The sequence below is a fragment of the Phyllobates terribilis genome, unplaced genomic scaffold, assembly GCF_046119375.1.
Source record: "Phyllobates terribilis strain yellow unplaced genomic scaffold, ASM4611937v1 Scaffold_3__8_contigs__length_932513732, whole genome shotgun sequence".
NCBI classification, from domain to species: Eukaryota; Metazoa; Chordata; class Amphibia; order Anura; family Dendrobatidae; genus Phyllobates; species Phyllobates terribilis.
In genome coordinates this window covers 522,873,661-522,945,749 of record NW_027362763.1, presented here as the reverse complement: position 1 = coordinate 522,945,749, position 72,089 = coordinate 522,873,661, and positions in this window count along the sequence as shown.

Here is a 72,089-nt window from a genome sequence, read left to right as displayed (position 1 = left end):
GATTGGGATGAGGGGTGCCATGCATACCAGGATTGGGATAAAGGGTGCCATGCATACCAGGATGGGGGATGAGGGGTGCCATGCATACCAGGATTGGGGGTGAAGGGTGCCATGCATACCAGGATAGGTATAAGGGGTACCATGCATACCAGGATAGGGATGAAGGGTGCCATGCATACCAGGATAGGGATGAGGGGTGCCATGCATACCAGGATAGGGATGAAGAGTGCCATTCATACCAGGATAGGGATGAAGAGTGCCATTCATACCAGGATAGGATGGGGGCAGCACATAACAGGATGGGAGAACAGGATTGGGGAGCACAAATACCAGGATGGGGGCAGCACAAATACCTTGATGTGGCGCAGGATGGGGGCAGCACATAAAATAAGGTGGGCAGCGCATAACACTAGGAGGGCAGCACATAGAAGGAGGGGGCAGCACATAGCAGGAGGGTGGCAGCACATAGCAAGAGGGGGGCAGCACATACCTGGATGGCAGGCCATATACCAATAAGAATGCTCGCCACCCGGAACGCGTTCAATAGCTAGTATATACAGTACAGACCAAAAGTTTGGACACACCTTCTCATTAAAAGATTTTTCTGTATTTTCATGACTATGAAAATTGAACATTCACACTGAAGGCATCAAAACTATGAAATAACACATGTGGAATTATATACTTAACGAAAAAGTGTGAAACAACTGAAAATATGTCTTAATTTTAGGTTCTTCAAAGTAGCCACCTTTTGCTTTGATGACTGCTTTGCACACTCTTGGCATTCTCTTGATGAGCTTCAAGAGGTAGTCACCGGAAATGGTCTTCCATCAATCTTGAAGGAGTTCCCAGAGATGCTTAGCACATGTTGGTCCTTTTGCCTTCACTCTGCGGTCCAGCTCACCCCAAACCATCTCAATTGGGTTCAAGTCTGGTGACTGTGGAGGCCAGGTCATCTGGTGTAGCACCCCATCACTCTCCTTCTTGGTCAAATAGCCCTTACACAGCCTGGAGGTGTGCTTGGGGTCATTGTCCTGTTTAAAAATAAATGATGGCCCAACTAAACGCAAACTGGATGGAATAGCATGCCTCTGCAAGATGCTGTAGTAGCCATGCTGGTTCAGTATGCCTTCAATTTTGAATAAATCCCCAACAGTGTCACCAGCAAAGCACCCCCACACCATCACACCTCCTCCTCCATGCTTCATGGTGGGAACCAGGCATGTAGAGTCCATCCTTTCACCTTTTCTGCGTCGCACAAAGACACGGTGGTTGGAACCAAAGATCTCAAATTTGGACTCATCAGACCAAAGCACAGATTTCCACTAGTTTAATGTCCATTCCTTGTGTTCTTTAGCACAAACAAGTCTCTTCTGCATGTTGCCTGTCCTTAGCAGTGGCTTCCTAGCAGCTATTTTACCATGAAGGCCTGCTGCACAAAGTCTCCTCTTAACAGTTGTTGAGCAGATGTGTCTGCTGCTAGAACTCTGTGTGGCATTGACCTGGTCTCTAATCTGAACTGCTGTTAACCTACGATTTCTGAGGCTGGTGACTCGAATAAACTTATCCTCAGAAGCAGAGGTGACTCTTGGTCTTCCTTTCCTGGGGCGGTCCTCATGTGAGACAGTTTCTTTGTAGCACTTGATGGTTTTTCCAACTGCACTTGGGGACACTTTCAAAGGTTTCCCAATTTTTCGGACAGACTGACCTTCATTTCTTAAAGTAATGATGGCCACTCATTTTTCTTTACTTAGCTGCTTTTTTCTTGCCATAATACAAATTCTAACAGTCTATTCAGTAGGACTATCAGCTGTGTATTCACCTGACTTCTGCACAACACAACTGATGGTCCCAACCCCATTTATAAGGCAAGAAATCCCACTTACTAAACCTGACAGGGCACACCTGTGAAGTGAAAAGCATTTCTGGTGACTACCTCTTGAAGCTCATCAAGAGAATGCCAAGAGTGTGCAAAGCAGTCATCAAAGCAAAAGGTGGCTACTTTGAAGAACCTAGAATATAAGACATATTTTCAGTTGTTTCACACTTTTTTGTTAAGTATATAATTCCACATGTGTTAATTCATAGTTTTGATGCCTTCAGTGTGAATGTATAATTTTCATGGTCATGAAAATACAGAAAAATCTTTAAATGAGAAGGTGTGTCCAACAGACTTTTGGTCTGTACTGTATATATATATATATATATATATATATATATATATATATATATATATATATATATATCTAACTGAACTAACAGTCCTTCTGAGGACTAATCCAGCTGCATATATTCAGTGGTGATAGCAGGAGTTAGGCAGGCATGCAGTGTATGTGGCAGACTGCAGTGCATGATACAGCAGAAGAAGGTCCATTGAACGTCCTGAGCACACCATTTTTCTGCTCCATTTGCTTGTTCGCTCTGCAAAATAAAGCCAGATCTGTTCCATATTTCACCGATAAAAATCCAGAAATTTAAACTGAACGTGGAAAATATTGGCCTCCTTTTCCATTCTGTTGCAGTGTGTTGGTCAAGCTATTCACATTAGGTGTCTGTGAAGGATAGTATTAACAAATAAAAGGCCTGCTATTTAAAACCGTGGTTTTCTGTCAGACATAACACCTATAAGAGTGTTCCAAAATCAGACATTTCTTCCATTTTCATTCCGTTGCAGTGTGTTGGTCAAGCTATCAACACTAGGTGTCTGTGAAGGATAGTATTACCAAATTAGAGGCCTGTTATTTAAAATTGTGGTTCTGTGTCAGACGTATCCCATAAAACTGCGTTCCAAAATCAGCCATTTCTCTTGAACGTGGAAAATACTGTGCTCCAGAAAAATGGGCAAGGTGTGTGGCAAGGGACGGGGAAGTGGACGTGATGGTTATGGTGCATGGAGAGGCTGAGGACGTGGCCGTGGGCAAGCTGAAATTGTGCCACAACAAACACCCACATCTTGTCGCTCGACCTACCTGTCCCAATTAATAGGGGACCGCAGATCACCACTTGGATAGCAGATAATGCTTCCAGTCACTTAGCCACCACCTCCACCACCCTGTCTTCCACACAGTCAAGTCTCAGTAGCCGTGAGTCTGGACTAGTGTTGAGCCACCCCCGTAGTGTTCGAGTTCGGTTCGGTTCGTCGAACACCCGTGTGTTCGCCGAACTGTTCGTCGAACTGTTCGTCGAACACCTTCGAACACCGTTAAAACCAATGGCAGGCAAACAAAAACACATAGAAACACATAGAAAACACCTTCAAAGGTGTCCAAAAGCTGACAAACTGCTCAGAAGACATAACTAACACATGGAAAAGTGACAAGTACATATAGTCATGCGAAAATAAAAGAGGTGGAGGAGTAAAAGGAGGGGGAGACACAGATATAGGCATGTCATGCCCTTCTAAAATCCAAAAAGTGAGAAGCCGACACGGCCAGTCCGCTCCTGCCCGTGCCACCTCCGTGTCGCCGGGTTTGTGCCAGAGCCGCGGTGAACCCTGACGGCCAGCCCCCCTCTCCCAATACTGGTGCCTGTCCACTGGTGGGTCGAGCGAGCCCCCCTGTGGTGGAGGCAGCTCTAAGCTTTTTAATTTAAATTGTCTCTCTAATTTGAATGAATACACTTTAAATCCATTTACAAGGATCTATTGGAGGGCAAGTCTCATGCCAGCAGCCGCGGTAATTCCAGCTCCAGTAGCGTCCATTAAAGCTGCTGCAGTTAAAAAGCTTTTATAAGGATCGAGCTCGGCTGTCCACCGCAAGACATCCTACTGCCAGTCCCAGCCCCTATGCCTTGGGGTGCCTCCTGATGCTCTTCACTAAGTATCCCATGGTCCCGAAGCATTTCCTTTGAAAAAATTAAGTGTCTAAACTACAGGTGGTGCAGCTTGCTTAACAGCCGGGATAATCCGCTCACTAGCAGACACTGCTACTAGGCACAAAGTATTTCCTGGGCTAGATGCAGTTAAAAATTTGTAATTAGATACTCTCGTTGGATGCTGAGAAAGCATTCCATAGAGTCTCCTGGCACGCCATATATGATTCTCTTAAAAAGCTTGGGGTAGGGGTCTAGGGGACCCTTTTATAGCCAAAATCACGGCCCTGTATCGCAATACGTCACCTAGGCTGAAGATAAATGGAACTGTAGCACCCTGAGGGCTCGGTTGCTACAGACGTATTGCACCTCACCCAGAGGTGTGATATCTCACTCTCAGGTAAGGATGGAGTGTGGATCAGGACCCGACACCTGCATGCATTACACCACATTGCCGTGGGGCAGGGCGACCAATATGCCCCTGAGATGGGCACGACAGTCCCTGGCCCTGGCTGGAGTAGGGGAAGGGAACACTGAGGAAGGGGAACCCTGTAGTGCAGGAGCAGGGAGGAAGCAGTTCCTGGGTGCATTGAGAAGGGAGTATAAAAGGTGGGCACCATCTTAGTTCAGTGCAGAGAAGTCTGAGCAGAAGTGGCAGGGAGCAGGGGCTCTGCATGAGCTCTGCTCCGGTGGCGGGCCTAGTAACAGAGGCCCAGGCCTGGAAGAGAGAGAAGGAAGGAAGAGGAGCGGAGAAGGCTCCAGGAACGAGGAATGAAGGGATCCCAGGGGTGCGGACGGGCGAGTCGCCACCGCACGCCCGAATCCACCTGCGTGGAGGGGTCAGGCCAAAGGGGGAGACCGGTCCCCGAACTAGTGGAGGCAGGAAACGACCCTCAGCTAGAAACCGGAGGCTCTGACATTTTATGTGGCGCAGCCCCTCGCTACACCCGCTAGGAAGGCACCACATAGGGTCAGGGAAACTGGCGCCAAGTTTACCAAGAGGAGGCCCGAGGCAGCCGGACAGAAGTGTTGGTAAGAAAGGCCAGACAAAGGACACACAAAGGGGGTCCTGTGAAGTGCTCCAAAGTTATCTGGGAATTGTCTGAGCCCCTCACCTGGTGAGCACAGTACGACGTGGGCAGCCGTTACCAGCAGACGTGGTCTGGATAATAAGAACTGTGAGTAAAGGCCCTGAACTGCATCACTGACTCCGTGTCGTTACTGCTGCTGCCCTGCACCATCACCCCCATCCTCCGCATACACTGCCCTGAGGCTATACTCCTCCCGTGGGGAGTTATGCTACGCTCTGCTGCACCCACAACACCAGCCTCAGTGGTCTGCCCTGTAGCGGCGGTTCACTCTGACCGCAATCCACGGGTGGCGTAGTCGGACATTTAAACATGAAAACCACATAAATAGTTCCGCCACTGCTTTGACCGCCCTGAGCCACGGAACTGGGTCGCCGCCACGAAGACTACAACCACCAGCATCCACCAAAAAGGGTCCAGCTCCGGGTGTCCCAAGGCCCAGGGGGTGCGTCAGAACATTTTCATCACCTTTCACAATCACCAATGGGACAAGGCAGTGATGTCCTCTGTCCCCTCTCTTATACATCCTAGTGACGGAGCACCTGCTCTCATCAATTCGCCATAACCCCAATATTAGGTGGATTGAGGTGGGAGGCACCGAGTACAAGTGCTCTCTATTTGCTGATGATGTCCTAGTATATATCACTCAATCACATATATCCATCCATGCTGTTATGGCTGAAATAGATCACTTTGTTACATGGTAAAATTTTAAAATCAATGCAGCGAAGTCTGAGGCCCTCGATGTCTCCCTCCCCAAATCCATATAGGATTCCATCCAGTCCAACTTTCCCTTTGCCTGGCCCTCACAGGGTATCAAATACTTAGGAATTCCTATTCATAGAGACCTCTCCCATCTATGTTATCTTAATTTTGGGCCCTTTATTGAACAACTCCATACAGACCATGGTTGGCAAGTTAGAACTGTAAGATTCACTACGTGAACCACTGGTGTTTTGTGGAAAAGCACATGTACACTGCGTTCCAAATTATTATACAAAAAGTGTTTAGGAGTGATAAGGGAAGAATTTGTTTGTTTGTCAGTTAAACTCATTGATGGTGATGTGTGTCAGGGCTCTTTATATCACTGTAAGCAATTGCAGACACCTGTGCTAATTAGTTTGGCAGGTGTGTCCAATGAAAGGCAAGACTACTTAAGAAGGCTCTCTCACATTATTAAGCAGCCTACATTTTCTGCCAAAATGGGAAAGAAAAAGGATGTGTCGGCTGCTGAGAAGCAACAAATTGTGGAGTGTTTAGGTCAAGGCATGACTACAATCAACATTGTGCGATGATCAGGATGAAGTGTCTTGGCAATCAAGAAGTATGTAGCTGATTCACAGTACACACGTGTTCGTGCTGATAAGGGCAAATTGAGGACTCTTTCCTACAGGCAATTACGTCAGGTTGAAAGAGCAGCGGCAAAAAAGCCTTGTCATAGCAGCAGACAAATTTTTGAAGCTGCTTGTGCCTCCAACGTCCCCCGAACAACAAGATGCAGGGTCCTTCAGAGGTTTGCAGCTGTGCATGCGCCATCCTGTCGACCTCCTCTATCCACTTCACACAAGCAGAAACGGCTCCAGTGGGCCAAACATTACATGAAGACTGATTTCAAAACTGTTTTGTTCACGGATGAGTGCCGTGCAGCGCTCGATGGTCCAGATGGATGGAGTGGAGGATGGCTGGTTGATGGACACCCCACGCAAACACGGCTACAGCGCCAACAAGGAGGAGGTGGAGTAATGTTTTGGGCTGGAATCATGGGGAGAGAGATTGTCGGCCCCTTTAGGATCCCTGAAGGCGCTAAAGATGAACTCCATAATGTATGTGGATTTTCTCAAACAGCACTTCCTGCCATGGTTCAAGAAGAAGAACCGTGTATTTCACAGCAAGATCATTTTTCTGCATGATAATGCACCATCTCATGCTGCACATAAAACATCTGCATCTCTGGCTGATATGGGCATAAAAGGGGACAAACTTATGGTGTGACCCCCATGCTCCCCTGACCTCTACCCCATTCAGAACCTTTGGAGCATCATTAAAAGGAGTGTCTATGATGGCGGGAGGCAGTTCACATCTAAGCAACAGCTCTGGGAGGGTATTCTGTCCTCATGCAAAACAATTGAAGCAGAAACCATCCAAAACCTGACAAATTCAATGGACGAGAGAGTTCGGAAGCTCCTTTCGAACAAGGGGTCCTATGTGAAAATGTAACATCACCTAGAATAAAGTTTTGAGTTGAAAACTGTTTGATTTCAGTTTCTAACAACCTGCTAATGCTTATAATTTCAAAAATGACCATTTTTTTGGTCTTTATTAAAATGAAAAGGTTGATCGAAAAGTTTGGGGGATCTAAGAGTGTGGCAACCCAGTAGTCATGATTACTTCGAATTCTGACAATATGAGGGTCATGCTGCAGGTAGTGCAGCAAGAAGGCATTTATGTGCCTTGCGCATCTCGGAGCCCCAAAATTATTTTCCGGGCTAGATGCAGCTAAAAATTATTCTTAATTTTAAATCTGGTGAAGCTTTAGTATAGATGGCCTAATAGGATCAGTGCTGCACACTGCTACAAAGCCCAAATTATTTTCCAGTCAAGATACAGATAAACATGATTAGTAATTTGAAAGTTTAAAACGGTTGGTAGGGTGATTTTAACCAATCATCAAGCTTTTACTCTCCCCAGGATGACACAGGGGTAGAAAAGTCGTTTCGGATCCATGATTTGTTCATCTTTATGAACGTGAGTCTGTCTACATTATCAGTGGAGAGCCGCGTGCGCTTATCTGTCAGCACACCACCAGCAGCGCTGAACACACGTTCAGACAGAACGCTGGCTGCGGGGCATGACAAGATCTCCAAGGCGTAAGTGGCTAGCTCCGACCATTTATCCAGATTGGAAGCCCAAAAAGAGCAAGGGTCCAGTGACACAGTCGTGGCTTCAATGTTTACTTGGAGATACTCCTGTACCATCGTCTCTAGGCGTTGACTATGTGTCAGACTTCTTGTCTCCTGTGGCCTTGCAAAGGATGGGCTAAAAAAGTGGTGAAATGGTTCCGCAAAATTGATGTTACCAGCAGATACTGTGGTTCTGTTACGGTTTGAGTGCTGAACACTTGACGGTCCCACGGTTGGCAAGTTGGAACTGTGAGATTCACTACGTGCACCACTGGTATTTTGGGGAAAAGCACATGTAAGATTCTGCAACAGTCTCTGCTGATACTCCTGCATGCGTGCATCCTTTTCTATGGCAGGAATAATTTCTGCAAATTTACTTTTGTACCGGGGATCTAACAGTGTGGCAACCCAGTAGTCAGGATTATTTCTAATTCTCACAATTCGAGGGTCATGTTGCAGGTAGTGCAGCAAGAAGGCACTCATGTGTGTTGCGCATCCAGGAGCACCAAGTCCCTGTTGTGTTGGTGGCGAGGTAACAATCATGCTTCCTTCCTCTGTCCTCTCCCCCCAACCTCGCACAACAGAAATGTGATCAAGGTCTCCCTCATCTGATGAGTCTTCCATCAGTTCGTCCTCCACTTCTTCCTGGGCTCCTGCACCTTCCTCACTAGTTTGGCTGCTACCATGCGCCCTGGTAAAACCATCTCCCCCACCCTCACATGCCTGCCGCCTTGGTGCTGCCGACCGTCTGGACCTTGCAGATGTTAGCCCTTCCGCATACAACTCCTCCTCCTCTACTTCCTCCACCTCCTCTTGTGCCACCACCTGACTCCGAATTCTGTTTAACATGTGCTCCAGCATGTAAATCACCAGAATAGTCATGCTGATAATGGCATCGTCAGCACTAAACATCTTCGTCGCCATTTCAAAACTGTGCAGAAGGGTGCATAGGTCCCTGATCTGAGACCACTCCTCCAGCGTGATTTGCCCCACCTCTGAATCTCGTTGGCCCAGGCTATACGTCAGAACGTATTGCACCAGGGCTTGTCGGTGCTGCCACAGTCGCTGCAACATGTGCAGAGTTGAATTCCACCGGGTAGGCACATCGCATTTTAGCCGGTGAAGTGGCAGGCCCAACGACTTCTGTAGAGATGTAAGTCGCTGAGCTGCGGGATGCGAACGGCGGAAGTGAGCACACAGCGACCGTGCCCTCTGCAGAAGGCCATCTAGTCTGGGATAGTGGGCTAAAAATTGCTGGACAACCAGGTTCAACACGTGAGCCATACAAGGCACGTGTGTGACATTGCCCCGGCGAAGGGCCGCACCCAGGTTTGCAGCATTGTCGCACACGGCCTTCCCTGGTTTCAGGTCCAGTGGAGACAACCATTCATGAAATTGGTTCTTCAGAGCTGACCACAACTCCTCAGCTGTGTGACTCACATTTCCCAGACATTTCAATGTAAAAACCGCCTGATGACGTTGAGCCCTACTGCCAGCATAGTAAGGAGGTGTGCAGGATCCCTTCTGCGCAGTTAGAAAGCTTGTGGCATGACCAGACAGGCTTTGGGTGCAGGTGGAAGACCGAGAGGAGGTTGAGGAGGCAGAAGCAGTGGAGGAACTTTGACATAAAGAGGATTGACGCACAACTCGTGGGGACGGCAAGACTTGGACAGCAGCCCCTTGTCCTGCTGTCACCATAGTTACCCAGTGCCCAGTCAGCGACATGTAACGCCCCTGTCCATGCCTACTCGTCCAAGTGTCTGTGGTGAAATGCACCCTGTCACACACAGAGTTTCTCAAAGAAGCGGTGATGTTGTGTGCGACATGCTGGTGGAGCGCAGGCACACCTTTCTTTGAGAAGAAGTGCCGACTGGGCATCTGGTACTGGGGCACTGCGACGGACATAAGGTCTCGAAAATCCTCTGTGTCCACCAGGCGGAAAGGCAGCATTTCTGTAGCCAAGAGCTTGCAGATGGTGAAATTCAACCTCTTAGCTTTCTCATGGCTAGGAGGAAATGGTCTTTTACTTGTCCACATCTGAGGGACCGAGGGCTGGCTATTGTGCTTAGACGGGGTTGATAAGGGTGTCCCCGGCAAACTGCCGGTCTGTGAGGAAGATGCAGGCGGACATGTTAGGGTGCCTTGATCCAAAGGTGGTGCTATCGATGTCGGACAGCGCTCAACACCAGCTGGTGTTACCACCTCCAAAGAAAATGATGACCTGCCAATCACGCTGGCTGTTGCGGGTAAAGAGGTGGCAGGTCTGCGCCCCAAAACAGGTGTGACTGCTGTCCCCCCAGTCACAGAGGATGAAGAGGCCGCGGATGCACAAGATATGGCAGACGGTGATTGGCCCGGCCGGCTAGGCCGCATTGTAGCACACTGAGCTTCCCACTGCACCTTATGCTTCATGTCCATGTGCCGGTTCATGCATGAAGTACTCAAACTATGTATTTTTTGGCCTCTACTTAGCTTTTGCTGACAAATGTTACAGATAACACGAGTTGGGTCATCTTTATCGATCTGAAAAAATGCCCAGGCTATGCAAGGCTTAGCACCCATGCGACCTGAAGAGCCACCACGACTTGTGGTGAGAGGCAGAGTTGTGTTTGAGGATGCAATTGTTGACGTGCTTCCAGTACTACGTCTCTGTCCAGGAAGGCGCAACCTGACCTCGTCGTCACTAGCATCTTCCTCCACCTCCTCTGCTGACCTCATCTCTTGGCTGACTGTGGGTTGACAGTAAGTGGGATCTCCGACCTCATCATCATCACCCTGTGCGTTATCACACCCGTCGTCCTCAGAGCCAACCTGTTCCTGCCCTGACAAAAAACTAAAGTTGTCGCTCCAATCAGGTATTTGAGTCTTATCATCGTCTTCCTCATTGTCTCCACCAACAGGAGTTACAGTTTGGGAATGAGGGTCTACATTATGGTCAGAACCTTCTGCGTCTGGTCCTGGATCCGACTCATAAAGATTCTGGGCATCAGTGCAGATCATTTCCTCGTCTGGATTCACAGAAGCGCTGGAGTCGACCTCTGATTCCCAGGCTATAGTATGAGTAAACAGCTCTGCAGACTCAACCATCTGTTCTACCTCATACTCAGACGGGCAGCTGGAGATTTGGGAGCTGTGAGGAAGCAAGTGCGATTTGGGTGACACCTTTGAGGACTGGAGTATTTGTGATGTTGAAGTTGATGTGGAGGAGAGCCCACTTAAAGGAGCACTTGATATCCGTTGAAGCACCTGCTGTTTTTGTGCCTCATCTGGAATTTGTAGCGATTGGCGTGGCCGTAAGAAAGGGATCTTATCACATTGTCCGCTAAAAGAAGTAGACATTTTAGTTTGGCTGGAAGATGGTCTTTCTTCTGCAGATGTTACTGTTGCTTTAACACCTACCCCACGGACACAACCTTTTTTCCCCTTCCCAACACGCCTATTCCCCTTTCCACCAGCAGCAGGCCTTTTTCCACTCATTTTGGTGGTTAACTAATTCACAACTCTGGAGTTGTTTGCACAAAAAAACAATGGATGGTAACCGAGCAGAGCTGAGTGGCCAAACTGTGGTATTAGGCCAAAACTATTGGCTGGGTTAGATGCAGAAAAAAATTATTTTGAATTTGCAACCTGATGGAGGTCAGTATAGATGGACTAATACAAATAGTCCCACACACTGCTAGAAGCCCAAATATTTTTTCAGAGGTACTGTAGATGCAGATAAAAATTATTTTTAATTTGCAACCTGATGGAGGTCAGTATAGATGGACTAATAGACCAAGTCCCACACACTGCTAGAAGCCCAAATATTTTTTCAGAGCTAGATGCAGAAAAAAATTATTTTTAATTTGCAACCTGATGGAGGTCAGTATAGATGGACTAATAGACCAAGTCCCACACACCGCTAGAAGCCCAACTATTTTTTCAGAGCTAGATGGAGAAAAAAATTATATTCAATTTGCAACCTGCTGGAGGTCAGTATAGAAGGACTAATAGAACAAGTCCCACACACTGCTAGAAGCCCAAATATTTTTTCAGAGCTAAATGAAGAAAAAAATTATTTTTAATTTGCAACCTGATGGAGGTCAGTATAGATGGACTAATAGACCAAGTCCCACACACTGCTAGAAGCCCAAATATTTTTTCAGAGCTAGATGCAGAAAAAAATTATTTTTAATTTGCAACCTGATGGAGGTCAGTATAGATGGACTAATAGACCAAGTCCCACACACCGCTAGAAGCCCAAATATTTTTTCAGCGCTAGATGCAGAAAAAAATTATTTTTAATTTGCAACCTGATGGAGGTCAGTATAGTGGACTAATAGACCAAGTCCCACACACTGCTAGAAGCCCAAATATTTTTTCAGAGCTAGATGCAGAAAAAAATTATTTTTAATTTGCAACCTGATGGAGGTCAGTATAGATGGACTAATAGACCAAGTCCCACACACCGCTAGAAGCCCAAATATTTTTTCAGAGCTAGATGCAGAAAAAAATTATTTTTAATTTGCAACCTGATGGAGGTCAGTATAGATGGACTAATAGACCAAGTCCCACACACTGCTAGAAGCCCAAATATTTTTTCAGAGCTAAATGAAGAAAAAAATTATTTTTAATTTGCAACCTGATGGAGGTCAGTATAGATGGACTAATAGACCAAGTCCCACACACTGCTAGAAGCCCAAATATTTTTTCAGAGCTAGATGCAGAAAAAAATTATTTTTAATTTGCAACCTGATGGAGGTCAGTATAGATGGACTAATAGACCAAGTCCCACACACTGCTAGAAGCCCAAATATTTTTTCAGAGCTAGATGCAGAAAAAAAATATTTTTAATTTGCAACCTGATGGAGGTCAGTATAGATGGACTAATAGACCAAGTCCCACACACTGCTAGAAGCCCAAATATTTTTTCAGAGCTAGATGCAGAAAAAAATTATTTTTAATTTGCAACCTGATGGAGGTCAGTATAGATGGACTAATAGACCAAGTCCCACACACCGCTAGAAGCCCAACTATTTTCTCAGAGCTAGATGCAGAAAAATATTATATTCAATTTGCAACCTGCTGGAGGTCAGTATAGAAGGACTAATAGAACAAGTCCCACACACTGCTAGAAGCCCAAATATTTTTTCAGAGCTAAATGAAGAAAAAAATTATTTTTAATTTGCAACCTGATGGAGGTCAGTATAGATGGACTAATAGACCAAGTCCCACACACTGCTAGAAGCCCAAATATTTTTTCAGAGCTAGATGCAGAAAAAAATTATATTCAGTTTGCAACCTGATGGAGGTCAGTATAGATGGACTAATAGAATGATGCTATGCTGAAAAGATTTTACTTCACTAGGTGCAGTAAAAAAATTGGTATTCTATACACAGGTGTTATATCTTGCAACACAGATAGGCTACTCCACTGACTAACACACTCTGCAATAGGCCAAAAAGGATTAGCTTTGCTAGATTCAGCCAAATGCTGTGAAAAAAACTTGCACAGCACTGGCACAGACCTGCCTGGCAAAAACTGATAGGAACTCATGTAACCTAGTCCTGAAAAGGACTCCAATTACAATTAGTCTTTACTCCCACAACCTATCTATTTAAGAGCACAGACCTCCCTGATAAAAGTCGTAGGAAATGCTGTAACCTAGTCCTTAAAAGGACTGCAATCACAACTATTCCCTACTCCCAAGCTATCTGTATATTTGTGCGAAAATTGGCTTGAAATTAACAAGGTATAGCGCACACAGCAACAGCGGTGCCGTCTAACACGCAGCTGCAGCAGTGAGAAAATGGTGGCGACGGGGAAAATGGCTTGGTCTTATAGGGCAAGGACATGTGACATACACTGCCAATGACACATGCCCTTGCTTGTGTGAAAAAAAGCACTTCGCTCCGTGTGTGCGCTGCTGATAGGCTGACAGATTGCACCTCCCCACTGCAAATGCGGGAAAGAGAAAAAAAAATGGAGATCTTCATTGTTCCTGCAGAGATCCATCCCCTGCCCCTCCCCCCACCCCGCTGTACACTCAAACTGCGTATTAACATTAATTTTCATCATTACTGAGAAAAAATCCAGTTATGATTTTGGTGCACGAACAGTTATCGAACATAACCTCGAACAGCCGAATTTTTCTCAAATTGTTCGTGTTCGCCGAATGGCTCGAACACCGCCCAAAACAGCTCGAATTTGAGATTGGCGAACAGTTCGAGTAGAACAACGCTCATCTCTAGTCTGGACCGCATATTCCTCACTCTGATCCACCTTCCTCCCACTATACCGAGTGCCCAAAGACTACTGATCCCACACTTGGACACTCAGAAGAGCTGTTCACTTTTCCATTTGTAGATTCAGGCCTCTCGCCCGGCCAGCTTTAAGCGAGTCAAGAGGAGAATGCGTGTAGCAATGCCCTAATATTGGAGCAGCCACGGTCATATGAAGGCGACAGTGGGAAAGTGCAATTACTGTCGCAAGAGGTGCATGATGATGATGAGACACAATTGCCAGAAAGTCAGGAGGAGGACCAGGGTGCGGAAGTGGAAAATGAGGTGGTGGATGATATAGTAACAGACCCAACCTGGCAAGGGGACATACAGTGCAAGGACAGCAGCACACAGAGGGAGGGAAGTGTAGCACCACAACAGGCAGGAAGAAGCAGCTTGGTGGCCGCTGACACAAGGCTGGAAAATATTCCCCATAACGCCAACATGACGGAAGTTGCCAGTACAACTGTTAGGTTTTCCAGAGTCTGGTTATTTTTTAAAGACTCTGCCGATAACCCCAAAAAGGCTATTTGCACCACCTGCCAGGCCAGCATAAGCAGGGGTGGCAAAACTAGTAGCCTGACCACCACCAGCATGATCAGGCACATGGCAGCAAAGCACCCAACTAAGTGAACCAAACTCCAGGGTCCAGCAATAGTGTCTGTGGATGACAACACTGCTTGTTCCGCTGTTGTGCGTGCACGTCAATCCCCTGTCCATGGTGCATGCCAAGATGTCTCCCGCCCTGCAGCTGTCGTTGCACACACTCAAGTAGCACCGTCCGCAAGCACGTCCACGTCCTTGTCCCAGTGCAGCGTCCAGTTGTCCCTAACCCCAGTCCTTGGAATGCAAGCGTAAATACGCAGCCAACACCCCACAGGCCACACTACTAAATTCACACATTTCGCGAATGCGTGCGCTCGAAATGTTGCCTTTTATGCTCATGGAGACCGAAGCTTTCCGCAAACTGATGGCAGCGACCGTCCCTTGGTACTCGGTCCCCAGCAGCCACTATTTCTCCTGGTTTGCATTCCCCGCATTACACGAGCATGTGTCCCACAACATTAGACGTGCCCTCAACAACGCAGTTACTGGGAAAGTCTAATTAACCACAGACATAGAGAAACCAAAGACAAGAAAAATACCCAAATGATTAAAAGTAAATGTAAAAATCGCACAATGCAAAAATAATAATAAATAATAAAGGGTATTTAGTTAACATAATTTTGATCAAAATAATGTAAAAGCTGTCCCGCCACGTCACGGCATCCCTTGTGGGACAGTCCTAACTCTAATATTAAAAACCTTACCATTTGTCAAGTGACATACATATGGACAAGGACAGAGAGACTGAATCCCTAGTGCAAGCATAAAACCGAGGCAGGATCAGGGTCCCAGCCCAGACAAAGGGCGGCCACACCCTTTTATATGCACTCAAGCATACTAACTGCAAAGAAAAAACCTGAAGGTGTTAACTGGAACATAAATTGATGTGCATGCAAAATGTAACTGCATGTTCACACAAGGCCATTAGACAAAGAGAAACCAAAGACAAGAAAAATACCCAAATGATTAAACGTAAATGTAAAAATCGCACAATGCAAAAATAATAATAAATAATAAAGGGTATTTAGTTAGCATAATTTTGATCAAAATAATGTAAAAGCTGTCCCGCCACATCACGGCATCCCTTCTGGGACAGTCCTAACTCTAATATTAAAAACATTACCATTTGTCAAGTGACATACATATGGACAAGGACAGAGAGACTGGATCCCTAGTAGTGTTGAGCCACCCCCGTAGTGTTCGAGTTCGGTTCGGTTCGTCGAACACCCGTGTGTTCGCCGAACTGTTCGTCAAACTGTTCGTCGAACACCTTCGAACACCGTTAAAACCAATGGCAGGCAAACAAAAACACATAGAAACACATAGAAAACACCTTCAAAGGTGTCCAAAAGCTGACAAACTGCTCAGAAGACACAACTAACACATGGAAAAGTGACAAGTACATATAGTCATGCAAAAAGAAAAGAGGTGGAGGAGTAAAAGGAGGGGGAGACACAGATATAGGCATGTCATGCCCTTCTAAAATCCAAAAAGTGAGAATCCGACACGGCCAGTCCGTTCCTGCCTGTGCCACCTCTGTGTCGCCGGGTTTGTGCCAGAGCCGCGGTGGACCCTGACGGCCAGCCCCCCTATCCCAATACTGGTGCCTGTCCGCCGGTGGGTCGAGGCACCCCATAGTGGGGGGGGGAGTAACATCTGCAGAAGAAAGACCATCTTCCAGCCAAACTAAGATGTCGACTTCTTTTCGTGGACAATGTGATACGATCCCATTCTTACGGACACGCCCATCGCTACAAATTCTAGATGAGGCACAAAAACAGCAGGTGCTTCAACGGATATCAAGTGCTCCTTCAAGTGGGCTCTCCATCACCTCAATTTCAACATCACAAATACTCCAGTCCTCAGAGGTGTCACCCCAATCGCACTTGCTTCCTCACAGCTCCCAAGTCTCCAGCTGCCCGTCTGAATATGGGGTAACACAGATGGCTGAGTCTGCCCAGCTGTTTACTCATACTATAGCCTGGGAAACGGAGGTCTGCTCCAGAGCTTCTGTTAATCCAGATGAGGAAATGATCTGATCCGATGCCCAGAATCTTTATAAGTTGGATCCAGGACCAGATGAAGAAGGTTCTGAGCATAATGTAGACCCTTGTTCCCAAACTGTAACTCCTGTTGGTGGAGACAATGATGAAGACGATCATGAGACTCAAATACCTGATTGGAGCGACAACTTGACTTTTCGGTCAGGGCAGGAAGAGGTTGGCTCTGAGGGCGACGGGTGTGATAACACACAGGGTGATGATAACGAGGTTGGAGATCCCACTTACTGTCAACCCACAGTCAGACAGTCGATGAGGTCAGCAGAGGAGGTGGAGGAGGATGTGACTAGCCCTGGGGATGGGGATGACTCGGTACCCGGGCATTTGCCTGGCCTTGGAGATGTCGCGGTGGTCGGCTCCCTGGCCCGTACCCTGGGGTCTCTCTTTAAAAGGGTGGATAATTGTTAATTTTATAAGAGTTCATGACGCCACCTGTGGTATCTGGTGACAAGCACCAGCGCTGCAGCAGTCCACTGAGGCCGGTGATAAGGCAGCTTGATGGTATAGCTCCCGACAGGTGGAGCTAGGTCTCAGGGCAGCGTATGCAGGGGGAATGCAGGACAGGCGAGACCCAGCTGGGTCAGAGCAAGAACGGGAACGGACACGGTAGTCACTTCAGTACCTTTTACTGGTGGAAATTCAGGCACATCCCGGAGCACTGTAGGGTGAAGGGTGCATATCAGGATCCTCCCCAATGAGCGGGTGTAGGGCCTTCTGTTTCTTGCCTCTGCGTAGTAAGTTTCTGACCTGCCTGGAGCTAGGCCTAACTTTGTCTCTGTCCTGCGCTGGCTGACCTTGTGGTAGGGCCTTCTCTTGGAGTTCACGCTCCCAGTATGCGGGGCCTAAGCGTCTCCTGGCTCTGTTACATATCAGCACCTTAGCTATCCTGGGACTTGTAGTTCTCCAGGGATTCCGGTTATGCCTTACTGGGTCATAGAGATACCGGTAAGCTCGGATCCTGTGTCCGGTAAATGCTTCGGGGTGAGCTGGTTTAGCTCCTCTGCCCCTTATGTACTAACTCGCCACTCGCCTTCGGTCTACTCGGGCCCTCACTAGGCTATACACACTAACGGCAGCTTGCCGCGCTTCACTGATCTTACGGCACCGGCACACCTTAAGCTCTATCTGGGCTCCCTGAATCTAGCAAGCAGGAGCCTCGTGCTCCACTGCTGAACTGTTAACTGCGTTCTCTAGACTAGACTGAGCTCCACTGCAGACTGACCTCTCTTAGGCTTCTCTACTGCAGGAACTCTTCAGAGGAACTGAACTGCCTAGCTCCACCTTCCCTATTTATATCCCTAACGGGCTCCCTCTGCTGGTCTGAGGTGGAAGGTGGAGATGTGTGAATGTTTATGGGGGCCTCTTGTGGAGGATTCCATCAATGCACTCTTGTAGGATCTGTGATACCAAGCGCAGCGGGGCATCACAGATGCTATTGACGACGAGGTTAGGTTGCGCCTTCCTGAACAGAGACGGAGTACTGGAAGCACGTCAACAACTGCATCCTCAACCACAACTCTGCCTCTGACCACAAGTCGTAGTGGCTCTTCAGGTCACATGGGCTCTAAGCCTTGCATAGCCTGGGCATTTATTCAGATCGATAAGGATGACCCAACTCGTGTTATCTGTAATATTTGTCAGCAAAAGCTAAGTAGAGGCCAAAAAATACATAGTTTGAGTACTTCATGCATGTACCGTCACATGGATATGAAGCATAAGTTGCAGTGGGAAGCTCACTGTGCTACAATGCGGCCTAGCCGGCTGGGCCAACCACCGTCTGCCCCATCTTGTGCATCCGCAGCCTCTTCATCCTCTGTGACTGGGGGGACAGCAGTCACACATGTTTTTGGACGCAGACCTGCCACCTCTTTACCCGCAACAGCCAGTGTGATTGGCAGGTCGTCAGTTCATTGGGAAGTGGAAACACCTGCTAGTGTTGAGCGCTCTCCGACATCGAGAGCACCACCTTTGGATCAAGGCAACCTAACATGTCCGCCTGCATCTTCCTCACAGACCGGCAGTTGCCGGGGACACCCTACTCAACACCGTCTAAGCACAACAGCCAGCCCTCGGTCCCTCAGATGTGGAAAAGTAAAAGACCATTTCCTCCTAGCCATGAGAAAGCTAAGAGGTTGAATTTCACCATCTGCAAGCTGTTGGCTACAGAAATGCTGCCTTTCCACCTGGAGGACACAGAGGATTTTCAAGACCTTATGTCCGTCACAGTGCCCCAGTACCAGATGCCCAGTCGGCACTACTTCTCAAAGAAAGGTGTGCCTGCGCTCCACTAGCATGTCGCACACAACATCACCGCTTCTTTGAGAAACTCTGTGTGTGACAGGGTGCACTTCACCACAGACACTTGGACGAGAAGGCATGGACAGCGGCGTTACATGTCGCTGACTGGGCACTGGGTAACTATGGTGACAGCAGGACAAGGGGCTGCTGTCCAAGTCTTACCGTCCCCACGAGTTGTGTGTTAATCCTCTTTATCTCGAACTTCCTCCACTGCTTCTGCCTCCTCAACCTCCTCTCGGTCCTCCACCTGCACCCAAAGCCTGTCTGGTAATGCCACCTGCTTTCTAACTGTGCAGAAGGAATCCTGCACACCTCCTTACTATGCTGGCAGCAGGGCTCAACGCATCAGTGTTTACTTTGAAATGTCTGGGAAATGTGAGTCACACAGCTGAGGAGTTTTGGTCAGCTCTGGAGACCCAGTTTCATGAAAGGTTGTCTCCACTGGACCTGCAAACCTGGGTGTGGCACTTCGCCGGGGCAATGTCACACACGTGCCTTGTATGGCTCACGTGTTGAACCTGGTTGTCCAGCAATTTTTAGCCCACTATCCCGGACTAGATGGCCTTCTGCAGAGTGCACGGTCTCTGTGTGCTCACTTCCGCCGTTCGCATCCCGCAGTTCAACGACTTACATCTCTACAGAAGTCGTTGGGCCTGCCAGTTCACCAGCTGAAATGTGATGTGCCGACACGGTGGAATTCAACTCTGCACATGTTGCAGCGACTGTGGCAGCACCGACAAGCCCTGGTGCAATACGTTCTGACGTATAGCCTGGGCCAACGAGATCCAGAGGTGGGGCAAATCACGCTGGAGGAATGGTCTCAGATCAGGGACCTATGCACCCTTCTGCACAGTCTTGAAATGGCGACGAAGATGTTTAGTGCTGACGATGCCATTATCAGCATGACTACTACGGTGATTTACATGCTGGAGCACATGTTAAACAGAATTCAGAGTCAGGTGGTGGGACAAGAGGAGGTGGAGGAAGTAAAGGAGGAGTCGTATGCGGAAGGGATAACATCTCCAAGGTCCAGACGGTTGGCAGCACCAAGGCGGCAGGCATGGGAGGGTGGGGGAGAGGGATTAACCAGGGCGCATGGTAGCAGCCAAACTGTTGAGGAAGGTGCAGGAGCCGAGGAAGAAGTGGAGGACGAACTGGCAATGGGCATGGAAGACTCATCAGATGAGGGAGACCTTGATCACATTTCTGTTGTGCGAGGTTGGAGGGAGAGGGCAGAGGAAGGAAGCATGATCCTTACCTCGCTACCAACACAACAAGGACTTGGTCCTTCTGGATGCGCAAGACACATGAGTGCCTTCTTGCTGCACTACCTGCAACATGACCCCCGGATTGTCAGAATTCGAAGTAAAGTAATCCCGACTACTGGGTTGCCACACTCTTAGATCCCCGGTACAAAAGTATATTTGCCGAAATAATTCCTGCCATAAAAGGTATTGACGAATGCAGGAGTATCTGTTGCAGAATCTTACATGTGCTTTTCCACAAAACACCAGTGGTGCACGTAGTGAATCTCACAGTTCTAACTTGCCAACGGTGGGACTGTCGAGTCTTCATCACTCAAACAGTAACAGTAACACAGTATCTGCTGGTAACAGCAATTTTGTGGAATCGTTTCACCACTTTTTTAGACCATCCTTTGCAAGGCCACAGGAGACAAGAAGTCTGACACATAGTCAATGCCTAGAGAGGATGGTACAGGAGAATCTCCAAGTGAACATCGAAGCCATGACTGTGTCACTGGACCCTTGCTCATTTTGGTATTCAAATCTTGAAAAATCGCCGGAGCTCGCCACTCACGCCTTGGAGATCTTGTCATGCCATGCAGCCAGCGTTCTCTCTGAACGTGTGTTCAGCGCTGCTGGTGGTGTGCTGACAGATAAGCGCACGCGGCTGTCCACTGAGAATGTAGACAGACTCACGTTCATAAAGATGATCAAATCATGGATTCGCAAGGACATTTCTACCCCTGTGTCATCCTTGGGAGACTAAAAGCTTGGGGATTTGGTAAAATCACCTCACCAACCGTTTTAAGCAACAGTGGGGCAATTGATGCCACTTAACCCTAGAACGCATGACCATAAAAATCTACACTTTCACATACCTGGGGCCCTTTAGGCCCGTGTGCAAATAACATGGAATAACTCAAACTCAAATGACAAACAACTATATACATGAAGAATACCTAGAGTTTCAAAATTCTAACTAAAGCAATCTTGCAGAAAATAGAAAACAATTAACTGGGCGGGCCTGCAAGGCCACAGGTATGCGTTCTAGGGTTAAGTGGTGTCTGTGCCACAATTTTGGGAGTCCCCTTGTTGTGTCTTACGTGACGTTGGCATCGTCAATTCCAGGTGGGTTGGGTCGCACCCCCCCTTTTAACTGTAAGAAACTACATACACTATGGCTTGGGGTAACACAGATGGTTGAGTCTGAAGAGCTGTTTACTCAGAGGTCTGCTCCAAATCTTCAGTGTCTGCTAGTCAGCGTAGAATTTTTAACTGCATCTAGCCTAGGCAATACTTTGGGCGTAGTAGCCCAGCTGCGAAGCAAGCTGCACCGCCTGTGTATCTAATAAGAATTTTTAAATTAATCTTGCCTAGGCAGACTGTGGGGACCCCCAACCAAACCCAGATGCTCAGCCCCCCTACCGCCCCCCTTTCATGGACAACCCAATAATGTAACTCTTACAACTGGATGGGTGAGGATCGGTCACAGCTTTATTAACTCTTTATACTCATTCCATTAGAAAGGCATTTTATTTCTAAAATAATTCAGCTTGTTGCAGCATGCCCTTGGTCCCCACTCCGGCAAGTTGGCCAACAAGTGTAACTCTCCAACATGTCCTTTCTATTTCCAGGCCACGGAGGATCCAGCGTACTCGTATGCAGGACTCTGACCCCCACCCATCACTCTTAACGCTTGTTCCACTCCGTCCTGGAGTCCTAACAGGAATATGTCCAGTCCAATATCTATTAAGTGAACACCGTCGGGCCGTATGAGGCCTGCTTTATCTCCTTCCAGTTGTCGGTGTCGTATCACTACACTGCCTCTGTCTCTTCTAAATTTTGCCATCCGAATATTTATTACCCGCCTTGTCCATTCGATGGCCGTGATGTCTCGCGCACCTTGCCATACCGCTATCGGCACAATCTCTGACAATACTATAGCTAATTTTGTGAAAAATTCTCTGAAGCGCTCAGTGTCTAGTTTCATTATTGCCATTAGTTATGCGCTCTTGTGATGACCTAGGTTGTTTCCCCCGGCCTGTATAACTAAGATGACCGGACCTCTTGCCTCTCTCCCTACCTTGATTACCTCCATTAGTACCTGTGGCCATAGCAGGCCCCTAATACCTCTCCAGTTGAAATATGTGTTATGAAACTCTAATTTCCTCCCGCCTGGGCGGACTTTCGCCCTTTTTTGTGCCCAATATATATACGAGTGGCTTATCACTCACACTGTTTGCTTAGCGTCACCTGTAAAAGAAACAAACCACGTTAGGATAACAAGTCCGGTCTTATGTATCTCGCCAAACACGTGGATCGCCATCTCCCTATCCTCTGAACTTCCGTTTCTGACAGTCCTGCTCTTGCTGCTTCCGTGGCCGCACCTATGCGGAATGAGTGTGTCCCGTAATCTTTGGGGTGGTTCCCTGCCGATGTTATGCATTTATTAAATATAGCTTGGAACAGGTATCTTGATAATGGCGTTCCATCAATGTGTGATACGAAGAAATTACTTTGTGATCTGATGGTTAGATATGTTTTTACTATTGTTACCCGACTCAGTGTACCGTTTGTGGGTTGTAGAAGTACCCAAGTACCCCTGCCCGCTGGAACCGTTTTCGATTGGTGTATGCGTACACGTATTGCATTATTGGCTATGACTACTTCCTGGTGTAATAAGCGTCCACTGGTGGTAATTTTGGATTGAGGGACTAATTCGCTTATACATAGCGCCCCGAAGAAGGCGATCACAAATGCAGTAGACATTAGTGTTGCTTCAAATTGTGAGTGTCATGTTAATGGTGTTAGGGATAAGATGTGAGAAATCAGTTTTAGTGACACGGGACGGGACGTCTACATTCCTGACTTGGCTGACCCCTTTTCCACCCTTTTATGGATTGTCTGATGATGAATCTTTGTCACATCTCCCCAATTCAGTAGTTGGAAGTGAAATGCTACTCCGGTCAGACACCGCTGCGCTGACGCCCCTGATATGCCCCTCATCATTAGCTGGTGGAGAAATTCTATGGTGACTTGTGATCTGGCTTGTTCACATTGGTCAACCCGTCTGCCTGCTACTAGTCGTGTCCACTCTTCCCATGCCTTACCGTATGCTTGCCACGTTGACGGGGCAACTGACGCTATGATTAATGGCATCAACTATTCGCCACTAGATCCCATAGGGAGGGTGGGCAACTGTTGCCCGATGGGTGGGCGTTGTGGAAGAGCTCTGTGAAAATCTGCCAATTGAATTGTTATAAAGTGTTAGCAGCAGCTTTACACCCCTCAGCATAGTGGCTAGCGCGGACCCATACATTGTGTTTTAGGCACAGGAATACTAGCCTGCGTAGTAGGCCTAGCACTGGGAGAGACGATGATGCCATCTTATTAATGCAGTGCGCTAGGCTGGTGTTTTGTGTTATGAAGCGTATATTTTTGTTAGCCAGGCGCGCGCCCCATATTTCTATTGCTACCACTATTGGGAAAAATTATTTTCAGGGCTAGATGCAGCTAAAAATTATTATTAATTTCAAAGCTGGTGGAGCTTGGTATAGATGGCCTAATACAATGAGTCCCACACACTGCTAGAAGCCCAAATATTTTTTCAGAGGTAGATGCAGATAAAAATTATTTTTAATTTGCAACCTGATGGAGGTCAGTATAGATGGACTAATAGAGAAAGTCCCACACACTGCTAGAAGGCCAAATATTTTTTCAGAGCTAGATGCAGATAAAAATTATATTCAATTTGCAACCTGATGGAGGTCAGTATAGATGGACTAATAGAGAAAGTCCCACACACTGCTAGAAGGCCAAATATTTTTTCAGAGCTAGATGCAGATAAAAATTATATTCAATTTGCAACCTGATGGAGGTCAGTATAGATGGACTAATAGAACAAGTCCCACACACAGCTAGAAGCCCAAATATTTTTTCAGAGGTACTGTAGATGCAGATAAAAATTATTTTTAATTTGCAACCTGATGGAGGTCAGTATAGATGGACTAATACAACAAGTCCCACACACAGCTAGAAGCCCAATATTTTTTCAGAGCTAGATGCAGACAAAAAATTATTTTGAATTTGCAACCTGATGGAGGTCAGTATAGATGGACTAATAGAGAAAGTCCCACACACTGCTAGAAGGCCCAATATTTTTTCAGAGGTAGATGCAGAAAAAAATATATTCAGTTTGCAACCTGATGGAGGTCAGTATAGATGGACTAATACAACAAGTCCCACACACAGCTAGAAGCCCAATATTTTTTCAGAGGTAGATGCAGAAAAAAATATATTCAGTTTGCAACCTGATGGAGATCTGTATAGATGGATTAATAGAACAAGTCCCACACACAGCTAGAAGCCCAATATTTTTTCAGAGGTAGATGCAGAAAAAAATATATTCAGTTTGCAACCTGAAGGAGGTCTGTATAGATGGATTAATAGAACAAGTCCCACACACAGCTAGAAGCCCATTATTTTTTCAGAGCTAGATGCAGACAAAAAATTATTTTGAATTTGCAACCTGATGGAGGTCAGTATAGATGGACTAATAGAGAAAGTCCCACACACTGCTAGAAGGCCACATATTTTTTCAGAGGTAGATGCAGAAAAAAATATATTCAGTTTGCAACCTGATGGAGGTCTGTATAGATGGATTAATAGAACAAGTCCCACACACAGCTAGAAGCCCAATATTTTTTCAGAGGTAGATGCAGAAAAAAATATATTCAGTTTGCAACCTGATGGAGGTCAGTATAGATGGACTAATACAACAAGTCCCACACACAGCTAGAAGCCCAATATTTTTTCAGAGGTAGATGCAGAAAAAAATATATTCAGTTTGCAACCTGATGGAGGTCTGTATAGATGGATTAATAGAACAAGTCCCACACACAGCTAGAAGCCCAAATATTTTTTCAGAGGTAGATGCAGATAAAAATTATTTTTAATTTGCAACCTGATGGAGGTCAGTATAGATGGACTAATAGAGAAAGTCCCATACACTGCTAGAAGGCCAAATATTTTTTCAGAGCTAGATGCAGGTAAAAATTATATTCAATTTGCAACCTGATGGAGGTCAGTATAGATGGACTAATAGAACAAGTCCCACACACATCTAGAAGCCCAATATTTTTTCAGAGGTAGATGCAGAAAAAAATATATTCAGTTTGCAACCTGATGGAGGTCTGTATAGATGGATTAATAGAACAAGTCCCACACACAGCTAGAAGCCCAATATTTTTTCAGAGGTAGATGCAGAAAAAAATATATTCAGTTTGCAACCTGATGGAGGTCAGTATAGATGGACTAATACAACAAGTCCAACACACAGCTAGAAGCCCAATATTTTTTCAGAGCTAGATGCAGAAAAAAATTATATTCAATTTGCAACCTGATGGAGGTCAGTATAGATGGACTAATAGAATGATGCTATGCCCAAAAGATTTTACTTCACTAGGTGCAGTAAAAAAATTGGTATTCTATACACAGGTGGTATATCTTTCAACACAGATAGGCTACTCCACTGACTAACACACTCTGCAATAGGCCAAAAAGGATTAGCTTTGCTAGATTCAGCCAAATGCTGTGAAAAAAACTTGCACAGCACTGGCACAGACCTGCCTGGCAAAAACTGATAGGAACTGATGTAACCTAGTCCTGAAAAGGACTCCAATTACAATTAGTCTTTACTCCCACAACCCATCTATTTAAGAGCACAGACCTGCCTGATAAAAGTCATAGGAAATGCTGTAACCTAGTCCTTAAAAGGACTGCAATCACAACTATTCCCTACTCCCAAGCTATCTGTAGATTTGTGCAAAAATTGGCTTGAAATTAACAAGGTATAGCGCACACAGCAACAGCGGTGCCGTCTAACACGCAGCTGCAGCAGTGAGAAAATGGTGGCGACGGGGAAAATGGCTTGGTCTTATAGGGCAAGGACATGTGACATACACTGCCAATGACACATGCCCTTGCTTGTGTGAAAAAAAGCACTTCGCTCCGTGTGTGCGCTGCTGATAGGCTGACAGATTGCACCTCCCCACTGTAAATGCGGGAAAGAGAAAAAAAAAATGGAGATCTTCATTGTTCCTGCAGAGATCCATCCCCTGCCCCTCCCCCCACCTCGCTGTACACTCAAACTGCGTATTAACATTAATTTTCATCATTACTGAGAAAAAATCCAGTTATGATTTTGGTGCACGAACAGTTATCGAACATAACCTCGAACAGCCGAATTTTTCTCAAATTGTTCGCGTTCGCCGAACGGCTCGAACACCGCCCAAAACAGCACGAATTTGAGATTGGCGAACAGTTCGAGTAGAACAACGCTCATCTCTAATCCCTAGTGCAAGCATAAAACCGAGGCAGGATCAGCGTCCCAGCCCAGACAACCACAGACATGTGGACACGTGCTTGTGGACAGAGACGGTACATCTCGCTGATGGCACAAAGGGTTAATATAGTGAAAGTCGGGACCCAGTCAGACCTTGGGACGGAACACGTCCTCCCGACGCCTAGGATTGCGGACCCTGGGTCAATCAGGGTTGCCCCCACAGTCTACAGCTCCTGCACCTCCTCCTCTTCAGCCTCCATCTCCAAAATGACCACATAAGACGCAAGCTGGAAGCACTGCAAAACTGCCTCGGACAAGCGGCAACAGGCTGTGCTGAAGCTAATATTCTTAGTTAACAGATCGCACAATGCTGAAGAGTTGTGGACAGCTCTGAAACAGCAGGCAGATCTGTGGCTGACACCGCTTAACCTACAGCCAGGCATGGTCGTGCATGACAATGGCCGGAACCTGGTGGTGGATCTGAGGCAAGGCGAGCTCACACACGTACCATGTCTGGCTCTTGTGCTTAACCTCGTGGTTCAGCGGTTTCTCAAAACCTACCCGGAACTGTCGGATCTGCTTGTCAAAGTACGCCACCTGTGTGCTCATGAACTATGAACTGGCTCTCTACGCCTTTGCGGTCCTGGCCTGCCCAGCTGCTAGCGTTTTGTCAGAGCGGGTTTTTAGTTCCCCCAGTGGAAATATAACCGACAGGCGCATCCACCTGTCAACTGAAAATGGTGACAGTGTCATTTTTTTGGGAGGTCTAACTCTATTCCCATGCACCTCTGTCTTCACACCCAGACATGGGTATATCCTTCCTGATTTTATCTATTTGCTCTTGTCCTCCTCCTTCTCCGCATCCTCATCCTCCACCACCATATCACCACCATATGTACCATATCCACATATCTATGTCTCTTGCATGGGACATTGGAGTTCCTCCAAATTTTTGGCAGCCGTTGCTTCACTGCATAGGCAAACAGTATGGGAGACACACTTCCTAATAATAGGAGCATTTTTTGCAGGAGGTCCTCTGACCTCTACATCTCTTGCAAGGGGCATTGGAGTTCCTCTAAATTTTTGGCAGCCTTTGTTTCACTGCATAGGCAAACAGCATGGGGGACACACTTCCTAATGATGGGAGCATTTTTTGCAGGAGGTCTTCCGACCTCTACATCTCTTGCAAGGGGCATTGGAGTTTCTCCAAATTTTTGGCAGCCGTTGCTTCATTGCATAGGCAATTAATATAGGAGACACACTTTCTAATAATGGGAGCATTTTTTGCAGGAGGCCCTCCGACCTCTACATCTTTGCAAGGGGCATTGGATCTCCTCCAAATTTTTGGCAGCCATTGGTTCACTACATAGATTAACAGTATGGGAGACACACTTCCTAATAATGGGAGCATTTTTTGCAGGAGGCCCTCCGACCTCTAAATCACTTGCAAGGGGCATTGGAGTTCCCCCAAATTATTGGCAGTCGTTGCTTCACTGCATAGGCAAACAGCATGGGAGACACACTTCCTAATAATGGGAGCATTTTTTTCAGGAAGCCCTCCTACCTCTACGTCTCTTGCAAGGGCCATTGAAGTTCCTCCAAATTTTTGGCAGCCGTTGCTTCACTGCATAGGCAAACAGTATGGGAGACACACTTCCTAATAATGGGAGCATTGTTTTGAGGAGGCCCTCCCACCTCTACGTCTCTTGCAAGGGGCATTGGAGTTCCTCCAAATTTTTGGCAGCCGTTGCTTCACTGCAGAAGCAAACAGTATGGGAGACACACTAGCTAATAATGGGAACATTGTTTTCAGGAGGCTCTCTGACCTCTCTGTCTCTTGCAAGGGGCATTGGAGTTCCTCCAAATTTTTGGCAGCCATTGCAGTCACTGCATACACAATAACAGTATTGGAGACCCACTTGTTAATAATGGGAACAACAAAGTATAGCCAGCTGATGGCTCTCTAACAACAGCGAGGGCCAACTGCTGGCCCTTTAAGAATAGTAAGAGCCGCCTGATGGCCCTATAAAAATAGTCTTTGTGACTTTCAGAGTCCCTCCATCATAAATGAAACAGGATGTGTCATATGATGTGTCACACACCACAATGCCAGATAAGGTAATAAATTGTTAAAATTACATTTCCCGGTGAATGCATTTGTCTTCGTTGAAAGCAATGCAAAAGTGCAAAAACGCATCAAAAACACTACGTGTGAATATAGCACAAGGTGTGGAGGAGCATTTTTAATTTTGTGTATTTATTTTGCCTTATATACAAGTCATTATCCAGGAAAGGATGTTCCTTAACATATTTCCCAGGAAAATCCATTTTGGTTTAGTTTTTGTATGTTTTATTGTTGGTCCATAAAAGTGGCGTAATACTCTGACAACGTTGTTGACGACTGTGACCTGGGAGTCAGAAATGCTTCCAGGGGTCTTCTCCATACTGTTCCCATGTCATTTGAGCACTGTTCCCATTGATTTTGGCAATTTTTAGGCCTTCTGCAGACCGCCGAGGGGAACCGCCGGAAAAATGCTCCAGTTTCCCATAGACTTACATTGGGCCTATTACTCGGTCCGAGCACTCGAGCATTTTAATTTGCTCGACTTCAATAATGAGTACCCGAGCATTTTAGTACTCGCTCATCACTATTCTTAATTATTGAATTCTTATTTGCCATTCAATCCCATTTTACCAAATGTATAACATCCAGCTCTTAAGTTTGCCTTTACCAATATTTGTGAAAGAATGGATCGTTCCAAGTAGCTCACTGAATTCAAGTGTGGTATTGTAAAAAGATGCCTCTGTTGTCACAGTTTGTGAAATTTCTTCCCTTCTAAATCAACTCTGTTATTGGAAAAGTGAAAGCATGTTGGAGCCACAGTAACTCAGCCATGAAGTGACAGACCACATAAAGTTACAGAACGGGGTCGATGAGTGCTGATTATGTGTATAGTGCAGAAAATTCAACAATGCTCTACTGACTCAATAACTGCAGTATTTGAAACATCATCTTTGACATCAGCTTAAAAACTATGCATTTGTGAACTTGATGGCATGGGTTTCCATGGTCAAGCAGCTGGATACAAGCCTTACATCACCAACCACAATGGCAAGTGTTGGATAGAGTGATGTAAATCATGTCACCACAGGACTCTAGAGCAGTTGAAATGTATTCTGTGGCGTGACGAATCCCACTTCTCTATTCAACAGTCTGATGGATGTCCCTGGGTCTGACAAATACTAGGAGAACATAACTTTTCTGACTGCATTTTGCCAACTGTAAGGTTTTGTGGAAAAAGTGTAACGTCATTGTGTTATTATTTGGGACAGCTTTTCAAGATCCACAAAGGCAAGGTTGAGTGAGAACTTGACTGGCCCACAAAAAGTTGTGATGTCAACCCCACTTAACACTTTTGGGTTGAACTAAAATGGAGATTGTAAGCTAAACTCTTTCATCAGTGTCTGACCTCCACCTCCAAATTTTTCACAGAGAGACACCAAAATCTTGCAGAACGTCTTCCCGGAAGAGTGCAAAGTGGGAACTAGCGCTCTATGCCTGGATTTAGAATGTGATGCCATAAAAGTTCATGTAGGCATAATGTGTAGGTGTCTCAATGTTTTTCACCATGTAATGTTAATACATATACACTGCTCAAAAAAATAAAGGGAACACTTAAACAACAGACTATAATAACTCCAAGTAAATCAAACTTCTGTGAAATCAAACTGTCCACTTAGGAAGCAACCCTGATTGACAATCAATTTCACATGCTGTTGTGCAAATGGAATAGACCGTAGATCGAAATTATTGGCAATTATAAAGACACACTCAATAAAGGAGTGGTTCTGCAGGTGGGGACCACAGACCACATCTCAGTACCAATGCTTTCTGGCTGATGTTTTGGCCACTTTTGAATGTTGGTTGTACTTTCACACTCGTGGTAGCATGAGACGGACTCTACAACCCACAGAAGTTGCTCAGGTAGTGCAGCTCATCCAGGATGGCACATCAATGCGAGCTGTGGCAAGAAGGTTTGCTGTGTCTGTCAGCGGAGTGTCCAGAGGCTGCAGGCGCTACCAGGAGACAGGCCAGTACACCAGGAGACGTGGAGGGGGCCGTAGGAGGGCAACAACCCAGCAGCAGGACCTCTACCTCCGCCTTTGTGCAAGGATAAACAGGAGGAGCACTGCCAGAGCCCAGCAAAATGACCTCCAGCAGGCCACAAATGTGTATGTGTCTGCAAAACGGTTAGAAACCGACTCCATGAGGGTGGTATGAGGACCCGACGTCCACAGATGGGGGTTGTGCTCACAGTCCAACACCATGCAGGACGCTTGGCATTTGCCACAGAACACCAAGATTGGCAAAGTCGCCACTGGCGCCCTGTGCACTTCACAGATGAAAGCAGGTTCATACTGAGCACATGTGACAGACATGACAGAGTCTCGAGACGCCGTGGAGAGCAATCTGCTGCTTGCAACATCCTTCAGCATGACCGGTTTGGCAGTGGGTCAGTGCTGGTGCGGTTGGCCCTGGGTTCCTCCTAATGCAGGACAATGCCAGACCTCATGTGGCTGGAGTGTGTCAGCAGTTCCTGCAAGATGAAGGCATTGAAGCTATGGTCTTGTCTGCCCGTTCCCCAGACCTGAATCCGATTGAGCACTTCTAGGACATCATGTCTCGCTCCATCCACCAATGTCACGTTGCACCACAGACTGTCCAGGAGTTGGCGGATGCTTTAGTCCAGGTCTGGGAGAAGATCCCACAGGAGACCGTCCGTAACCTCATCAGGAGCATGCCCAGGCATTGTAGGGAGGTCATACAGGCACATGGAGGCCACACACAATACTGAGCCTCATTTTGACTTGTTTAAGGACATTACATCAAAGTTGGATCAGCCTGTAGTGTGTTTTTCCACTTTAATTTTGGGGGTGACTCCAAATCCAGGCCTCCATTGGTTAATATTTCATTCATTCAGATCTAGGATGTGTTATTTGAGTGTTCCCTTTATTTTTTGAACAGTGTATAAAGATGTTACATAGTTACATAGGTTGAAAAAAGACCTAGGTCCATCAAGTTCAACCTCCCTCCTCTAACTGTACATTTTATCACTAATTTAACTATAACCCACAATGTTATGTGTATCGAGGAAAACATCCAGTCTTTTTTTAAAAGCTGTTATAGTGTTTGTCATTACTACCTCTTGTGGTAGGGAGTTCCACAGTCTTATTGCTCTGACTGTTAAGAACCCTTTCCTGTTTAGGTGCCAGAATCGCCTTCCTTCCACCCATAATGAGTACCCCCTGGTCTTTAGTATAGTCTTTGGAAGGAATAAGTCATGTGCCAGTCCTTTATACTGACCACACATATATTTATACACGTAAATGAGATCCCCTCTGAGGCGTCTTTTTTCTAAGCTAAACAAGCCCAACTTTTCTAACCTCTCATCATATGATAGGCCTTCCATCCCTTGTAATAATCTAGTTGCCGCCTTTGAACTGACTCTAACGTCTGAATATCCTTTTTAAAATGTGGAGCCCATAACTGGATCCCATATTCCAGTTGTGGTCTCACCAGTGACTTATAAAGGGTAACAATACGTTGTTAAATGATATTTAAATAGCTAAATTGTAAAAACTTCTTATTGTAGCATTAATGTAATATTACTCTGCATAAATTAAAGTATATGGGAATCTGTCACCAGATTCAAGACCCTAGAATTAAGACATATTTTCTGTTGTTTCACACTTTTTTGTTAAGTATAGAATTCCACATGTGTTAATTCATAGTTTTGATGCCTTCAGTGTGAATGTACAATTTTCATAGTCATGAAAATACAGAAAAATCTTTAAATGAGAAGGTGTGTCCAAACTTTTGGTCTGTACTGTATATTGTAATGTGGCCCCTTCTCCTGGCACTGACCACCCAGTGGTGTCCATCTCCCCTATGTGGGGTCACTGTATGAGTTACTGCCATGGCTCCTGTCAGCACTGCAGTATAAACAGGAAGCCCTGTGAGAAATGGCAGAGAAGTAAGGGGCAAGGATGTTGTTGATGATGGTGACAGTTTGCTGATCCAGAGGAGGGGTATATTGTAATGTGGCCCCTTCTCCTGCACTGACCACCCAGTGGTGCCCATCTCCATTATGTGCTGTCACTGGGTTAGTTACTGCCATGGCTCCTGTCATGTCACTCATGTAATGTAACAAGTCAGTGAAATCTTTGCATTGTACTATACCTATATTTCTCCGCCGTATCTGTGCATCATGAATCATGGTATGTGTTAAAGAGGTCCACTGAGACTCTTTCGCCCGGGGCCCACAAAAACCTGGAGCCGGCCCTGGGGCGAGGTTGTACAGAGCTCCACATTCTGGGAACTGGTAGATCTGCAGCAGAGATCCTGCATTAACTTGAATAACTTGCAAGATCTCTCTGTTTACTGAGGAGAGAGTCCTGGAAGTGTTATTTGCGGCTCCCGGAGATATTGCTGCACTTCATTAGAAGATTGCTCACCATTACCACCGCTTCACCGCTCTTCATCATAGGAGATTATATTAGCATTTCTTGCCACTTTGCAGCTTGCATGTCTATCAGTATCACACTGATATTTGCACAGATCAGAGTGTTTCTAAACTTTCAATAAAAACAAAGCTTATTAAATAAAACAGAATGTGGTATTAGTTAGTAGGTTACCCAAAATTTACCAGAAAAATAATACTTGTTTACGATATTGAGGAAAAAAAATACCCTGCAGTCCACGTCAAGGGTCCTCATTGTTTTATAATTCCCTAATTATCAGAGAGAAAAATAAATAAGAAAGGTGTGACGACTGCATGCTAGAGGGAAAAAATTACCAAGATTCATGAATTGATTCCACCTATCATAGCACAGATCCTATACATGAAACAAAGTTTGCAAAAAAGTTCCTGACTCAAAGGCCAGTCTGCTTAAAGGGAATCTGTAAGCAGGATTTTGCTATGTAATGTGAGAATAGCATGAGGACGGGGTTAAAACATAGAATTCAATGATGTGTCACATATTAGACTGTGTGCTGTTGTTTACTTACATTGAAGGTTTTATCACCAGAACATTATAATTGCTATGACTAGCTGGCATGTCGGCACTTGTCTGACTCTGCCCTCTTCTCTGATAAGCAGCTCATTGTCTATAAACTATGTACATACAGAGGCTGATGTGGGCAGGGCTAGCTTTCTCAGCTCTGCTGCATTGGTAAATCTAAAAACTTTGATTGTGTCAGAACGACTGCACCCAGTAAACTAAGTGACACATCTTTGGATTCGTTGTCTCTTTCTCTACATCATGCTGCTCTCAGATGAGGTAGCAGAAACCTGCTGCCAGATTTCATTTAATGACTAAATGTCTTAATGAATGGCCAATGTGGAAGGTGGTTTTGCCTCTATAATCCAAACGTGCATTATAAATCCGACAAATAAAGAAATATGGCTGAAGCCTTTATCACTTTCACGTCATTATCAGGATACAATATTATTCCAACACACATCAACCAAATTGATGCTCTTTTGATAGTCTATGAATAATTTATGCACCTCCTGGTGTTCAAACCTCAATATGCAAAGGGCATTATGACATTGGTCAACAGTCCAAATCCATCATCTTCAACTATGTGGATCTCAGGATCCACGAAGGACATGTGGATTAGACAGAGCTGTATGGAGGTTGCACAGTTGCAGAGATGAAAGCATTTGCAGTACTTCCATAGGCCAAACATCAACAATTACAAAACAATAATTACTCTCAGCCAAGGAAATAAAATATTTTTTGCAAATGAAATATCATATACTTGCCATCCAGAGCCCATGCCAAATTTGAAAACTGCACCGCACAAAGAAAGCCTTTGGCAATGTTCAATGTATCCTAAGTGGTAGGCTAAGGCATCACTCTGCCTCTTCTGGAGGTCCCAGGTGATGTTGCAGTTTTGTCTAACAATTACCGAGATTGTTAATGTAATTCTCGGTGGCCAGATATCTCTTTTTTTTTCTTTTAAATATGCCATATGCACATATTAAAAATTAAGGGACATATACATGTATTAAGCAAAACATAGACTAAGAAAATAATTAAGAGGACTAGACATTAGTGTTGAGCCACCCCCGTAGTGTTCGAGTTCGGTTCGGTTCGTCGAACACCCGTGTGTTCGCCGAACTGTTCGTCGAACTGTTCGTCGAACACCTTTGAACACCGTTAAAACCAATGGCAGGCAAACAAAAACACATAGAAACACATAGAAAACACCTTCAAAGGTGTCCAAAAGCTGACAAACTGCTCAGAAGACACAACTAACACATGGAAAAGTGACAAGTACATATAGTCATGCGAAAAGAAAAGAGGTGGAGGAGTAAAAGGAGGGGGAGACAAAGATATAGGCATGTCATGCCCTTCTAAAATCCAAAAAGTGAGAAGCCGACACGTTCGGTCCGCTCCTGCCCGTGCCACCTCCGTGTCGCCGGGTTTGTGCCAGAGCCGCGGTGAACCCTGACGGCCAGCCCCCCTCTCCCAATACTGGTGCCTGTCCGCTGGTGGGTCGAACGAGCCCCCCTGTGGTGGAGGCAGATCTAAGCTTTTTAATTTAAATTGTCTCTCTAATTTGAATAAATACACTTTAAATCAATTTACAAGGATCTATTGGAGGGCAAGTCTCATGCCAGCAGCCGCGTAATTCCAGCTCCAGTAGCGTCCACTAAAGCTGCTGCAGTTAAAAAGCTTTTATAGGGATCGAGCTCGGCTGTCCACCGCAAGGCATCCTACTGCCAGTCCGAGCCTCTATGCCTTGGGGTGCCTCCTGATGCTCTTCACTGAGTATCCCGTGGTCCCGAAGCATTTCCTTTGAAAAAATGAAGTGTCCAAACTACAGGTGGTGTAGCTTGCTTAACAGCCGGGATAATCCACTGACTAGCAGACCCTGCTACTAGGCACAAAGTATTTCCTGGGCTAGATGCAGTTAAAAATTTGTAATTAGATACTCTCGTTGGATGCTGAGAAAGCATTCCATAGAGTCTCCTGACACGCCATATATGATTCTCTTTAAAAGCTTGGGGTAGGGGTCTAGGGGACCCTTTTATAGCCAAAATCACGGCCCTGTATCGCAATACGTCACCTAGGCTGAAGATAAATGGAACTGTAGCACCCTGAGGGCTCGGTTGCTACAGAGGTATTGCACCTCACCCAGAGGTGTGATATCTCACTCTCAGGTAAGGATGGAGTGTGGATCAGGACCCGACACCTGCATGCATTACACCACATTGCCGTGGGGCAGGGCGACCAATATGCCCCTGAGATGGGCACGACAGTCCCTGTCCCTGGCTGGAGTGGGGGGAGGGAACACTGAGGAAGGGGAACCCTGTAGTGCAGGAGCAGGGAGGAAGCAGTTCCTGGGTGCATTGAGAAGGGAGTATAAAAGGTGGGCACCGTCTTAGTTCAGTGCAGAGAAGTCTGAGCAGAAGTGGCAGGGAGCAGGGGCTCTGCATGAGCTCTGCTCCGGAGGCAGGCCTAGTAAGAGAGGCCCAGGCCTGGAAGAGGGAGAAGTAAGGAAGAGGAGCGGAGAAGGCTCCAGGAATGAGGAACGAAGGGATCTCAGGGGTGCGGACGGGCGAGTCGCCACCGCACGCCCGAATCCACCTGCGTGGAGGGGTCAGGCCAAAGGGGGAGACCGGTCCCCGAAACTAGTGGAGGCAGGAAACGACCCTCAGCTAGAAACAGGAGGCTGTGACATTTTATGTGGTGCAGCCCCTCGCTACACCCGCTAGGAAGGCACCACATAGGGTCAGGGAAACTGGCACCAAGTTTACCAAGAGGAGGCCCGAGGCAGCCGGACAGAAGGGTTGGTAAGAAAGGCCAGACAAAGGACACACAAAGGGGGTCCTGTGAAGCACTCCAAAGTTACCTGGGAGTTGTCTGAGCCCCTCACCTGGTGAGCACAGTACGACGTGGGCAGCCGTTACCTGCAGACGTGGTCTGGATAATAAGAACTGTGAGTAAAGGCCCTGGACTGCATCACTGACTCCGTGTCATTACTGCTGCTGCCCTGCACCATCACCCCCATCCTCCGCATACACTGCCCTGAGGCTATACTCCTCCCGTGGGGAGTTATGCTATGCTCTGCTGCACCCACAACACCAGCCTCAGCGGTCTGCCCTGGAGCGGCAGTTCACTCTGACCGCAATCCACGGGTGGCGTAGTCAGGCATTTAAACATCAAAACCACATAAATAGTTCCGCCACTGGTTTGACCGCCCTGAGCCACGGAACCGGGTTGCCGCCACGGAGACTACAACCACCAGCATCCACCAAAAAGGGTCCGGCTCCGGGTGTCCCAAGGCCCAGGGGGCGCGTCAGAACATTTTCATCACCTTTCACAATCACCAATGGGACAAGGCAGGGATGTTCTCTGTCCCCTCTCTTATACATCCTAGTGACGGAGCACCTGCTCTCATCAATTCGCCATAACCCCAATATTAGGTGGATTGAGGTGGGAGGCACCGAGTACAAGTGCTCTCTATTTGCTGATGATGTCCTAGTATATATCACTCAATCACATATATCCATCCATGCTGTTATGGCTGAAATAGATCACTTTGTTACATGGTCAAATTTTAAAATCAATGCAGCGAAGTCTGAGGCCCTCGATGTCTCCCTCCCCAAATCCATATAGGATTCCATCCAGTCCAACTTTCCCTTTGCCTGGCCCTCACAGGGTATCAAATACTTAGGAATTCCTATTCATAGAGACCTCTCCCATCTATGTTATCTTAATTTTGGGCCCTTTATTGAACAACTCCATACAGACCACGGTTGGCAAGTTAGAACTGTAAGATTCACTACGTGAACCACTGGTGTTTTGTGGAAAAGCACATGTACACTGTGTTCCAAATTATTATGCAAAAAGTGTTTAGGAGTGATAAGGGAAGAATTTGTTTGTTTGTCAGTTAAACTCATTGATGGTGATGTGTGTCAGGGCTCTTTATATCGCTGTAAGCAATTGCAGACACCTGTGCTAATTAGTTTGGCAGGTGTGTCCAATGAAAGGCAAGACTACTTAAGAAGGCTGTCTCACATTATTAAGCAGCCTACATTTTCTGCCAAAATGGGAAAGAAAAAGGATGTGTCGGCTGCTGAGAAGCAACAAATTGTGGAGTGTTTAGGTCAAGGCATGACTACAATCAACATTGTGCGATGATCAGGATGAAGTGTCTTGGCAATCAAGAAGTATGTAGCTGATTCACAGTACACACGTGTGCGTGCTGATAAGGGCAAATTGAGGACTCTTTCCTACAGGCAATTACGTCAGGTTGAAAGAGCAGCGGCAAAAAAGCCTTGTCATAGCAGCAGACAAGTTTTTGAAGCTGCTTGTGCCTCCAACGTCCCCCGAACAACAAGATGCAGGGTCCTTCAAAGGTTTGCAGCTGTGCATACGCCATCCTGTCGACCTCCTCTATCCACTTCACACAAGCAGAAACGGCTCCAGTGGGCCAAACATTACATGAAGACTGATTTCAAAACTGTTTTGTTCACGGATGAGTGCCGTGCAGCGCTCGATGGTCCAGATGGATGGAGTGGAGGATGGCTGGTTGATGGACACCCCACGCAAACACGACTACAGCGCCAACAAGGAGGAGGTGGAGTAATGTTTTGGGCTGCACATAAAACATCTGCATCTCTGGCTGATATGGGCATAAAAGGGGACAAACTTATGGTGTGACCCCCATGCTCCCCTGACCTCTACCCCATTCAGAACCTTTGGAGCATCATTAAAAGGAGTGTCTATGATGGCGGGAGGCAGTTCACATCTAATCAACAGCTCTGGGAGGGTATTCTGTCCTCATGCAAAACAATTGAAGCAGAAACCATCCAGAACCTGACAAATTCAATGGACGAGAGAGTTCAGAAGCTCCTTTCGAACAAGGGGTCCTATGTGAAAATGTAACATCACCTAGAATAAAGTTTTGAGTTGAAAACTGTTTGATTTCAGTTTCTAACAACCTGCTAATGCTTATAATTTCAAAAATGACCATTTTTTTGGTCTTTATTAAAATGAAAAGGTTGATCGAAAAGTTTGGGGGATCTAAGAGTGTGGCAACCCAGTAGTCATGTTTACTTCGAATTCTGACAATATGAGGGTCATGCTGCAGGTAGTGCAGCAAGAAGGCATTTATGTGTCTTGCGCATCTCGGAGCCCCAAAATTATTTTCCAGGCTAGATGCAGCTAAAAATTATTATTAATTTTAAATCTGGTGAAGCTTTAGTATAGATGGCCTAATAGGATCAGTGCTGCACACTGCTACAAAGCCCAAATTATTTTCCAGTCAAGATACAGATAAACATGATTAGTAATTTTAAATCTGGTGGAGCTTATTATAGATGGCCTAATAGAATCAGTGCTGCACACTGCTACAAAGCCCAAATTATTTTCCAGCCAAGATACAGATAAACATGATTAGTAATTTGAAAGCTTAAAACGGTTGGTAGGGTGATTTTAACCAATCATCAAGCTTTTACTCTCCCCAGGATGACACAGGGGTAGAAAAGTCGTTTCGGATCCATGATTTGTTCATCTTTATGAACGTGAGTCTGTCTACATTATCAGTGGAGAGCCGCGTGCGCTTATCTGTCAGCACACCACCAGCAGCGCTGAACACACGTTCAGACAGAACGCTGGCTGCGGGGCATGACAAGATCTCCAAGGCGTAAGTGGCTAGCTCCGGCCATTTATCCAGATTGGAAGCCCAAAAAGAGCAAGGGTCCAGTGACACAGTCGTGGTTCAATGTTTACTTGGAGATACTCCTGTACCATCGTCTCTAGGCGTTGACTATGTGTCAGACTTCTTGTCTCCTGTGGCCTTGCAAAGGATGGGCTAAAAAAGTGGTGAAATGATTCCGCAAAATTGATGTTACCAGCAGATACTGTGGTTCTGTTACGGTTTGAGTGCTGAACACTTGACGGTCCCACGGTTGGCAAGTTGGAACTGTGAGATTCACTACGTGCACCACTGGTATTTTGTGGAAAAGCACATGTAAGATTCTGCAACAGTCTCTGCTGATACTCCTGCATGCGTGCATCCCTTTCTATGGCAGGAATAATTTCTGCAAATTTACTTTTGTACCGGGGATCTAACAGTGTGGCAACCCAGTAGTCAGGATTATTTCTAATTCTCACATTTCGAGGGTCATGTTGCAGGTAGTGCAGCAAGAAGGCACTCATGTGTGTTGCGCATCCAGGAGCACCAAGTCCCTGTTGTGTTGGTGGCGAGGTAACAATCATGCTTCCTTCCTCTGTCCTCTCCCCCCAACCTCGCACAACAGAAATGTGATCAAGGTCTCCCTCATCTGATGAGTCTTCCATCAGTTCGTCCTCCACTTCTTCCTGGGCTCCTGCACCTTCCTCACTAGCTTGGCTGCTACCATGCGCCCTGGTAAAACCATCTCCCCCACCCTCACATGCCTGCCGCCTTGGTGCTGCCGACCGTCTGGACCTTGCAGATGTTAGCCCTTCCGCATACAACTCCTCCTCCTCTACTTCCTCCACCTCCTCTTGTGCCACCACCTGACTCCGAATTCTGTTTAACATGTGATCCAGCATGTAAATCACCGGAATAGTCATGCTGATAATGGCATCGTCAGCACTAAACATCTTCGTCGCCATTTCAAAACTGTGCAGAAGGGTGCATAGGTCCCTGATCTGAGACCACTCCTCCAGCGTGATTTGCCCCACCTCTGGATCTCGTTGGCCCAGGCTATACGTCAGAACGTACTGCACCAGGGCTTGTCGGTGCTGCCACAGTCGCTGCAACATGTGCAGAGTTGAATTCCACCGGGTAGGCACATCGCATTTTAGCCGGTGAAGTGGCAGGCCCAACGACTTCTGTAGAGATGTAAGTCGCTGAGCTGGGGGATGCGAACGGCGAAAGTGAGCACACAGCGACCGTGCCCTCTGCAGAAGGCCATCTAGTCTGGGATAGTGGGCTAAAAATTGCTGGACAACCAGGTTCAACACGTGAGCCATACAAGGCACGTGTGTGACATTGCCCCGGCGAAGGGCCGCACCCAGGTTTGCAGCATTGTCGCACACGGCCTTCCCTGGTTTCAGGTCCAGTGGAGACAACCATTCATGAAATTGGTTCTCCAGAGCTGACCACAACTCCTCAGCTGTGTGACTCACATTTCCCAGACATTTCAATGTAAAAACCACCTGATGACGTTGAGCCCTACTGCCAGCATAGTAAGGAGGTGTGCAGGATCCCTTCTGCGCAGTTAGAAAGCTTGTGGCATGACCAGACAGGCTTTGGGTGCAGGTGGAAGACCGAGAGGAGGTTGAGGAGGCAGAAGCAGTGGAGGAACTTTGACATAAAGAGGATTGACGCACAACTCGTGGGGACGGCAAGACTTGGACAGCAGCCCCTTGTCCTGCTGTCACCATAGTTACCCAGTGCCCAGTCAGCGACATGTAACGCCCCTGTCCATGCCTACTCGTCCAAGTGTCTGTGGTGAAATGCACCCTGTCACACACAGAGTTTCTCAAAGAAGCGGTGATGTTGTGTGCGACATGCTGGTGGAGCGCAGGCACACCTTTGTTTGAGAAGTAGTGCCGACTGGGCATCTGGTACTGGGGCACTGCGACGGACATAAGGTCTCGAAAATCCTCTGTGTCCACCAGGCGGAAAGGCAGCATTTCTGTAGCCAAGAACTTGCAGATGGTGAAATTCAACCTCTTAGCTTTCTCATGGCTAGGAGGAAATGGTCTTTTACTTGTCCACATCAGAGGGACCGAGGGCTGGCTATTGTGCTTAGACGGGGTTGATAAGGGTGTCCCCGGCAAACTGCCGGTCTGTGAGGAAGATGCAGGCGGACATGTTAGGCTGCCTTGATCCAAAGGTGGTGCTATCGATGTCGGACAGCGCTCAACTGGTGTTACCACCTCCAAAGAAAATGATGACCTGCCAATCACGCTGGCTGTTGCGGGTAAAGAGGTGGCAGGTCTGCGCCCCAAAACAGGTGTGACTGCTGTCCCCCCAGTCACAGAGGATGAAGAGGCCGCGGATGCACAAGATATGGCAGACGGTGGTTGGCCCGGCCGGCTAGGCCGCATTGTAGCACACTGAGCTTCCCACTGCAACTTATGCTTCATGTCCATGTGCCGGTTCATGCATGAAGTACTCAAACTATGTATTTTTTGGCCTCTACTTAGCTTTTGCTGACAAATGTTACAGATAACACGAGTTGGGTCATCTTTATCGATCTGAAAAAATGCCCAGGCTATGCAAGGCTTAGCACCCATGCGACCTGAAGAGCCACCACGACTTGTGGTGAGAGGCAGAGTTGTGTTTGAGGATGCAGTTGTTGACGTGCTTCCAGTACTTCGTCTCTGTCCAGGAAGGCGCAACCTGACCTCGTCGTCACTAGCATCTTCCTCCACCTCCTCTGCTGACCTCATCTCTTGGCTGACTGTGGGTTGACAGTAAGTGGGATCTCCAACCTCATCATCATCACCCTGTGCGTTATCACACCCGTCGTCCTCAGAGCCAACCTGTTCCTGCCCTGACAAAAAACTAAAGTTGTCGCTCCAATCAGGTATTTGAGTCTTATCATCGTCTTCCTCATTGTCTCCACCAACAGGAGTTACAGTTTGGGAATGAGGGTCTACATTATGGTCAGAACCTTCTGCATATGGTCCTGGATCCGACTCATAAAGATTCTGGGCATCAGTGCAGATCATTTCCTCGTCTGGATTCACAGAAGCGCTGGAGTCGACCTCTGATTCCCAGGCTATAGTATGAGTAAACAGCTCTGCAGACTCAACCATCTGTTCTACCTCATACTCAGACGGGCAGCTGGAGATTTGGGAGCTGTGAGGAAGCAAGTGCGATTGGGGTGACACCTTGGAGGACTGGAGTATTTGTGATGTTGAAGTTGATGTGGAGGAGAGCCCACTTAAAGGAGCGCTTGATATCCGTTGAAGCACCAGCTGTTTTTGTGCCTCATCTGGAATTTGTAGCAATTGGCGTGGCCGTAAGAAAGGGATCTTATCACATTGTCCGCTAAAAGAAGTAGACATTTTAGTTTGGCTGGAAGATGGTCTTTCTTCTGCAGATGTTACTGTTGCTTTAACACCTACCCCACGGACACAACCTTTTTTCCCCTTCCCAACACGCCTATTCCCCTTTCCACCAGCAGCAGGCCTTTTTCCACTCATTTTGGTGGTTAACTAATTAACAACTCTGGAGTTGTTTGCACAAAAAAACAATGGATGGGAACCGAGCAGAGCTGAGTGGCCAAACTGTGGTATTAGGCCAAAACTATTGGCTGGGTTAGATGCAGAAAAGAATTATATTCAATTTGCAACCTGATGGAGGTCAGTATAGATGGACTAATAGAGAAAGTCCCACACACTGCTAGAAGGCCAAATATTTTTTCAGAGCTAGATGCAGATAAAAATTATTTTTAATTTGCAACCTGATGGAGGTCAGTATAGATGGACTAATAGAGAAAGTCCCACACACTGCTAGAAGGCTAAATATTTTTTCAGAGGTAGATGCAGAAAAAAATATATTCAGCTTGCAACCTGATGGAGGTCAGTATAGATGGATTAATAGAACAAGTCCCACACACAGCTAGAAGCCCAATATTTTTTCAGAGGTAGATGCAGAAAAAAATATATTCAGTTTGCAACCTGATGGAGGTCACTATAGATTGACTAATACAACAAGTCCCACACACAGCTAGAAGCCCAATATTTTTTCAGAGGTAGATGCAGAAAAAAATATATTCAGTTTGCAACCTGATGGAGGTCTGTATAGATGGACTAATACAACAAGTCCCACACACAGCTAGAAGCCCAATATTTTTTCAGAGGTAGATGCAGAAAAAAATATATTCAGTTTGCAACCTGATGGAGGTCAGTATAGATGGACTAATACAACAAGTCCCACACACAGCTAGAAGCCCAATATTTTTTCAGAGGTAGATGCAGAAAAAAATATATTCAGTTTGCAACCTGATGGAGGTCTGTATAGATGGATTAATAGAACAAGTCCCACACACAGCTAGAAGCCCAATATTTTTTCAGAGGTAGATGAAGAAAAAAATATATGCAGTTTGCAACCTGATGGAGGTCAGTATAGATGGACTAATACAACAAGTCCCACACACAGCTAGAAGCCCAATATTTTTTCAGAGCTAGATGCAGAAAAAAATTATATTCAATTTGCAACCTGATGGAGGTCTGTATAGATGGACTAATAGAATGATGCTATGCCCAAAAGATTTTACTTCACTAGGTGCAGTAAAAAAATTGGTATTCTATACACAGGTGGTATATCTTGCAACACAGATAGGCTACTCCACTGACTAACACACTCTGCAATAGGCCAAAAAGGATTAGCTTTGCTAGATTCAGCCAAATGCTGTGAAAAAAACTTGCACAGCACTGGTACAGACCTGCCTGGCAAAAACTGATAGGAACTCATGTAACCTAGTCCTGAAAAGGACTCCAATTACAATTAGTCTTTTCTCCCACAATCTATCTATTTAAGAGCACAGACCTGCCTGATAAAAGTCGTAGGAAATGCTGTAACCTAGTCCTTAAAAGGACTGCAATCACAACTATTCCCTACTCCCAAGCTATCTGTAGATTTGTGCGAAAATTGGCTTGAAATTAAGAAGGTATAGCGCACACAGCAACAGCGGTGCCGTCTAACACGCAGCTGCAGCAGTGAGAAAATGGTGGCGACGGGGAAAATGGCTTGGTCTTATAGGGCAAGGACATGTGACATACACTGCCAATGACACATGCCCTTGCTTGTGTGAAAAAAAGCACTTCGCTCCGTGTGTGCGCTGCTGATAGGCTGACAGATTGCACCTCCCCACTGTAAATGCGGGAAAGAGAAAAAAAAAATGGAGATCTTCATTGTTCCTGCAGAGATCCATCCCCTGCCCCTCCCCCTACCCCGCTGTACACTCAAACTGCGTATTAACATTAATTTTCATCATTACTGAGAAAAAATCCAGTTATGATTTTGGTGCACGAACAGTTATCGAACATAACCTCGAACAGCCGAATTTTTCTCAAATTGTTCGTGTTCGCTGAACGGCTCGAACACCGCCCAAAACAGCTCGAATTTGAGATTGGCGAACAGTTCGAGTAGAACAACGCTCATCTCTACTAGACATTAGTAAAAAATAGCATTCCCCCTCAAAAATATTACCTCACTTATGTCAGTGTGATATGCAATCATTCCTTAGGAGTAGTGTTGAGCCACCCCCGTAGTGTTCGAGTTCGGTTCGGTTCGTCGAACACCCGTGTGTTCGCCGAACTGTTCGTCGAACTGTTCGTCGAACACCTTCGAACACCGTTAAAACCAATGGCAGGCAAACAAAAACACATAGAAACACATAGAAAACACATTCAAAGTTGTCCAAAAGCTGACAAACTGCTCAGAAGACACAACTAACACATGGAAAAGTGACAAGTACATATAGTCATGCGAAAAGAAAAGAGGTGGAGGAGTAAAAGGAGGGGGAGACACAGATATAGGCATGTCATGCCCTTCTAAAATCCAAAAAGTGAGAAGCCGAGACGGCCAGTCCGCTCCTGCCCGTGCCACCTCCGTGTCGCCGGGTTTGTGCCAGAGCCGCGGTGAACCCTGACGGCCAGCCCCCCTCTCCCAATACTGGTGCCTGTCCGCTGGTGGGTCGAGAGAGCCCCCCTGTGGTGGAGGCAGCTCTAAGCTTTTTAATTTAAATTGTCCCTCTAATTTGAATAAATACACTTTAAATCAATTTACAAGGATCTATTGGAGGGCAAGTCTCATGCCAGCAGCCGCGTAATTCCAGCTCCAGTAGCGTCCACTAAAGCTGCTGCAGTTAAAAAGCTTTTATAAGGATCGAGCTCGGCTGTCCACCGCAAGGCATCCTAGTGCCAGTCCCAGCCCCTATGCCTTGGGGTGCCTCCTGATGCTCTTCACTGAGTATCCCGTGGTCCCAAAGCATTTCCTTTGAAAAAATTAAGTGTCCAAACTACAGGTGGTGTAGCTTGCTTAACAGCCGGGATAATCCGCTGACTAGCAGACACTGCTACTAGGCACAAAGTATTTCCTGGGCTAGATGCAGTTAAAAATTTGTAAGTAGATACTCTCGTTGGATGCTGAGAAAGCATTCCATAGAGTCTCCTGGCACGCCATATATGATTCTCTTAAAAAGCTTGGGGTAGGGGTCTAGGGGACCCTTTTATAGCCAAAATCACGGCCCTGTATCACAATACGTCACCTAGGCTGAAGATAAATGGAACTGTAGCACCGAGGGCTCGGTTGCTACAGACGTATTGCACCTCACCCAGAGGTGTGATATCTCACTCTCAGATAAGGATGGAGTGTGGATCAGGACCCGACACCTGCATGCATTACACCACATTGCCGTGGGGCAGGGCGACCAATATGCCCCTGAGATGGGCACGACAGTCCCTGTCCCTGGCTGGAGTGGGGGGAGGGAACACTGAGGAAGGGGAACCCTGCAGTGCAGGAGCAGGGAGGAAGCAGTTCCTGGGTGCATTGAGAAGGGAGTATAAAAGGTGGGCACCATCTTAGTTCAGTGCAGAGAAGTCTGAGCAGAAGTGGCAGGGAGCAGGGGCTCTGCATGAGCTCTGCTCCGGAGGTGGGCCTAGTAACAGAGGCCCAGGCCTGCAAGAGGGAGAAGGAAGGAAGAGGAGCGGAGAAGGCTCCAGGAACGAGGAATGAAGGGATCCCAGGGGTGCGGACGGGCGAGTCGCCACCGCACGCCCGAATCCACCTGCGTGGAGGGGTCAGGCCAAAGGGGGAGACCGGTCCCCGAACTAGTGGAGGCAGGAAACGACCCTCAGCTAGAAACCGGAGGCTCTGACATTTTATGTGGCGCAGCCCCTTGCTCCACCCGCTAGGAAGGTACCACATAGGGTCAGGGAAACTGGCGCCAAGTTTACCAAGAGGAGGCCCGAGGCAGCCGGACAGAAGTGTTGGTAAGAAAGGCCAGACAAAGGACACACAAAGGGGGTCCTGTGAAGCGCTCCAAAGTTATCTGGGAGTTGTCTGAGCCCCTCACCTGGTGAGCACAGTACGACGTGGGCAGCCGTTACCTGCAGACGTGGTCTGGATAATAAGAACTGTGAGTAAAGGCCCTGAACTGCATCACTGACTCCGTGTCGTTACTGCTGCTGCCCTGCACCATCACCCCCATCCTCCGCATACACTGCCCTGAGGTTATACTCCTCCCGTGGGGAGTTATGCTACGCTCTGCTGCACCCACAACACCAGCCTTAGCGGTCTGCCCTGTAGCGGCGGTTCATTCTGACCGCAATCCACGGGTGGCGTAGTCGGACATTTAAACATCAAAACCACATAAATAGTTCCGCCACTGGTTTGACCGCCCTGAGCCACGGAACCGGATCGCCGCCACGAAGACTACAACCACCAGCATCCACCAAAAAGGGTCCGGCTCCGGGTGTCCCAAGGCCCAGGGGGTGCGTCAGAACATTTTCATCACCTTTCACAATCACCAATGGGACAAGGCAGGGATGTCCTCTGTCCCCTCTCTTATACATCCTAGTGACGGAGCACCTGCTCTCATCAATTCGCCATAACCCCAATATTAGGTGGATTGAGGTGAGAGGCACCGAGTACAAGTGCTCTCTATTTGCTGATGATGTCCTAGTATATATCACTCAATCACATATATCCATCCCTGCTGTTATGGCTGAAATAGATCACTTTGTTACATGGTAAAATTTTAAAATCAATGCAGCGAAGTCTGAGGCCCTCGATGTCTCCCTCCCTAAATCCATATAGGATTCCATCCAGTCCAACTTTCCCTTTGCCTGACCCTCACAGGGTATCAAATACTTAGGAATTCCTATTCATAGAGACCTCTCCCATCTATGTTATCTTAATTTTGGGCCCTTTATTGAACAATTCCATACAGACCACGGTTGGCAAGTTAGAACTGTAAGATTCACTACGTGAACCACTGGTGTTTTGTGGAAAAGCACATGTACACCGCGTTCCAAATTATTATGCAAAAAGTGTTTAGGAGTGATAAGGGAAGAATTTGTTTGTTTGTCAGTTAAACTCATTGATGGTGATGTGTGTCAGGGCTCTTTATATCACTGTAAGCAATTGCAGACACCTGTGCTAATTAGTTTGGCAGGTGTGTCCAATGAAAGGCAAGACTACTTAAGAAGGCTCTCTCACATTATTAAGCAGCCTACATTTTCTGCCAAAATGGGAAAGAAAAAGGATGTGTCGGCTGCTGAGAAGCAACAAATTGTGGAGTGTTTAGGTCAAGGCATGACTACAATCAACATTGTGCGATGATCAGGATGAAGTGTCTTGGCAATCAAGAAGTATGTAGCTGATTCACAGTACACACGTGTGCGTGCTGATAAGGGCAAATTGAGGACTCTTTACTACAGGCAATTACGTCAGGTTGAAAGAGCAGCGGCAAAAAAGCCTTGTCATAGCAGCAGACAAGTTTTTGAAGCTGCTTGTGCCTCCAACGTCCCCCGAACAACAAGATGCAGGGTCCTTCAGAGGTTTGCAGCTGTGCATACGCCATCCTGTCGACCTCCTCTATCCACTTCACACAAGCAGAAACGGCTCCAGTGGGCCAAACATTACATGAAGACTGATTTCAAAACTGTTTTGTTCACGGATGAGTGCCGTGCAGCGCTCGATGGTCCAGATGAATGGAGTGGAGGATGGCTGGTTGATGGACACCCCACGCAAACACGGCTACAGCGCCAACAAGGAGGAGGTGGAGTAATGTTTTGGGCTGGAATCATGGGGAGAGAGATTGTCGGCCCCTTTAGGATCCCTGAAGGCGCTAAAGATGAACTCCATAATGTATGTGGATTTTCTCAAACAGCACTTCCTGCCATGGTTCAAGAAGAAGAACCGTGTATTTCACAGCAAGATCATTTTTCTGCATGATAATGCACCATCTCATGCTGCACATAAAACATTTCCATCTCTGGCTGATATGGGCATAAAAGGGGACAAACTTATGGTGTGACCCCCATGCTCCCCCGACCTCTACCCCATTCAGAACCTTTGGAGCATCATTAAAAGGAGTGTCTATGATGGCGGGAGGCAGTTCACATCTAAGCAACAGCTCTGGGAGGGTATTCTGTCCTCATGCAAAACAATTGAAGCAGAAACCATCCAAAACCTGACAAATTCAATGGACGAGAGAGTTCAGAAGCTCCTTTCGAACAAGGGGTCCTATGTGAAAATGTAACATCACCTAGAATAAAGTTTTGAGTTGAAAACTGTTTGATTTCAGTTTCTAACAACCTGCTAATGCTTATAATTTCAAAAATGACCATTTTTTTGGTCTTTATTAAAATGAAAAGGTTGATCGAAAAGTTTGGGGGATCTAAGAGTGTGGCAACCCAGTAGTCATGATTACTTCGAATTCTGACAATATGAGGGTCATGCTGCAGGTAGTGCAGCAAGAAGGCACTTATGTGTCTTGCGCATCTCGGAGCCCCAAAATTATTTTCCGGGCTAGATGCAGCTAAAAATTATTTTTAATTTTAAATCTGGTGAAGCTTATTATAGATGGCCTAATAGGATCAGTGCTGCACACTGCTACAAAGCCCAAATTATTTTCCAGTCAAGATACAGATAAACATGATTAGTAATTTGAAAGCTTAAAACGGTTGGTAGGGTGATTTTAACCAATCATCAAGATTTTACTCTCCCCAGGATGACACAGGGGTAGAAAAGTCGTTTCGGATCCATGATTTGTTCATCTTTATGAACGTGAGTCTGTCTACATTATCAGTGGAGAGCCGCGTGCGCTTATCTGTCAGCACACCACCAGCAGCGCTGAACACACGTTCAGACAGAACGCTGGCTGCGGGGCATGACAAGATCTCCAAGGCGTAAGTGGCTAGCTCCGGCCATTTATCCAGATTGGAAGCCCAAAAAGAGCAAGGGTCCAGTGACACAGTCGTGGCTTCAATGTTTACTTGGAGATACTCCTGTACCATCGTCTCTAGGCGTTGACTATGTGTCAGACTTCTTGTCTCCTGTGGCCTTGCAAAGGATGGGCTAAAAAAGTGGTGAAATGATTCCGCAAAATTGATGTTACCAGCAGATACTGTGGTTCTGTTACGGTTTGAGTGCTGAACACTTGACGGTCCCACGGTTGGCAAGTTGGAACTGTGAGATTCACTACGTGCACCACTGGTATTTTGTGGAAAAGCACATGTAAGATTCTGCAACAGTCTCTGCTGATACTCCTGCATGCGTGCATCCCTTTCTATGGCAGGAATAATTTCTGCAAATTTACTTTTGTACCGGGGATCTAACAGTGTGGCAACCCAGTAGTCAGGATTATTTCTAATTCTCACAATTCGAGGGTCATGTTGCAGGTAGTGCAGCAAGAAGGCACTCATGTGTGTTGCGCATCCAGGAGCACCAAGTCCCTGTTGTGTTGGTGGCGAGGTAACAATCATGCTTCCTTCCTCTGTCCTCTCCCCCCAACCTCGCACAACAGAAATGTGATCAAGGTCTCCCTCATCTGATGAGTCTTCCATCAGTTCGTCCTCCACTTCTTCCTGGGCTCCTGCACCTTCCTCACTAGTTTGGCTGCTACCATGCGCCCTGGTAAAATCATCTCCCCCACCCTCACATGCCTGCCGCCTTGGTGCTGCCGACCGTCTGGACCTTGCAGATGTTAGCCCTTCCGCATACAACTCCTCCTCCTCTACTTCCTCCACCTCCTCTTGTGCCACCACCTGACTCCGAATTCTGTTTAACATGTGCTCCAGCATGTAAATCACCGGAATAGTCATGCTGATAATGGCATCGTCAGCACTAAACATCTTCGTCGCCATTTCAAAACTGTGCAGAAGGGTGCATAGGTCCCTGATCTGAGACCACTCCTCCAGCGTGATTTGCCCCACCTCTGAATCTCGTTGGCCCAGGCTATACGTCAGAACGTATTGCACCAGGGCTTGTCGGTGCTGCCACAGTCGCTGCAACATGTGCAGAGTTGAATTCCACCGGGTAGGCACATCGCATTTTAGCCGGTGAAGTGGCAGGCCCAACGACTTCTGTAGAGATGTAAGTCGCTGAGCTGCGGGATGCGAACGGCGGAAGTGAGCACACAGCGACCGTGCCCTCTGCAGAAGGCCATCTAGTCTGGGATAGTGGGCTAAAAATTGCTGGACAACCAGGTTCAACACGTGAGCCATACAAGGCACGTGTGTGACATTGCCCCGGCGAAGGGCCGCACCCAGGTTTGCAGCATTGTCGCACACGGACTTCCCTGGTTTCAGGTCCAGTGGAGACAACCATTCATGAAATTGGTTCTCCAGAGCTGACCACAACTCCTCAGCTGTGTGACTCACATTTCCCAGACATTTCAATGTAAAAACCGCCTGATGACGTTGAGCCCTACTGCCAGCATAGTAAGGAGGTGTGCAGGATCCCTTCTGCGCAGTTAGAAAGCTTGTGGCATGACCAGACAGGCTTTGGGTGCAGGTGGAAGACCGAGAGGAGGTTGAGGAGGCAGAAGCAGTGGAGGAACTTTGACATAAAGAGGATTGACGCACAACTCGTGGGGATGGCAAGACTTGGACAGCAGCCCCTTGTCCTGCTGTCACCATAGTTACCCAGTGCCCAGTCAGCGACATGTAACGCCCCTGTCCATGCCTACTCGTCCAAGTGTCTGTGGTGAAATGCACCCTGTCACACACAGAGTTTCTCAAAGAAGCGGTGATGTTGTGTGCGACATGCTGGTGGAGCGCAGGCACACCTTTCTTTGAGAAGTAGTGCCGACTGGGCATCTGGTACTGGGGCACTGCGACGGACATAAGGTCTCGAAAATCCTCTGTGTCCACCAGGCGGAAAGGCAGCATTTCTGTAGCCAAGAGCTTGCAGATGGTGAAATTCAACCTCTTAGCTTTCTCATGGCTAGGAGGAAATGGTCTTTTACTTGTCCACATCTGAGGGACCGAGGGCTGGCAATTGTGCTTAGATGGGGTTGATAAGGGTGTCCCCGGCAAACTGCCGGTCTGTGAGGAAGATGCAGGCGGACATGTTAGGTTGCCTTGATCCAAAGGTGGTGCTATCGATGTCGGATAGCGCTCAAGACCAGCTGGTGTTACCACCTCCAAAGAAAATGATGACCTGCCAATCACGCTGGCTGTTGCGGGTAAAGAGGTGGCAGGTCTGCGCCCCAAAACAGGTGTGACTGCTGTCCCCCCAGTCACAGAGGATGAAGAGGCCGCGGATGCACAAGATATGGCAGACGGTGGTTGGCCCGGCCGGCTAGGCCGCATTGTAGCACACTGAGCTTCCCACTGCAGCTTATGCTTTATGTCCATGTGCCGGTTCATGCATGAAGTACTCAAACTATGTATTTTTTGGCCTCTACTTAGCTTTTGCTGACAAATGTTACAGATAACACGAGTTGGGTCATCTTTATCGATCTGAAAAAATGCCCAGGCTATGCAAGGCTTAGCACCCATGCGACCTGAAGAGCCACCACGACTTGTGGTGAGAGGCAGAGTTGTGTTTGAGGATGCAGTTGTTGACGTGCTTCCAGTACTACGTCTCTGTCCAGGAAGGCGCAACCTGACCTCGTCGTCACTAGCATCTTCCTCCACCTCCTCTGCTGACCTCATCTCTTGGCTGACTGTGGGTTGACAGTAAGTGGGATCTCCGACCTCATCATCATCACCCTGTGCGTTATCACACCCGTCGTCCTCAGAGCCAACCTGTTCCTGCCCTGACAAAAAACTAAAGTTGTCGCTCCAATCAGGTATTTGAGTCTTATCATCGTCTTCCTCATTGTCTCCACCAACAGGAGTTACAGTTTGGGAATGAGGGTCTACATTATGGTCAGAACCTTCTGCGTCTGGTCCTGGATCCGACTCATAAAGATTCTGGGCATCAGTGCAGATCATTTCCTCGTCTGGATTCACAGAAGCGCTGGAGTCGACCTCTGATTCCCAGGCTATAGTATGAGTAAACAGCTCTGCAGACTCAACCATCTGTTCTACCTCATACTCAGACGGGCAGCTGGAGATTTGGGAGCTGTGAGGAAGCAAGTGCGATTTGGGTGACACATTTGAGGACTGGAGTATTTGTGATGCTGAAGTTGATGTGGAGGAGAGCCCACTTAAAGGAGCACTTGATATCCGTTGAAGCACCTGCTGTTTTTGTGCCTCATCTGGAATTTGTAGCGATTGGCGTGGCCGTAAGAAAGGGATCTTATCACATTGTCCGCTAAAAGAAGTAGACATTTTAGTTTGGCTGGAAGATGGTCTTTCTTCTGCACCTACCCCACGGACACAACCTTTTTTCCCCTTCCCAACACGCCTATTCCCCTTTCCACCAGCAGCAGGCCTTTTTCCACTCATTTTGGTGGTTAACTAATTCACAACTCTGGAGTTGTTTGCACAAAAAAACAATGGATGGTAACCGAGCAGAGCTGAGTGGCCAAACTGTGGTATTAGGCCAAAACTATTGGCTGGGTTAGATGCAGAAAAAAATTATGTTTAATTTGCAACCTGATGGAGGTCAGTATAGATGGACTAATAGACCAAGTCCCACACACCGCTAGAAGCCCAAATATTTTTTCAGAGCTAGATGCAGAAATTTTTTTTATTCAATTTGCAACCTGATGGAGGTCAGTATAGATGGACTAATAGACCAAGTCCCACACACTGCTAGAAGCCCAAATATTTTTTCAGAGCTAGATGCAGAAAAAAATTATTTTTAATTTGCAACCTGATGGAGGTCAGTATAGATGGACTAATAGACCAAGTCCCACACACCGCTAGAAGCCCAAATATTTTTTCAGAGCTAGATGCAGAAAAAAATTATATTCAATTTGCAACCTGCTGGAGGTCAGTATAGAAGGACTAATAGAACAAGTCCCACACACTGCTAGAAGCCCAAATATTTTTTCAGAGCTAAATGAAGAAAAAAATTATTTTTAATTTGCAACCTGATGGAGGTCAGTATAGATGGACTAATAGACCAAGTCCCACACACTGCTAGAAGCCCAAATATTTTTTCAGAGCTAGATGCAGAAAAAAATTATTTTTAATTTGCAACCTGATGGAGGTCAGTATAGATGGACTAATAGACCAAGTCCCACATACCGCTAGAAGCCCAAATATTTTTTCAGAGCTAGATGCAGAAAATTTTTTTATTCAATTTGCAACTTGATGGAGGTCAGTATAGATGGACTAATAGACCAAGTCCCACACACTGCTAGAAGCCCAAATATTTTTTCAGAGCTAGATGCAGAAAAAAATTATTTTTAATTTGCAACCTGATGGAGGTCAGTATAGATGGACTAATAGACCAAGTCCCACACACTGCTAGAAGCCCAAATATTTTTTCAGAGCTAGATGCAGAAAAAAATTATTTTTAATTTGCAACCTGATGGAGGTCAGTATAGATGGACTAATAGACCAAGTCCCACACACCGCTAGAAGCCCAAATATTTTTTCAGAGCTAGATGCAGAAAAAAATTATATTCAATTTGCAACCTGCTGGAGGTCAGTATAGTAGGACTAATAGAACAAGTCCCACACACTGCTAGAAGCCCAAATATTTTTTCAGAGCTAAATGAAGAAAAAAATTATTTTTAATTTGCAACCTGATGGAGGTCAGTATAGATGGACTAATAGACCAAGTCCCACACACTGCTAGAAGCCCAAATATTTTTTCAGAGCTAGATGCAGAAAAAAAATATTTTTAATTTGCAACCTGATGGAGGTCAGTATAGATGGACTAATAGACCAAGTCCCACACACCGCTAGAAGCCCAAATATTTTTTCAGAGCTAGATGCAGAAATTTTTTTTATTCAATTTGCAACCTGATGGAGGTCAGTATAGATGGACTAATAGACCAAGTCCCACACACTGCTAGATGCCCAAATATTTTTTCAGAGCTAGATGCAGAAAAAAATTATTTTTAATTTGCAACCTGATGGAGGTCAGTATAGATGGACTAATAGAACAAGTCCCACACGCTGCTAGAAGCCCAAATATTTTTTCAGAGATAAATGAAGAAAAAAATTATTTTTAATTTGCAACCTGATGGAGGTCAGTATAGATGGACTAATAGACGAAGTCCCACACACTGCTAGAAGCCCAAATATTTTTTCAGAGCTAGATGCAGAAAAAAAATATTTTTAATTTGCAACCTGATGGAGGTCAGTATAGATGGACTAATAGACCAAGTCCCACACACCGCTAGAAGCCCAAATATTTTTTCAGAGCTAGATGCAGAAAAAAATTATATTCAATTTGCAACCTGCTGGAGGTCAGTATAGAAGGACTAATAGAACAAGTCCCACACACTGCTAGAAGCCCAAATATTTTTTCAGAGCTAAATGAAGAAAAAAATTATTTTTAATTTGCAACCTGATGGAGGTCAGTATAGATGGACTAATAGACCAAGTCCCACACACTGCTAGAAGCCCAAATATTTTTTCAGAGCTAGATGCAGAAAAAAATTATATTCAGTTTGCAACCTGATGGAGGTCAGTATAGATGGACTAATAGAATGATGCTATGCCCAAAAGATTTTACTTCACTAGGTGCAGTAAAAAAATTGGTATTCTATACACAGGTGGTATATCTTGCAACACAGATAGGCTACTCCACTGACTAACACACTCTGCAATAGGCCAAAAAGGATTAGCTTTGCTAGATTCAGCCAAATGCTGTGAAAAAAACTTGCACAGCACTGGCACAGACCTGCCTGGCAAAAACTGATAGGAACTGATGTAACCTAGTCCTGAAAAGGACTCCAATTACAATTAGTCTTTACTCCCACAATCTATCTATTTAAGAGCACAGACCTGCTTGATAAAAGTCGTAGGAAATGCTGTAACCTAGTCCTTAAAAGGACTGCAATCACAACTATTCCCTACTCCCAAGCTATCTGTATATTTGTGCGAAAATTGGCTTGAAATTAACAACGTATAGCGGACACAGCAACAGCGGTGCCGTCTAACACGCAGCTGCAGCAGTGAGAAAATGGTGGCGACGGGGAAAATGGCTTGGTCTTATAGGGCAAGGACATGTGACATACACTGCCAATCACACATGCCCTTGCTTGTGTGAAAAAAAGCACTTCGCTCCGTGTGTGCGCTGCTGATAGGCTGACAGATTGCACCTCCCCACTGAAAATGCGGGAAAGAGAAAAAAAAATGGAGATCTTCATTGTTCCTGCAGAGATCCATCCCCTGCCCCTCCCCCCGCCCCGCTGTACACTCAAACTGCGTATTAACATTAATTTTCATCATTACTGAGAAAAAATCCAGTTATGATTTTGGTGCACGAACAGTTATCGAACATAACCTCGAACAGCCAAATTTTTCTCAAATTGTTCGTGTTCGCCGACCGGCTCGAACACCGCCCAAAACAGCTCGAATTTGAGATTGGCGAACAGTTCGAGTAGAACAACGCTCATCTCTACTTAGGAGATACTGTATATACACTTTGTGCAGAATTATTAGGCAAGTTGTATTTTAGAGGATTATTTTTATTATTAATCAACAACTTTGTTCTCAATCAACCCAAAAGACTCATAAATATCCAAGCTTAATATTTTTGGAAGTTGGAGTGTTTTTTTTTTTTTAGATTTGGCTATCTTAGGAGGATATCTGTTTGTGCAGGTAACTATTACTGTGCAGAATTATTAGGCAACTTAATAACAACCAAATATAATCCCATCTCACTTGTTTTTTTTCACCAGGTAAACCAATATCAGTGAACAAAATTTAGAAATAAACATTTCTGACATGCAAAAACAAAAACCAAAAAAATTTGTGATCAATATAGCCACCTTTCTTTATGTTGACACTCAACAGCCTTCCATCCATAGGTTCTGTCAGTTGCTTGATCTGTTTACGATCAAAATTGCGTGCAGCAGTCACCACAGCCTCCCAGACACTGTTCCGAGAGGTGTACTGTTTTCCCTCCGTGTAGATCTCACATTTTATGATGGACCACAGGTTCTCTATGGAGTTCAGATCAGGTGAACAAGGGGGCCATGTCATTATTTTTTCTTCTTTTAGACCTTTACTGGCCAGCCACGCTGTGAAGTAGTTGGATGCATGTGATGGAGCATTGTCCTGCATGAAAATCATGTTTTTCTTGAACGATACCAACTTCTTCCTGTACCACTGCTTGAAGAAGTTGTCTTCCAGAAACTGGCAGTAGGTCTAGGAGTTGAGCTTCACTCCATCCTCAACCCGTAAAGGTCCCACAAGTTCATCTTTGATGATAGCAGACCATACCAGTACCCCACCTCCACCTTGCTGGTGTCTGAGTCGGAGTGGAACTCTCTGCCCTTTACTGATCAAGCCTCTGGCCCATCCATCTGGCCCATCAAGAGTCACTCTCATTTCATCAGTCCATAAAACCTTTGAAAAATCAGTCTTAAGATATTTCTTGGCCCATTCTTGATGTTTTATCTTATGTTTCTTGTTCAAAGGTGGTCTTTTTTCAGCCTTCCTTACCTTGGCCATGTCCCTGAGTATCGCACACCTTGTGCTTTTTGATACTCCAGTAATGTTGCAGCTCTGAAATATGGCAAAACTGGTGGCGAATGGCATCTTAGCAGATTCACGCTTGATTTTCCTCAATTCATGGGCAGCTATTTTGTGCCTCTTTTGGCCAACACGCTTCTTGCGACCCTGTTGGCTATTTGCCATGAAACGCTTGATTGTTCAGTGATCACGCTTCAAAAGTTTGGAAATTTCAAGACTGCTGCATCCCTCTGCAAGACATCTCACAATTTTGGACTTTTCAGAGCCTGTCAAATCTCTCTTCTGACCCATTTTGCCAAAGGAAAGTAAGTTGCCTAATAATTAAGCACACCTTTTATAGGGTGTTGATGTCATTAGTAGAGATGAGCGTTGTTCTACTCGAACTGTTCGCCAATCTCAAATTCGAGCTGTTTTGGGCGGTGTTCGAGCCGTTCGGCGAACACGAACAATTTGATAAAAATTCGGCTATTCGAGGTTATGTTCGATAACTGTTCGTGCACCAAAATCATAACTGGATTTTTTCTCAGTAATGATGAAAATTAATGTTAATACGCAGTTTGAGTGTACAGCGGGGTGGGGGGAGGGGCAGGGAATGGATCTCTGCAGGAACAATGAAGATCTCCATTTTTTTTTCTCTTTCCCGCATTTGCAGTGGGGAGGTGCAATCTGTCAGCCTATCAGCAGCGCACACACGGAGCGAAGTGCTTTTTTTCACACAAGCAAGGGCATGTGTCATTGGCAGTGTATGTCACATGTCCTTGCCCTATAAGACCAAGCCATTTTCCCCGTCGCCACCACTTTCTCACTGCTGCAGCTGCGTGTTAGACGGCACCGCTGTTGCTGTGTGCGCTATACCTTGTTAATTTCAAGCCAATTTTCGCACAAATATACAGATAGCTTGGGAGTAGGGAATAGTTGTGATTGCAGTCCTTTTAAGGACTAGGTTACAGCATTTCCTACGACTTTTATCAGGGAGGTCTGTGCTCTTAAATAGATAGGTTGTGGGAGTAAAGACTAATTGTAATTGGAGTCCTTTTCAGGACTAGGTTACATCAGTTCCTATCAGTTTTTGCCAGGCAGGTCTGTGCCAGTGCTGTGCAAGTATTTTTCACAGCATTTGGCTGAATCTAGCAAAGCTAATCCTTTTTGGCCTATTGCAGAGTGTGTTAGTCAGTGGAGTAGCCTATCTGTGCTGCAAGATATACCACCTGTGTATAGAATACCAATTTTTTTACTGCACCTAGTGAAGTAAAATCTTTTGGGCATAGCATCATTCTATTAGTCCATCTATACTGACCTCCATCAGGTTGCAAATTAAAACTAATTTTTATCTGCATCTACAGTACCTCTGAAAAAATATTTGGGCTTCTAGCTGTGTGTGGGACTTGTTGTATTAGTCCATCTATACTGACCTCCATCAGGTTGCAAACTGAATATATTTTTTTCTGCATCTACCTCTGAAAAAATATTTGGGCTTCTAGCTGTGTGTGGGTCTTGTTCTATTAATCCATCTATACTGACCTCCATCAGGTTGCAAACTGAATATAATTTTTTTCTGCATCTAGCTCTGAAAAAATATTTGGCCTTCTAGCAGTGTGTCGGACTTTCTCTATTAGTCCATCTATACTGACCTCCATCAGGTTGCAAATTAAAAATAATTTTTATCTGCATCTACAGTACCTCTGAAAAAATATTTGGGCTTCTAGCTGTGTGTGGGACTTGTTGTATTAGTCCATCTATACTGACCTCCATCAGGTTGCAAATTAAAAATAATTTGTATCTGCATCTACAGTACCTCTGAAAAAATATTTGGGCTTCTAGCTGTGTGTGGGACTTGTTGTATTAGTCCATCTATACTGACCTCCATCAGGTTGCAAACTGAATATATTTTTTTCTGCATCTACCTCTGAAAAAATATTTGGGCTTCTAGCTGTGTGTGGGACTTGTTGTATTAGTCCATCTATACTGACCTCCATCAGGTTGCAAATTAAAAATAATTTGTATCTGCATCTACAGTACCTCTGAAAAAATTTTTGGGCTTCTAGCTGTGTGTGGGACTTGTTGTATTAGTCCATCTATACTGACCTCCATCAGGTTGCAAATTAAAAATAATTTTTAACTGCATCTACAGTACCTCCGAAAAAATATTTGGGCTTCTAGCTGTGTGTGGGACTTGTTGTATTAGTCCATCTATACTGACCTCCATCAGGTTGCAAACTGAATATATTTTTTTCTGCATCTACCTCTGAAAAAATATTGGGCTTCTAGCTGTGTGTGGGTCTTGTTCTATTAATCCATCTATACTGACCTCCATCAGGTTGCAAACTGAATATAATTTTTTTCTGCATCTAGCTCTGAAAAAATATTTGGCCTTCTAGCAGTGTGTCGGACTTTCTCTATTAGTCCATCTATACTGACCTCCATCAGGTTGCAAATTAAAAATAATTTTTATCTGCATCTACAGTACCTCTGAAAAAATATTTGGGCTTCTAGCTGTGTGTGGGACTTGTTGTATTAGTCCATCTATGCTGACCTCCATCAGGTTGCAAACTGAATATATTTTTTTCTGCATCTACCTCTGAAAAAATATTTGGGCTTCTAGCTGTGTGTGGGTCTTGTTCTATTAATCCATCTATACTGACCTCCATCAGGTTGCAAACTGAATATAATTTTTTTCTGCATCTAGCTCTGAAAAAATATTTGGCCTTCTAGCAGTGTGTCCGACTTTCTCTATTAGTCCATCTATACTGACCTCCATCAGGTTGCAAATTAAAAATAATTTTTATCTGCATCTACAGTACCTCTGAAAAAATATTTGGGCTTCTAGCTGTGTGTGGGACTTGTTGTATTAGTCCATCTATACTGACCTCCATCAGGTTGCAAACTGAATATATTTTTTTCTGCATCTACCTCTGAAAAAATATTTGGGCTTCTAGCTGTGTGTGGGACTTGTTGTATTAGTCCATCTATACTGACCTCCATCAGGTTGCAAATTAAAAATAATTTGTATCTGCATCTACAGTACCTCTGAAAAAATATTTGGGCTTCTAGCTGTGTGTGGGACTTGTTGTATTAGTCCATCTATACTGACCTCCATCAGGTTGCAAATTAAAAATAATTTTTATCTGCATCTACAGTACCTCTGAAAAAATATTTGGGCTTCTAGCTGTGTGTGGGACTTGTTGTATTAGTCCATCTATACTGACCTCCATCAGGTTGCAAATTAAAAATAATTTGTATCTGCATCTACAGTACCTCTGAAAAAATATTTGGGCTTCTAGCTGTGTGTGGGACTTGTTGTATTAGTCCATCTATACTGACCTCCATCAGGTTGCAAACTGAATATATTTTTTTCTGCATCTACCTCTGAAAAAATATTTGGGCTTCTAGCTGTGTGTGGGACTTGTTGTATTAGTCCATCTATACTGACCTCCATCAGGTTGCAAATTAAAAATAATTTGTATCTGCATCTACAGTACCTCTGAAAAAATATTTGGGCTTCTAGCTGTGTGTGGGACTTGTTGTATTAGTCCATCTATACTGACCTCCATCAGGTTGCAAATTAAAAATAATTTTTATCTGCATCTACAGTACCTCTGAAAAAATATTTGGGCTTCTAGCTGTGTGTGGGACTTGTTGTATTAGTCCATCTATACTGACCTCCATCAGGTTGCAAACTGAATATATTTTTTTCTGCATCTACCTCTGAAAAAATATTGGGCTTCTAGCTGTGTGTGGGTCTTGTTCTATTAATCCATCTATACTGACCTCCATCAGGTTGCAAACTGAATATAATTTTTTTCTGCATCTAGCTCTGAAAAAATATTTGGCCTTCTAGCAGTGTGTCGGACTTTCTCTATTAGTCCATCTATACTGACCTCCATCAGGTTGCAAATTAAAAATAATTTTTATCTGCATCTACAGTACCTCTAAAAAAATATTTGGGCTTCTAGCTGTGTGTGGGACTTGTTGTATTAGTCCATCTATACTGACCTCCATCAGGTTGCAAACTGAATATATTTTTTTCTGCATCTACCTCTGAAAAAATATTGGGCTTCTAGCTGTGTGTGGGTCTTGTTCTATTAATCCATCTATACAGACCTCCATCAGGTTGCAAACTGAATATAATTTTTTTCTGCATCTACCTCTGAAAAAATATTTGGCCTTGTAGCAGTGTGTCGGTCTTTCTCTATTAGTCCATCTATACTGACCTCCATCAGGTTGCAAACTGAATATATTTTTTTCTGCATCTAACCCAGCCAATAGTTTTGGCCTAATACCACAGTTTGGCCACTCAGCTCTGCTCGGTTACCATCCATTATTTTTTTGTGCAAACAACTCCAGAGTTGTGAATTAGTTAACCACCAAAATGAGTGGAAAAAGGCCTGCTGCTGGTGGAAAGGGGAATAGGCGTGTTGGGAAGGGGAAAAAAGGTTGTGTCCGTGGGGTAGGTGTTAAAGCAACAGTAACATCTGCAGAAGAAAGACCATCTTCCAGCCAAACTAAAATGTCTACTTCTTTTAGCGGACAATGTGATAAGATCCCTTTCTTACGGCCACGCCAATCGCTACAAATTCCAGATGAGGCACAAAAACAGCAGGTGCTTCAACGGATATCAAGTGCTCCTTTAAGTGGGCTCTCCTCCACATCAACTTCAACATCACAAATACTCCAGTCCTCAAAGGTGTCACCCAAATCGCACTTGCTTCCTCACAGCTCCCAAATCTCCAGCTGCCCGTCTGAGTATGAGGTAGAACAGATGGTTGAGTCTGCAGAGCTGTTTACTCATACTATAGCCTGGGAATCAGAGGTCGACTCCAGCGCTTCTGTGAATCCAGACGAGGAAATGATCTGCACTGATGCCCAGAATCTTTATGAGTCGGATCCAGGACCAGACGCAGAAGGTTCTGACCATAATGTAGACCCTCATTCCCAAACTGTAACTCCTGTTGGTGGAGACAATGAGGAAGACGATGATAAGACTCAAATACCTGATTGGAGCGACAACTTTAGTTTTTTGTCAGGGCAGGAACAGGTTGGCTCTGAGGACGACGGGTGTGATAACACACAGGGTGATGATGATGAGGTTGGAGATCCCACTTACTGTCAACCCACAGTCAGCCAAGAGATGAGGTCAGCAGAGGAGGTGGAGGAAGATGCTAGTGACGACGAGGTCAGGTTGCACCTTCCTGGACAGAGACGTAGTACTGGAAGCACGTCAACAACTGCATCCTCAAACACAACTCTGCCTCTCACCACAAGTCGTGGTGGCTCTTCAGGTCGCATGGGTGCTAAGCCTTGCATAGCCTGAGCATTTTTTCAGATCGATAAAGATGACCCAACTCGTGTTATCTGTAACATTTGTCAGCAAAAGCTAAGTAGAGGCCAAAAAATACATAGTTTGAGTACTTCATGCATGAACCGGCACATGGACATGAAGCATAAGTTGCAGTGGGAAGCTCAGTGTGCTACAATGCGGCCTAGCCAGCCGGGCCAACCACCGTCTGCCATATCTTGTGCATCCGCGGCCTCTTCATCCTCTGTGACTGGGGGGACAGCAGTCACACCTGTTTTGGGGCGCAGACCTGCCACCTCTTTACCCGCAACAGCCAGCGTGATTGGCAGGTCATCATTTTCTTTGGAGGTAGTAACAGCAGCTGGTGTTGAGCTCTGTCCGACATCGATAGCACCACCTTTGGATCAAGGCAACCTAACATGTCCGCCTGCATCTTCCTCACAGACCGGCAGTTTGCCGGGGACACCCTTATCAACCCCGTCTAAGCACAATAGCCAGCTCTCGGTCCCTCAGATGTGGACAAGTAAAAGACCATTTCCTCCTAGCCATGAGAAAGCTAAGAGGTTGAATTTCACCATCTGCAAGCTCTTGGCTACAGAAATGCTGCCTTTCCGCCTGGTGGACACAGAGGATTTTCGAGACCTTATGTCCGTCGCAGTGCCCCAGTACCAGATGCCCAGTCGGCACTACTTCTCAAAGAAAGGTGTGCCTGCGCTCAACCAGCATGTCGCACACAACATCACCGCTTCTTTGAGAAACTCTGTGTGTGACAGGGTGCATTTCACCACAGACACTTGGACGAGTAGGCATGGACAGGGGCGTTACATGTCGCTGACTGGGCACTGGGTAACTATGGTGACAGCAGGACAAGGGGCTGATGTCCAAGTCTTGCCATCCCCACGAGTTGTGCGTCAATCCTCTTTATGTCAAAGTTCCTCCACTGCTTCTGCCTCCTCAACCTCCTCTCGGTCTTCCACCTGCACCCAAAGCCTGTCTGGTCATGCCACAAGCTTTCTAACTGCGCAGAAGGGATCCTGCACACCTCCTTACTATGCTGGCAGTAGGGCTCAACGTCATCAGGCGGTTTTTACATTGAAATGTCTGGGAAATGTGAGTCACACAGCTGAGGAGTTGTGGTCAGCTCTGGAGAACCAATTTCATGAATGGTTGTCTCCACTGGACCTGAAACCAGGGAAGGCCGTGTGCGACAATGCTGCAAACCTGGGTGCGGCCCTTCGCCGGGGCAATGTCACACACGTGCCTTGTATGGCTCACGTGTTGAACCTGGTTGTCCAGCAATTTTTAGCCCACTATCCCAGACTAGATGGCCTTCTGCAGAGGGCACGGTCGCTGTGTGCTCACTTCCGCCGTTCGCATCCCGCAGCTCAGCGACTTACATCTCTACAGAAGTCGTTGGGCCTGCCACTTCACCGGCTAAAATGCGATGTGCCTACCCGGTGGAATTCAACTCTGCACATGTTGCAGCGACTGTGGCAGCACCGACAAGCCCTGGTGCAATACGTTCTGACGTATAGCCTGGGCCAACGAGATTCAGAGGTGGGGCAAATCACGCTGGAGGAGTGGTCTCAGATCAGGGACCTATGCACCCTTCTGCACAGTTTTGAAATGGCGACGAAGATGTTTAGTGCTGACGATGCCATTATCAGCATGACTATTCCGGTGATTTACATGCTGGAGCACATGTTAAACAGAATTCGGAGTCAGGTGGTGGCACAAGAGGAGGTGGAGGAAGTAGAGGAGGAGGAGTTGTATGCGGAAGGGCTAACATCTGCAAGGTCCAGACGGTCGGCAGCACCAAGGCGGCAGGCATGTGAGGGTGGGGGAGATGGTTTTACCAGGGCGCATGGTAGCAGCCAAACTAGTGAGGAAGGTGCAGGAGCCCAGGAAGAAGTGGAGGACGAACTGATGGAAGACTCATCAGATGAGGGAGACCTTGATCACATTTCTGTTGTGCGAGGTTGGGGGGAGAGGACAGAGGAAGGAAGCATGATTGTTACCTCGCCACCAACACAACAGGGACTTGGTGCTCCTGGATGCGCAACACACATGAGTGCCTTCTTGCTGCACTACCTGCAACATGACCCTCGAATTGTGAGAATTAGAAATAATCCTGACTACTGGGTTGCCACACTGTTAGATCCCCGGTACAAAAGTAAATTTGCAGAAATTATTCCTGCCATAGAAAGGGATGCACGCATGCAGGAGTATCAGCAGAGACTGTTGCAGAATCTTACATGTGCTTTTCCACAAAATACCAGTGGTGCACGTAGTGAATCTCACAGTTCCAACTTGCCAACCGTGGGACCGTCAAGTGTTCAGCACTCAAACCGTAACAGAACCACAGTATCTGGTGGTAACATCAATTTTGCGGAATCATTTCACCACTTTTTTAGCCCATCCTTTGCAAGGCCACAGGAGACAAGAAGTCTGACACATAGTCAACGCCTAGAGACGATGGTACAGGAGTATCTCCAAGTAAACATTGAAGCCACGACTGTGTCACTGGCCCCTTGTTCTTTTTGGGCTTCCAATCTGGATAAATGGCCGGAGCTAGCCACTTACGCCTTGGAGATCTTGTCATGCCCCGCAGCCAGCGTTCTGTCTGAACGTGTGTTCAGCGCTGCTGGTGGTGTGCTGACAGATAAGCGCACGCGGCTCTCCACTGATAATGTAGACAGACTCACGTTCATAAAGATGAACAAATCATGGATCCGAAATGACTTTTCTACCCCTGTGTCATCCTGGGGAGAGTAAAAGCTTGATGATTGTTTAAAATCACCCTACCAACCGTTTTAAGCTTTCAAATTACTAATCATGTTTATCTGTATCTTGACTGGAAAATAATTTGGGCTTTGTAGCAGTGTGCAGCACTGATCCTATTAGGCCATCTATAATAAGCTCCACCAGATTTAAAATTAAAAATAATTTTTAGCTGCATCTAGCCCGGAAAATAATTTTGGGGCTCCGAGATGCGCAAGACACATAAGTGCCTTCTTGCTGCACTACCTGCAGCATGACCCTCATATTGTCAGAATTCGAAGTAATCATGACTACTGGGTTGCCACACTCTTAGATCCCCCAAAGTTTTCGATCAACCTTTTCATTTTAATAAAGACCAAAAAAATGGTCATTTTTGAAATTATAAGCATTAGCAGGTTGTTAGAAACTGAAATCAAACAGTTTTCAACTCAAAACTTTATTCTAGGTGATGTTACATTTTCACATAGGACCCCTTGTTCGAAAGGAGCTTCTGAACTCTCTCGTCCATTGAATTTGTCAGGTTTTGGATGGTTTCTGCTTCAATTGTTTTGCATGAGGACAGAATACCCTCCCAGAGCTGTTGCTTAGATGTGAACTGCCTCCCGCCATCATAGACACTCCTTTTAATGATGCTCCAAAGGTTCTGAATGGGGTAGAGGTCAGGGGAGCATGGGGGTCACACCATAAGTTTGTCCCCTTTTATGCCCATATCAGCCAGAGATGCAGATGTTTTATGTGCAGCATGAGATGGTGCATTATCATGCAGAAAAATGATCTTGCTGTGAAATACACGGTTCTTCTTCTTGAACCATGGCAGGAAGTGCTGTTTGAGAAAATCCACATACATTATGGAGTTCATCTTTAGCGCCTTCAGGGATCCTAAAGGGGCCGACAATCTCTCTCCCCATGATTCCAGCCCAAAACATTACTCCACCTCCTCCTTGTTGGCGCTGTAGCCGTGTTTGCGTGGGGTGTCCATCAACCAGCCATCCTCCACTCCATCCATCTGGACCATCGAGCGCTGCACGGCACTCATCCGTGAACAAAACAGTTTTGAAATCAGTCTTCATGTAATGTTTGGCCCACTGGAGCCGTTTCTGCTTGTGTGAAGTGGATAGAGGAGGTAGACAGGATGGCGTATGCACAGCTGAAAACCTCTGAAGGACCCTGCATCTTGTTGTTCGGGGGACGTTGGAGGCACAAGCAGCTTCAAAAACTTGTCTGCTGCTATGACAAGGCTTTTTTGCCGCTGCTCTTTCAACCTGACGTAATTGCCTGTAGGAAAGAGTCCTCAATTTGCCCTTATCAGCACGCACACGTGTGTACTGTGAATCAGCTACATACTTCTTGATTGCCAAGACACTTCATCCTGATCATCGCACAATGTTGATTGTAGTCATGCCTTGACCTAAACACTCCACAATTTGTTGCTTCTCAGCAGCCGACACATCCTTTTTCTTTCCCATTTTGGCAGAAAATGTAGGCTGCTGAATAATGTGAGAGAGCCTTCTTAAGTAGTCTTGCCTTTCATTGGACACACCTGACAAACTAATTAGCACTGGTGTCTGCAATTGCTTACAGTGATATAAAGAGCCCTGACACACATCACCATCAATGAGTTTAACTGACAAACAAACAAATTCTTCCCTTATCACTCCTAAACACTTTTTGCATAATAATTTGGAACACAGTGTACATGTGCTTTTCCACAAAACACCAGTGGTTCACGTAGTGAATCTTACAGTTCTAACTTGCCAACCGTGGTCTGTAAGGAGTTGTTCAATAAAGGGCCCAAAATTAAGATAACATAGATGGGAGAGGTCTCTATGAATAGGAATTCCTAAGTATTTGATACCCTGTGAGGGCCAGGCAAAGGGAAAGTTGGACTGGATGGAATCCTATATGGATTTGGGGAGGGAGACATCGAGGGCCTCAGACTTCGCTGCATTGATTTTAAAATTTGACCATGTAACAAAGTGATCTATTTCAGTCATAACAGCATGGATGTATATATGTGATTGAGTGATATATACTAGGACATCATCAGCAAATAGAGAGCACTTGTACTCGGTGCCTCCCACCTCAATCCACCTAATATTGGGGTTATGGCGAAGTGATGAGAGCAGGTGCTCCGTCACTAGGATGTATAAGAGAGGGGACAGAGAACATCCCTGCCTTGTCCCATTGGTGATTGTGAAAGGTGATGAAAATGTTCTGACGCGCCCCCTGGGCCTTGGGACACCCGGAGCCGGACCCTTTTTGGTGGATGCTGGTGGTTGTAGTCTCCGTGGCGGCAACCCGGTTCCGTGGCTCAGGGCGGTCAAACCAGTGGCGGAACTATTTATGTGGTTTTGATGTTTAAATGTCCGACTACGCCACCCGTGGATTGCGGTCAGAGTGAACCGCCGCTCCAGGGCAGACCGCTGAGGCTGGTGTTGTGGGTGCAGCAGAGCGTAGCATAACTCCCCACGGGAGGAGTATAGCCTCAGGGCAGTGTATGCGGAGGATGGGGGTGATGGTGCAGGGCAGCAGCAGTAATGACACGGAGTCAGTGATGCAGTCCAGGGCCTTTACTCACAGTTCTTATTATCCAGACCACGTCTGCAGGTAACGGCTGCCCACGTCGTACTGTGCTCACCAGGTGAGGGGCTCAGACAACTCCCAGATAACTTTGGAGCGCTTCACAGGACCCCCTTTGTGTGTCCTTTGTCTGGCCTTTCTTACCAACCCTTCTGCCCGGCTGCCTCGGGCCTCCTCTTGGTAAACTTGGCGCCAGTTTCCCTGACCCTATGTGGTGCCTTCCTAGCGGGTGTAGCGAGGGGCTGCGCCACATAAAATGTCACAGCCTCCTGTTTCTAGCTGAGGGTCGTTTCCTGCCTCCACTAGTTTCGGGGACCGGTCTCCCCCTTTGGCCTGACCCCTCCACGCAGGTGGATTCTGGCGTGCGGTGGCGACTCGCCCGTCCGCACCCCTGAGATCCCTTCGTTCCTCGTTCCTGGAGCCTTCTCCGCTCCTCTTCCTTCCTTCTCCCTCTTCCAGGCCTGGGCCTCTGTTACTAGGCCTGCCTCCGGAGCAGAGCTCATGCAGAGCCCCTGCTCCCTGCCACTTCTGCTCAGACTTCTCTGCACTGAACTAAGATGGTGCCCACCTTTTATCCTCCCTTCTCAATGCACCCAGGAACTGCTTCCTCCCTGCTCCTGCACTACAGGGTTCCCCTTCCTCAGTGTTCCCTCCCCCCACTCCAGCCAGGGACAGGGACTGTCGTGCCCATCTCAGGGGCATATTGGTCGCCCTGCCCCACGGCAATGTGGTGTAATGCATGCAGGTGTCGGGTCCTGATCCACACTACATCCTTACCTGAGAGTGAGATATCACACCTCTGGGTGAGGTGCAATACCTCTGTAGCAACCGAGCCCTCAGGGTGCTACAGTTCCATTTATCTTCAGCCTAGGTGACGTATTGCGATACAGGGCCGTGATTTTGGCTATAAAAGGGTCCCCTAGACCCCTACCCCAAGCTTTTTAAGAGAATCATATATGGCGTGCCAGGAGACTCTATGGAATGCTTTCTCAGCATCCAACGAGAGTATCTAATTACAAATTTTTAACTGCATCTAGCCCAGGAAATACTTTGTGCCTAGTAGCAGGGTCTGCTAGTCAGCGGATTATCCCGGCTGTTAAGCAAGCTACACCACCTGTAGTTTGGACACTTCATTTTTTCAAAGGAAATGCTTCGGGACCACGGGATACTCAGTGAAGAGCATCAGGAGGCACCCCAAGGCATAGGGGCTGGGACTGGCAGTAGGATGCCTTGCGGTGGACAGCCGAGCTCGATCCTTATAAAAGCTTTTTAACTGCAGCTGCTTTAGTGGACGCTACTGGAGCTGGAATTACGCGGCTGCTGGCATGAGACTTGCCCTCCAATAGATCCTTGTAAATGGATTTAAAGTGTATTCATTCAAATTAGAGAGACAATTTAAATTAAAAAGCTTAGAGCTGCCTCCACCACAGGGGGGCTCGCTCGACCCACCAGCGGACAGGCACCAGTATTGGGAGAGGGGGGCTGGCCATCAGGGTTCACCGCGGCTCTGGCACAAACCCGGCGACACGGAGGTGGCACGGGCAGGAGCGGACTGGCCGTGTCGGCTTCTCACTTTTTGGATTTTAGAAGGGCATGACATGCCTATATCTGTGTCTCCCCCTCCTTTTACTCCTCCACCTCTTTTATTTTCGCATGACTATATGTACTTGTCACTTTTCCATGTGTTAGTTATGTCTTCTGAGCAGTTTGTCAGCTTTTGGACACCTTTGAAGGTGTTTTCTATGTGTTTCTATGTGTTTTTGTTTGCCTGCCATTGGTTTTAACGGTGTTCGAAGGTGTTCGACGAACAGTTCGACGAACAGTTCGGCGAACACACGGGTGTTCGACGAACCGAACCGAACTCGAACACTACGGGGGTGGCTCAACACTAGTCATTAGTCAACACCCCTCCTCATTACAGAGATGCACATCACCAGATTTACTTAATTGGTAGTTAGCTCTCAAGTCTATGCAGCTTGGAGTAGGACAACATGTATAAAAAGTATCATGTGATCAAAATACTCATTTGCCTAATAATTCTGCACACAGTGTAACATCTGTCCTACTAACAAACTTTAAGCCATTGCTAATACAGAATCTGGTCAAAATAAATTATAGACATGCAATAGAAAAGCCGAAAATTTTGCAGAGTATTGGTGTTGCTCACCATACAAAGTGTGGAAGTAGCCACAGGAGAAATGCTGCAGAACTATAGAGTGAATCTACTGCTTCAATGTGGCCCTTCCTCAAGCATCTGCTGCCGCAAGCCCAAATAATGAGACACCAATCACAACTAAAATATATGGTCCACAGGTGAAGAATACATGTTTTAAAAAATGAAAAAACATTATACAAGACATACAAAGAAACAAAATTTTACAGATTTTACTTGGCATAATAAAAATCTTATCCTTAGAAGGTCCAACCTCAGATGAACAACAACAAGTGACAAATTACACTCTGTTATTATTGAAAATACTGTGTGAAAAATAAAGTACACTCTCATTGCTTCTATTGAAATTAAGAGGGTAAGTAGAAGCCAGATACTGCTAATCATATGTTCTTAATTAATTGTTCATCAGCAAGTGTGCCCACCTCTATAAAAGCAGAAGTTTTGACAGTTTGCTGGTCTGGAGCATTCACGCTTAACAAAATGCAGCGGGAAAAGACATCAGCAATTATCTTAGAGAAGCATTTATTCCTGGGTAAGGGTTATAAAGCCATTTCCAAACAATTTTGAGTCCGACATTTTACAATGAGAAAGATTACTAAGAAGTGGAAGGCATTCGAGACAGTTGACAATCTTCCCAAGGGTGGATATTCCAAAATATTGACCCCAAGGTCAGACCATTCAATACTCATAGATATTATCAAAAACCCAAGTGCCACAGCTCTGACTCTAAATACCCCAGCATGTTAAATGTTCAAGTTCATGACGATGCAATTAGGAAAAGACTGAACAGGTAAGGCTTATTTGGATTGGTTGCCTGGAGAAAGCATCTTCTTTCTAAAAAGAACATAGCAGCATGACTTAAGTTTGCAGAGTTGCATTTGAACAAACCATAAGAAATCTGGAACAATGTACTTTCTATAGACAAGTCCAAAGTGGAAATGTTTGGCCATAATGTATGCATCACATTTTAAAAAAAAACAAACACAACATATAACTTATGAGTACAAACATGTCTTATTAAATGTCAAGCAGACTGATGGAGGGTTGATGATTTGGGGTTGATTGTTTGATTGATGATATGGGATTTGGGGTGAGTCCTTTATATACCAAAGTATTTTAGAGTTAAATATTAGTGATGAGCGAGCATACTCACAAGTACTCGGTACTCGCCCGAGCATCTCAGTACTCGAGATGCTCGGAGCTCACTGAGTACTTGCAAGATGCTCGGGCGGATGCTCGGGTCCCCTCCCTGCATGTTTGGCACTCTTTAGAGCCCCAATCAACATGCAAGAATTGCCTGCCACTCACTGTAATGCCGCAGCCATGTTGGTTTACAGTGATTGGCTGGTCGCACAGCGTCATCAGGTCTATATCAGACCTGGCGCCGCTGTGCTCGTCACAGTCACTCCACAATCAGGCAGTGTAGGGAGAGATTTGGTTGTGCATTAGGTAGTGTAGGGAGAAAACAAGTACACTACACATATCCATCTCAACAAACAGTCCTTCTGAGGACTAATCCATCCGCAGAGATAGCAGGCAGGCAGTGTATATAGGCATGCAGGCAGGGAATATAGCAGACTGCAGTGCACATAGGACAAGAGGCTCCATTCCAATTCTGCTTTCTGCTGCTGTTAGACATTTCTAGACAAAGGCCCAGGTCTCAGGGGCCAGGAATAAGTTTTTTTTTATCTTAATCTTCATTATTTGCTTAAAAAGCAATTCAGAGAACATGGTTTTTCTGCGCCACTTGCTTGGTGGCACTGCAGAATACAGCCAGGTCCTTTCCATATTACAGCGCTAAAAATCCAGCTATTTAAAACTGTGGTTTGTCCCTCACACGGATCACATATAATTGCGCTGAAAATATTGCCATTTTTGGCCTCCATTCAAACTTTTTCTCAGTGTGTCAGCAAAGTTTTTGACACCGGTTTGCTGTTCAAAATAGTTACCTACTGGCCAGGTATTTTAAACTTTAGTTTCTCCGTCACACGAATCACATATAATTGCGCTGAAAATACTGCCATTTTTAGCCTCCATTCAAATTTTTTTTCAGTGTGTCAG